This window comes from Eleutherodactylus coqui, chromosome 3 (assembly GCF_035609145.1).
Source record: "Eleutherodactylus coqui strain aEleCoq1 chromosome 3, aEleCoq1.hap1, whole genome shotgun sequence".
NCBI classification, from domain to species: domain Eukaryota; kingdom Metazoa; phylum Chordata; class Amphibia; order Anura; family Eleutherodactylidae; genus Eleutherodactylus; species Eleutherodactylus coqui.
Genome location: NC_089839.1, coordinates 274,527,041 through 274,599,129, shown reverse-complemented (window position 1 = coordinate 274,599,129; position 72,089 = coordinate 274,527,041). Strand labels below are relative to the sequence as shown.

Genomic DNA, 72,089 nt, shown 5'->3' with positions numbered 1-72,089 from the left:
AACTTGTGCTAGATCATATTTTCCTTGTGCCCTACCAGTGACTGCGGCGCCCACAGAGGGAGAGCACACGTGTCTGCATGAATATGCATGGGGTCGCCAGTCTGCACATTAGCCACTAGCCTCGTAAGGACAAGCCTGGGTCAAGAACTAAGTATATTGTAGGATAATGCAGGACAATAGGCTTTATTGCTGGGCAGCCGTATCAATAATCAATGGAAATGCAGCAAAAGATCAAACTATGCTTTGTCGCTATAGGCAGGACGATTCACCGGCAGCGCACGTCTCTCACGACAGCCATCGACAGGCAGCAGTGATGCTCCTTGCCCGGGTGTGATGATTGTGGTAATCATCCACTGATTGTCCATGACTTGATAAGTTTTAATATGTGATGAAGCTTCAGGCTGGTGTCACACGGGCGTAAGTGCATTAAAGGTGTACTTTTGCGCAATGGGCATTACTGTACTTTTTGCCCATGCAAATCATGCCTATTTGTGCATGCAAAAAGAAACCATGCAACCATGCTATGATTCAGGCTGGATTCACACGGGCGTATATCGGGGTTTTCACGTCTGGACCGATATACGTTGCCCCTCTGATACATTGGTTTACAATGCATCAGTGCACATAGGAGTATTTCCACGGGGTAATAGTGCATTTTGGCCCGGCGCATTTACGCTGGGGGCGGCTGCATAGACTTCTATGGGAAGCTATGACAGCTGCTGGAGAAGGGAGGAGGGAGGGAGTTTAGCAGTGTGACTGCTAAACTCCCACCCCTTCAATGTTCCTCTCCGCCCCTTGCCGTCCTGTCTCCTTCCATTGCTGGCTGCGACGAGGGGCGAAGAGGGGGTGGGTGCTTAGCACATATAGCTCTTGCCCCGTCCCGCCTCCTCCCCTTGCCAAGAGATGTCGAGGGGGAGGGTAGGGGAAGACACAGTTTAGCGGAGCTAAACTGTCTCCCCCTGCCCAATGCCATTGCGGCCACGGCTGGCGGACGAATGTAAAAACACCAATGCCCGTGTGAATCCAGCCTCATTGAAATGGACATGTAAGTTAATTAGTTCAGTGTGTGCTATTTTCGTGCCAAATGTGCAGGAAAATTCAGCATGCTGAAAGAAATCTTGTATAGTGCCAACTTATTCTGCAGTGGTTTCAAGTAAATTATTACCCAGCTGGGTACTCATTTTGCTGACCTTGGAGGGAGGGGGTAAATCTTGAGCTGGCTACCTGAGCCAGGGGGGATTGAACTCACAACCTTCTGGTCATGAGCAAGAGCTTAGGACAGCATTGCTACTGCCTTAGCACTCTGCACCACACAGGGCTCAGAGAGGCACAAATCTTGCATGAATATGAACCCCATTCGTTTGAATGGGGGACATACACATGCATGATATTTGAAAACAATGGGAGACACTCCATAATCCTCCGGAGAAGATAGCTCTTCCCCGAGTCGGTTTTGATATAAAAACGCCTTGCATCCAGGGTGAAATTGCATGTTGGCAAGCGCGATATTGGGCCCTGAATCACGGCCCAATATCGCGCTCATCTGTGTAAAGTTAGCCTTAGGCTTCTTTCCAACGAGCGTATATCAGCCGCCTTTTCCATGGCCTGCCAATATACACTATGTTGAGAGAGAGAAAATTGGTAAACAGGCTCACAAATCAAACCTTTGTGCACCCGTTTAGACGGCATGGGTCCAGGCGCCGAGACTACCATGCTGTGCCCGTTTTTCCTCCCTCCCCATCGCTGGCTCAGTTCTCTTCTCCTCCCCGCTAAGCACCGTCCCGTCCCGTCCCGCTTCCTCCCATTGATGGCTATAGACAAGGGGCGGAGAGAGGGCGGGAGCTTAGTTCCACCCACGTTCTGCCACTTGTCCACTGCCAGCAATGAGAGGAGGCGGGTGAGTGCTTAGCTCCGCCCCAATGCTGCCCTCTCCCATTGCAGAGAGCCATTGGGGAGGAGAAGACAGGTGAGCCTACACAGGGGGAGGAGAGTAGAGGGAGGGTGTTTAGCAGCCCATGCAGCAGTCAACGTATTCCAGCCCAAAGGATAGTTCCAGGACTATCTTTTGGGCCTGACACAAAAACGCCTGGCGCTAGATTGGCCGGCCAGGCTCTTTTATGTCTCAGGAATACGGCCATGTGATCTGATGCATTGGAATCCAATGAATCAGGTCACAGCGTATATCAGCCTGCCATGAAAACAGCTGGCTGATATACGCTCGTGGGAAAGAAGCCTCAAGGTGCGTTTAGACGTAACAATTATCATTCAAGAGATTGTCAAAGCACACTAAAGGGAATGATAATCATCCAGTTTTACCAGCTGAATGACAAAAGAGAATCATTTACTTTACGTTCGCCGTTCAGTTTCAGCCTGCATAAAAATCATCATTGTCTCATTCACTTCTCATTGCGTTTAACAACCCCCCCCCCCCCCCATCTTCCCCGGCTCAATGTTGTACATAGAAAGATGAAACACTGAACGAGCAGTGAAGGTTTCTCAACAATGATCTTACTGTCTAAACAGGCTACACGACTGCGAATAATTGTGAACGAGCTAGTGGTTATGTTGCTCACTCATTCGCTCTTTCAAACAAGAATCGGCTCATATAAGGCTGGGTTCCCATGGGATGGATTTGCCGCGGAAAATCCGCCCAAATCTTCTAATGCCAGGAGTAGCTAACCATGTGGACGAGATTTTGCAAAAATCTCGTCCACACGGGGCGACCAATCCCTCGCAACAAAGCTGTGCGGAACCAGCGATGCGGCGTGAAATTGACAGCCGCAGCATGTCAATTCCTTTTTTTCCCCCATTGTGGCGTCACTCCTCTCTTTGGGGAGAGAAAGCCACAACGGAATGCCAGCAGCTGAGCAGCTCCAAAACCTGCGGCGAAATGCCGCGGGTTTTGAAGCTGCGTCTCTCCCGCGGAAATCTCGTGGCTGTTCAGTGCGTAAGATTTACGTGGGATTTCCGTCCCATGGGAAACCAGCCTAAGAGGGCCATTTGCATAGGTCATCAATATCAGATCTCACTCCCACTGACAATTGTTTGAAGGGGGCCACGTTGTTCAGTTGCCCAGTGCTCCTATTTTCTAGGGGCCCCCGAGAATAGGATCTGAGAATAGAACCGAAGAACAATCAGCTCCATTATTAGCTGTGGTGATCCATAAAGGACTCATTTACACTGAGTGATGTGGGCTCTATGTGCAGTATTATATGGACACTGTATGATACTATTATTTAAGCATTGCATGGCATTGTTGCGTCGTTGTATGAAAGTCTAATGAGTGGAACAGGTTGCCATGGGAGGGGGTGAGTTCTCCTTCAATGGAAGTCTTCAAACAAAGGCTCGACAGACATCTGTCTGGGATGATTTAGTAAACCCTGCAATGAGCAGGGGGTTGGACCCGATGACCCTGGATGCCCCTTCCAACTTTACTATTCTATAGGACAATATATAATAGCATTACTTTGATAGTGTGTGCCGATAAAATCTAAAAATGGTGCGCACGGGGGTTTTACTTTGTTCGTTGTCCCGTGGCCCAGTTTCCTATAAAACCAGCCAACCTCAAAGAATTTAGAAGAAGAAGTGACAGCAAAACATCCGCAGACAGAAGACTGTGCTGTGCATAGGAGATGATGACAGGGGAAACAGACATGACACAATTTCAACTTTTTGGTAAATTTACACAATGTTCTGTGGTAGGAAAAAAACTGTGATTGAAAACCCCAACCTCATATTAAATGTGAAGCATGGAATCAGTGAATATCCAGAGAGTCTTCAGAGGAATGACAATGTGCTGCCTGTGGCCTCAACATCAAGAGATCAGGTTATGAAACTTGACAATGCATGACAATCACAGAGAGAGTTACTCAGACAGAAGCGATACAAGCACAAATCCACCATGGAGAGATATTATTCATTCTGTGAGCTGAATACATATTGCCAAGAATTCAACCTGCAGTCTATTGCAAACACAGGAGCAAAGCCCCCCTCCAAGAAGATATATATTTGGCCCTTGCTCAACACTGGACACCACGCTTAAAGGCGCTGTCCAGTTCAGAAAAATACATTTGTATATACTCTATTAGGGAATTCTGGGTTAAAAGTGGAAAGTCTGCTGCTCAAGATTTTCATCTATTGGCCAAAGTGGAGAGCAGCTACAAAGAGCGTCTCTCATGATGGAGGACCTGTCCTGTCCAGCATTGCACAGGCAATCTATTGACTTCAGTGTCAACTGTGTAATGCTTTATTTCTCCTGTGGTAGCGCTGCAGGGAAATAGAACACTCACTGCTAGGTTTCCCCATAGATTATAGCTGATCTCTAGAGGTCTGAGCAGGGGGATACTTTGTGATCAGCTTATTGTTAAGACACCCTTTTAACGAGTTGGGATTGTCCAAATGGAGAACCCATCAATTAGAAACAAGAATCTAATGAATCTACTTTTAAGGTAGTTGCTCCATCAAATATTCTCCCGACACCCCTGGCTAACAGCTGCTTTTCCCAGAAGAATCCTTCTCTGGCCAGCCATTGCAGAAGAAATGTAAAGTCAGATTAATGGCAATCCGTGTCATACATGGACGACTTGGGTCTTGAAGATTCTATCAAATTTGACATGTGGGAATATACCTTAAAAGGATTCTCTGGGACTTTTCCTATTGAGGACCTATCAACAATTTATCGCCCGCGGATCATCGCCCGTGGACAGGCAGCCTTAGTCTGTGTGTAGTGAAGATGGAGGAAGCTGAGCGGATGGCATATGTGTGTTTTGGGCCCCTTCTACCCAAACTTTGTCTTAAAAGAAATAGAGAGGAGTGGCAAGCCTGCCGAACCGTTTAGCACTGAGTGTATGTTCTACCCCGTGAGTGGGAACGGGTAGAGAGTTGGAGAGTGCGAGAAGAAGAGTAGCCAGGAACAGAGATACACAGATAACTGGGCCTGTGAAATCCCTCTGTCCTCCCGTGATTCCTCGCTGTCACACCACGAGTCCCCCTGCACCAGTGTTTTGCGTGGATGTAAACTGTATGGACTGTTTTCCAAGTTTATTCAAGTTATTTTGCAAGTAAATGGCTCTACTGCCCGTTCCCGGTTTAGCCTTTAAAGATCAACTCTGTGTGCGTGGACTCTTTATGACATCATCTAATATTCACCGCAGAGGACAGAATGGTGGCGCCACATGTGACAAAAGACTAAGGTAAACCACAGTTGGGTTACCCCTTCTAATAGCCTGTCCTCAGCCCATTGGACGTGTCCCTGGTTACCTTCTGGGTGGGAGACGGTAGAGCCCCGAGACAAGGCCCAAACTCTACCCTGCTGTCTCCTAGGCTGGGGCTGGCTTCTCAGTCACTGCATCTCCATGATATTGATATTTCTTGATAGCCTAATCAATTAACACTAATAGGGCTGTTTCTTTACCAGCTGTTCTTTTACAGAACATTGCTTCTTGTCTGAAGTCAGGTTTTCATTTAGCAATCTTGTATAGAAATATGTCCAGCTTTTCTATCTTGTCTCTGCCTCATTAGTGGATGTCATTAAAGTACTTTTAGAATTCTACAAGCACAGAAATAACTCAAAAATGATAGAAAACAAAAACAATTAAAGGTTACAAACAAAAATGGGCGTCCACTTTTGGATAGTTGTTTTATAAACAGTGTGCCCTAGTTTACGGCCAAACGTGAGCACTCCTGCCAAAAACTGCTTCGATCCCGGCAGCTTATCAGACATTTTATGCCAAACTTTTATAAGACAGCTCATCACAAAGAAGCATTATCCGATGCATGGACAGAATTCTTGGTGGCCTTGGCTAATGATTGTGACAGCTCTTGAGCTGTAAATAGTGTTTTGCTCAAATCAAAGCACATTCGGAATTTCTTTACTCCGTATCTCATTTAATGTTTTGTATGTAGACTTATTGGAGTAAAGTATAACTTTAGTTTCCATGGTTACATTATGGAACTCGATCAAGTTTTATGTTGATAGATCTTGAATATATTTCTATATTTTTCTGGGAAAAGCTCCAACAAGAATGCAGAATAGATCTTACTAATGGATATTTCTAATTTTGCTTTTTTTACATTTTTTCTGACTGAATGGGTTCTTGAGTAATTGGATAAATGGTCTTAAAAGCTAACGAAGGCAGTAAGGCATATTTTATCTCTTCCAGATGTTATCAAAGAAAATAATTGAAATGGGTCGTCTGAGGTTTACTTGGACAGTTGGACTGTATGAAGGGACAAATGATCAGCTGACGAATGAGCAAATGCTCGTTTATCAGCTGATTGGCTACTCTAAGCAAGCATAAAAATGCTTGCTGAAGAGTGATACATCTTCACTTGCGAACAAGTAGATGTATAGTTTGCCTACAGGAATGAACTATCATATTAGTGATTGTTCATCCTCTCAGGCTGCATTCACACGAACGTATATTGGCTCGGTTTTCACTATTTGCAATGAAAGGAGGCGGGGCGGGGCTAAGCTCCGAGAATTAGCCCCACCCCCGTCCCACCTCTCCCCATTGCAAATAGTGCAGAGGGGCGGAGAGGAGGCAGAGAGGGGGCTGGAGCTCAGTTCCTGCTCCTGGCTCTTCCATCCTCCCCCCCTGCAGATGAGGATGACGTATATTGGCTCGGCGTGAAAACCCAGCCGATATACGTTCGTGTGAATGCAGCCTCAAGCGGATTTTTGACCTGTGTAAAACAAAGTGCTGATTGGCTATCAATAGTTGATCGCCTGGAGCCCACCACTCAGGACCCTGGCTGATTAGCTGTTTATGCGTCTGCTGTGAGCTTCACAACACACATGGGTACGGAGTGGGAGCAGTTAGCGCCCGGTGATGGTAACTGCAGTCACAGCTCCCATGACAGCTGCCGGAGAAGTGACTGCTAAACTCCCTCCCCCTTCTCTTCTCCTCTCCGCCCCTTGATGGCTGTCTGCAGTGGGAGGGGGCGGGACAGTGTGGGAGCTAGTGTGCTAAAGTCCTACCTACTTGCCGGCAGCTCCCAGAGGCTGCAGCGGAGAGGGGGAGGGAGCTAGACTCCCACCCCCCAGCTGATGGTATCCCGAGGCTGCGGCATATATGCGACACATCCTCGGCCATCTGAACGGGCATTAAAACTTGGCCACGGCTGCCTTTCGTTCACGTGATTTTCAACCGTGCAGTGGTCGTGACTCGGACGATCGAAAATCTTTATGCCCATGTGAATGAAGCTTTAAGGTGCTTTTAGATGTAATGATTAGAGATGAGCGAGCATACTCGCTAAGGGCAATTGCTCGAGCGAGCATTGCCCTTAGTGAGTACCTGCCCGCTCGAGGGAAAAGGTTCGGGTGCCGGCGCGGGGAAGCGGTGAGTTGTGGCAGTCAGCAGTGGGTAGCGGGGGGGGGGGGGGGGGGGAGAGAGATCTCCCCTCCGCTCCTCCCCACTCTCCCCCGCAGCTCCCTGCCCGTTGCCGGCACCCGAACCTTTTCTCTCGAGCGGGCAGCTACTCGCTAAGGGCAATGCTCGCTCATCACTAGTAATGATTATTCAAAACATTGTTCAAATGAGTGAAAGTGAAAGCTAATCGTTTGGTCTAAATGCAACCAATAATCGAACAGCGAACAATAATCGTTCACATTTCGTTCATCGTTCATTTTATGCAGGCATGAAAATCACTGTTGGCTCATTCACTTATCCTTTGGTTCAAACAACAATAGTTCAGTCCCTTTCATTCATTTTGGGCTCTTTCACAGGGCTGCAGGCTTTTTATGTGCGCCCGCCGTCGTGGTAAAAAGGTGTGAACCGGTGCACAAATCTAAAATTGAAATATAAGCCCTTCTCCCAAAAATAAGCCCTAGCTAAACTACATGAGAAAAAAACTCAGCAATACTCACCTAGCCGGCGTCTGGGTCTCTTGCGCTGGCCTCCGGCGCTGTGGCAGGCTGCAGTGTAATCCTCAGCATTGACATAGCACTCTCTTCCTGGGAACGGGGGCTTGAATACCCCGCTTCCAGCAAGCAAGTGCTGTGATTAAATCACGAGTGCAATTGCTCAGCAAATCTGAGCCGGCGTGCTTTTGGGGCAAAAATTTATATAAAACATTGTCTTATTTCCAGGGAACCACAGTAGTAGCACACGCTTTTGGTGTTCTAATCTGCTGCAAATGTGATGCAAACAGAAACTTCAGTGCCTGCTGCCCCCAAATCTCCTTGTAGTTCTCTTGTAGGGCTCCTGTCCACGGACAATAGTGCGTTGTATTACTCGCGACGATAATCTGGCCATGAGTAATGCAGTGCATGGTTTCCATAGCGCAGCCCCTTGTCCACGAGCAAAGAATCATAGTGATTCTTTGCTTGTGGAACTCAAATCGCGGCATGCTGCGAATTGCCGCGATTCTCCGCGGTGAGCCTATCTGTTAGTACTAGGCAAAGATCTATTTTCTTAACTTTTTGGACCACAATCTTGATTTATGGCCCTTTTACACGGTATGACAACCGACTAAATGACTGAATGAGCACTGACATCACTGCTAAGATTGTCAGCGCTTCTGCAGAGTGTTTAGTCAGACAGACTTTGCCGCTGGATCGTAGGCTTCACGCTGGCTTATTGCTTAGTGCTTTACCTCCTATGTGAAGTATTTACGTGGAACGAGAAGCCAGCACTCCAGTGATAGTTTTTATGCTGACTGAAAGTCAGCCATAATGACTTGCTAATGAATAGCGAGTCATTTTTATTGCATTCACTGCACGATTATAACTCAAATTTGTTCATTTGAACAAATTTTAAGCGATGATCGTCCTGTGTAAATGGCGCATTAGCCATATTTCTAAGATGAAATTAAATGTCACAATCAAAAAAGCCCAGGTCCAGGTATTTTATGTTTAAGCTCAAGCACACCTGATACAACTAATCAAGCCCCTGATTAGTTGCATCAGATGTGTTTGAGACAACACCTGATCTGCAAATATGCGCTCTTATGAAGGATTCTGTTTAAGGGATTGAATAATTCTGTGACTGAAGTAGTCATTAAAAGTGCATTTTGTGTGGAATTTGGAGAAACCACTTGTTATAGTAGTTGTGTTGAGCTATTTAAATTGTTCTTCTTTGATCGATTTTTGTAAACAGCTGAAAGTTTGTATATTTGTCAAATAAGTCTAATTTGCAATGGGGTTGAGTAATTCTGATTGCAACTGTATACTGTATGCAGAAAATCGATGGTCATCGGTAGTGGCAAAGTCCAGGATGGCTCATGACTAGAGATGAGCGAGTATACTCGCTAAGGCACATTACTCGAGCAAGTAGTGCCTTAGCCGAGTATCTCCCCACTCGTCTCCAAAGATTCGAGGGCTGGCGGGGGGCGGGGAGCGGCGGGGGAGAGCGGGGAGGGACGGAGGGGAGATCTCTCTCTCTCCCTCTCTCCCCCCAGCTCCCTGCCGCAACTCACCTGTCACCAGCGCCGGCCCCCGAATCTTTAGAGACGAGCGGGGAGATACTCGGCTAAGGCACTACTCGCTCGAGTAATGTGCCTTAGCGAGTATACTAGCTCAACTCTACTCATGACATCACTGTACCGTTATCATACTGGTGTGTAATGCAGTTGACATTGAGCCAAGAGGCTCATGACATTGCCCTTCCATTGTTATGGTCAGCTCAGAGATCAGCTGCAGCCTAGTAGGGTATGGCTGGGTCAAACCTCCAAAAATTAGTTTTTCACCTGGACTCAGACTTTTGAGTCCACATTTGGCCCCCATGTGTAGTAGACTGGACATTTTATGGAGAACACTGAGCTATGTCCAACTTCTCCGACCCTAAGTTTGAGTGAATGGTTCTTGCTGTCTTATTCCGTCCATGTCTGGCCTATATAAATCTCCTCTGGTCTATTATTGGATGAGGTGGCGTCAGTCTGTGAGCCGTTTCCCGAATGTTTTAGGATTTTTCTTAATTCTCTAGCTTTTATCCTAATATAAACACTGGGAGCTTTCTCAGTTCATTGTGACTCTGCAGTGTGTAACTGGTGTCACCTGATGGCACCTGCTCCCCCGCTGTTTGTCCTGGCATCCACTTTGTTTGTGTTCCCCATTTGACCTGCATGCATCCCCTCCGCCGCCCCCCCATCACTTCTACTTCCAGATGTGATTGTTTGCTTCTATAAACATCAACAGCAAACAAATGACAGTATCCAGACATCAGGCGACGGATTGCTACAAGGCGATACGAGGAAACAGACGCGATGAATATATATTTATGTTACATGCAAAAGCAACCTGAGGGCTCCTTCAGACGAGAGCATGCGCGATTGTGCGCGCTTCAGCGCAACGGGTTTGTTCTATGAATGATGTAGATTTGTGATAATATTGGCGCATTTTAATGTTCTCTTTGTGCTTGCAGAGATTTTTGCCTACTACGCCCCGATTTAAAAGGCTATTTAGCCTAATGAGGTTAAGATGTGTTATTTTTTAACATGGAAGTGTGCAACGTATAGCGCATTTGCGCATGCATTGATTGTGCACTTGTGCACTCCCATTGACTTCTATGGGAGGTGGGCAAAATGATAGAGCGGGTTTTCTTTGCACACGCAAAAAAAAAGGGGATGTGAATGAAACCATTAAAATCAATGGGTTCTATCTTCTGCATATTGAGCGCACAACTTTTGCGCGCGCAATTATGCTTGTGTGAAGGAGCCCTTAAAGTGAAGCTCCACTTTTGTTCAGCCATATTTTGTAGCTGGCTTTTAAAGGGGCTTTCCATCTGTATATGCTCACTATCGCGAGGTGTATATGAGTTATGCAGGGTTAGCGATCACATGTTTTTGTGCCCAGATCGGCGCTTTTACTGTACTTTATTGTGCCGCCAGGATGGCTCACATCGGCGCATTTCCAGGAGCAACATGTTTGAGTAGGGGGATCAGCTGACTATAAGCGGGTCAGCTGACTTGTAAATGGGTGTGCTGACTCAGCAGGTCCAGGTGACATTGTTTGACCCCACGAAATTGCGCAGTTCAGTGCACGATTTATTGCAGACCGGGGCCTTTGATGCCCCCGAAAATAGAGAATATCGCGTTTTCAAGGGTGGAGAAAAAAAAGCCCATGTGAAGGAACCCGTGAAGTCAATGGGTTCTATTTGCTGTGCAGATTTTGTGGCCGCAAATGCACTCATGTGAGGCCGCCCTAAAGGCTCTAAAAATGCAGAGAATAGAAATCACTGATTTCAATGGCCTTGTTGTCATTATCGTTTTTTGCGCAAAAATTTCTTGCACGCAGAAAAAAAATGCTATGTTCCGTATGCATTAATGCATCAAAAGGCCCCATAGAAGTCTATAGGGGGTTCAAATGCGCATGCATCTATGAGGGGAAAGAACAGATCTGGACCTCATTATTCTAAATAGCCATTTAAATCTGGGTGGAGATATGTCCCGCGCCCAGGTGAACATGCCATGCTGCGCAAAAAGGGAAAGTAAAATGTGTTGATACGTACGCAAAAGCGCCTCGTTCATGGCACAAATATGTTGTACTTAAGTGCATGCAAAAACACGTGCACCCATGCGAAGGAGCCTTAAGACGATGCATGGGCCACAGGGAGGAGGGAGGCGCAGCTGCAGATTGTCACCCGGGGTTTCGCTGGAAGGAGCAGGTGGCATCTGACTGATTTGGAGCACAAAGCGCAGCTTTTACTTTACACCTGGCACAGCCGGTCGGCTCAGCAAGCGAGAGAGAAAGAAAATGTACATTTATAGAAACCATCAGTGGAACAGAAAAAGACTCAAAATCTGCAGGTTACAACATCTCTGAACAAGATGTAAGATGCGGCTCCTTATAATTGCTTTCTGGTGATGAAAGGTGCCATTTAAGTCAGTATATTCCACATTGTAGCTGGCAGAGAAATAGGAGCTCCGATCGGCATCAAGGGAGCTAGAAAGGTAAGTATAAGGCTGGGTTCCCACACGGCGTATTCCCGGCGGAAATCTTGGGGTTTGGCTGTAGTGAAAAACCGTGAGATTTCCGCCAAGAAAGCGCTGCTTCAAAACCTGCGGCACTTAGCTTTTCCGTTGCAGCCAGCGCTCCCATAGAGGAGAGAGCGTCCGTAGCGAAAAATAAAAAGAATGGACATGCTGCAGCCGGCGAATCCGTGCTGCAACACTGGCTTCCACAGTGTTTGCCGCGACGGATTCGCAGTGCCGTGTGGACGAGATTTCCGAGAAATCTTGTCCACATGGCAGGCGAACCCCAGGATTAGCGGCCGCAGGGGGATTTGCCGTGGCGAAATTCTGGACAGAATTTCCACAGCAAATCAGACCTGCGTGAACCCAGCCTTAGGGCCCTCACACAAGCGTTTACTGTGCAGGCGGTCGCAGCAGTTTATAATGCATTGCATACTGCTGCGTGCCAACAAATCCCCATACACTATCCTGGCGTGTATGCACGCATAATCCGTACCAAGATAGTGCATGCCCCTTTATTTTTTTTTTGCTCATACTTCACGCACTGTGCGTCAGGCACAGTTGAAAGTAATGTATCTTTTTTGGGCTCACTCCATGGACATTACAATAGCCCCCCTCTTCACCATTGCCACCCCCCCACCCTTTGTTTCTGAACTACTTACCTTTTGGTCCAGCAGTTACATACCTGTCTAAGCTCATGATCGCTGCGGCCAATCACTGGTCTGAATGAGCACTAAGACCAGTGATTGGCAGCAGACAGGGCCAGGATCACTGAACCCAGAAATGAGCAGAGACCAAGGGTACCAGAGCGACAGGTGAGATACCTTTCAACTATACCCTTCTCCTGAGGATGCAGATACAGGTGAAAGTGATGCCACATTGCCAGGAGCCTGGCACTACTCTGGGTCCAGTGCAGATGCACCATTTGCCCTATGGTTCAAGTGAACCTGACCTCAACTGGTACCCCTGTTTTTCGGATTTCATAGAAATTACAGTGTTGTTTTTTAAAGGTACAAATACAGTAACAATGGAACCCCAAAAATGGACCATGAGTGGGACCAAGAATCAGTAGAACATTGTTTTATGGTGTTAACACTGGCATTGCATTTCAATACCAAATTGATATCTTCATCAGGCCTTAAAATGATGTTAAGCAGGTAGATTAGACAATTCTACCCATCAGCTTTAGCCTGATGAAGATACCATTTGGTATTAAAACGCGTCGCCAGTTCTTAAGTAGTAAAACCATGTTGGTCCGACTGGATAGATGCTATTGTAGATAGTTTTTTTTCTGTCTAATTACTTTTGCCATAGCAGAGGTGCAGCTTCATCATCCGGTTGATTGAGGATCGGTAGTTGACCCACTTTTGTTACGCCACACCCAATGTTGTGTGCAGCTACTCTAGGTGACTAGTATTTTAATCCACTCATATCTCCATCTGACCTTCAGGCTTGCTACACCGTGTGTGTTTATTTCCAGGTATGTTTTAGATATCTTTGTCTATGAACAATAGCCATGTCTATTAAGTTGTTGCCACTTTTTTAGATTGCTGTTTTGTACTTTCAGAACTTTGTATATCCAGAATTAGAGTATAAGTGTATGTAAACTTTATTATAATCAGCACTCTATATAGTGGAAAGACCACAGTACGGGCGCAACTTTTTTTTCTTAACACATCAAAATCACACATCAAAAGGTGTAAACTCTATTTATTGTGCCTCTAACACTTCTGTCCTATTTAATCCCCAGGATGCGAGCTGTTCTCCCCTTCCTAATCCTATCCGTCTTACTTTTTCAGCATTTGAATCCACCATCACCACTTCCTATGTGAGGCTGCAATAATCATCAGAAGTCATGCTTCTGCAGCGCCGACTCCCTGAGTCTTGAGATGGTTAATAATCCTTAGATCTGATTCCTGAGCTCCATCGTTCACTGCAGAAGGTTGGGACTGTAAGAGTGCGGTTAATAGGGGTATCGGAGGCGGAGAGGTTATGTCTAGAACAGACATCATGTGACTATTAGTGTTTTGGTACCCATGCAGGCAGAATAGTTCTCGCAGCATCAGTCAACACAAGGGATGGCAAGGGCTACGCTAGTATATCCAAGCAGCTATCAAAACATGTGTTACGTTGCTTGAACAGACGCCTTGGGTGGATTACCAGGGCTGGGATTGAGCCGTCAACACAAACGAGGGCAGGAGGCTTGGTGTAAGGGGGGATTATTTATCAGGTGGGGGTCTATACTCTCTGGATAATGCATCAAAGCACCAAGCTTCGTTCTCTCAGCTTGAGCTGTCCGGCACGTTCAACCGATGATATGGATTCTTCACTGGGGGGTCAAGGAACAGAAAAACTACCACGGCCATGTGGGTCAAATCTGGGGTAAGAATCATCCTCATTGTCAAGAGACCCCACTCACTTTTCCCGCCTTGTGTTGTCCCAACCCTCACATTGTTGATGTCGTTCACATTACAATACATCTCCCCCACCGTCACCTCCTCCATAAACTCCCTAATCCCACAGTTTGTGCAAAGAACAGCAATCAATGTAAATGATGGTGTATACTGCAAATGAAGCGAGCAGCGATGATACATCAGTGCTAGTTAATGTCATGCAGGGAGGGGGAATTATCAAAGGGATTGAGCCTTGCAGCCTCCGATGTTTTGTCATTTTCTGCATAGAAGGTGAAAATATCTATTCTTGCACGGTATTGGGGTTAATATCCATTGTGCATTATAGAATCACCTCTACATACTGCATCTGATAAGCTTTGCTAGAATGCACCTTCCATAAATTGGGTTGGATGATTGTAGTAGACTATATAATCCATAAGAGCTGATCCTCATAGATAGCCTATATGAGAAGAGCCTATCTCCGACAATGATGACATCAAAGGACGCTCTGCGGTATTGACTCCATGCAAAGTCATGACATTATCATATACTGCAGTGAGAGGGGAAACAAAAAGTAAACTGTGACCGACGGGGCCGTTAAGATTAGTAGCAAGGATGACAAAGTCATCTTCGATCGGACATTGAAATTGTAAAGCCATTGATTATGCAAAGTAGGAAAGATCAGTCCCTTGTGTGTAGTTACTGCAAAATCTGCTAAACCGATGTTATTGATTGGTGCATAGAAATTCATGTTAATGGGTCGATGCCGTAAAATCAATGCATTTTATCGCAATGGTTCATGGCATTGCTCCTAAGGGGAAATGTAAAGATAAAGTGGTCATCAGATCATTATGTGGAGATTACGCAATGGAGGGTCTCGTTTTTTTTTTTGGCCCTGCGCCTTGAATTTGTTATTAATGACCCGTGACAAATGTGCCTGTCTGGTAATTTCTCGCCTACTGAATTTGAGTCTAAACCAAAAATAATTTTCCTTCCTAGACTTTAGTGCTATGTAATCTCATAGAAGCTCGTTTAACATATGATGGAATTAAGAAGGGGAGAGTTAATTCTCCAATATCGTGTCCATTCCCAGAGGACTAAATTGGGCTTCTATCTGCATAGAATTTGTGATAATGGACGGCCCCCGTCCACCCCTCCTTGGGCGTAATATACTAAAAAAAAAATCTAAATAACTGAAAGGGTTAATAGAAAGAGATTATTAGATTTGAGGGCACAAGCTGTGAAATCATAAATCTCCTTCTGGCACCAAGACCCTTATCTGTGGCCATCTGTGTTGAGAGCAAGCGAGGATAGGGGGGGGAGATGGCAGTGTTAGCCGGGATATTTATCCTAATGACAGTCTGAACCTGCAGCCCGTATTATTCTCTTAGCCTCATTGTCACGTTTCTGCATTAACAAGCAAGGTCCTGAACATGTAGGATATAAGGTTAATCTCTATCTACCAACCCATAGTTGGGTTACAGATATCCCTTGTCATATTTCGGAAGTGGTACTGCAATGCTTGTCTTTAGTTTCAGTGCCATTTTTGCAATATTGGATGCTTTGTCCGGCTCGCTGGTATTAGTGGATCTGTGGTTTCATGTATCAGTCGAGATAAAGGAAAATAAAGCTTAGATGATCAAAAGAATTAGAAATTACTTTCATGTTCTTCTCAAACATAGGATACTACTACTTATTGTATATCACTATGTATAGAAAGTCTACAGTATATACACTTCAACCAGTCAGGCCAATGGACTCAAGGGAAGACTGTCTTGGCATGGTGCGGTTCACCCGTCACTAATGAGTCATGTTGTTGCCATGACTTTCTCCTTCACTTTGAATCAGGTGACCAAAATGCCTCCTATGACAAATGCACCACAGCCTCCATGTGTGACAAATATGGTAACCAAGAGTTAAAAAGGAGTCAATGACTACACAGAAGAATATTTAAAGCTAGTCTCCACCATTTAATGGAGAGCTCAACTTCTTGCTCCACCCTATCATCCCTGTGTTCCATATCTCCAAAATGGGGTTCCAGCGTTCACCAGCAGAGCTGCCTCAGCCTCATTAGTGTTGTGGCACGCCGGTTGTAAACAGGAAATGGACCTGGGAAGACATCATGATGTCGGCCATGGTTCATGTGACCGCGCTTTTGGCGCATGCACCCTGTCATTTAGCACTGGGTGCCAATAAGTGCTTTTTTCCTGTCATTGTAAAAAGCCCCTAGAATGTCTGTTGGAAAGCCCTCAGTGTGTTCAATGTATAATGTGCTCTTCTTCACCATCTCCTGCGGTGTATAGACTGATGGGCCAACAGAGAGGTGTTTCCCCTAGTTGGCCAATTAGTCATAATGGAAATGTGTTTATTGCCGTCTCATCTCTACATGAGCGCTGGTTATTGTCCTGCATGAGGTGTTTTGTGAGGTAGTAGACTTCTGTCAGCTAAGTACCTGTGGCTATTTATTCTTATTTACTTTAACCTGTTACGGATTTGGTAATGTGGTGCCACTGGGCTAACCAACCAGCCTGGCTTTTATACCAGACTGGGTGACTGGCAGCTTACTCCAGCAGACAGGAGTACCTACAGAAGAGTAATCGCCCTGATAGGGGCGGCCCTGCGCTGGAACCTAGGGCCTGACTAGCCCTGACAGAAAACAGAGATGACATATTGAAACACAGAAATGAAGACACTGCAAAGAACTAACTTACTATAGAGACGAGAATGACACACATACAGATATAGGGCACAAGGCAAAAGTACTAACTGAACAAGTAGACAAAGCTCAAAATAGACTTAACAGTCCATAGACAGAAGACCTAGCAGCGGAGTGACCAGAGGAATCACCAATACGGAGGCAATCAGGAAGTGGACCAGCTCAGCTTTAATAGGGAAGTGATTGCCCATTAATCCCACAGCTGAGCTGAGAGCCAGAGGACTGGTTAACCATCTCAGTGCTGGATGAAAACAAATGCACAGGAATAGCAGAATGATGCTTGCGGCTGCTCGGAACCGCAAGAGGGCGACAGACATGAGTAGCAGACCTTAAACTACTTTATACTGTGTTATGTGCATTGCTCTTTCCTTCTGAATTACACATCTTCTCAATCCTCGGTCTAGAGACAGACTAGGTCCCGTAGATCCTTCATGTGGGGTTGCCTATCGGGGCGATCTCTCTGCTTCTAGGCAGGGTCTGCCACACCTAAGCTGGTTAGGGGTTGTGTTCCCATCCTCATATTCACCCTGTTTTGTGTTCCCCGCATTTTGGTGATATAATATAGGTCTTTATTGGTCCATTGTAGTCATTAATTACTTCGTGGTCCGATGTGTTGGTTACATTCGTAAGGAGCACCATACTTGTGTCCTGCAAGAACATAAAGTGAGCAGCCCTACTTTATGCATAATGAGATATACCCTCAGGTCTGACTAAATATTTGATTACACATGTAGTACAGCTGCAGGTACAATATTTGGTTATGGCTGCCAGCGTACATGTTGACAGCCTTGGTTACTAACATTAAAGCAACTCCATTAGTAGAAAAGGCAAGACTCTTCTCAACTACTTAAAGGGATGTTATTCGGCTTCAGGAACTAATGTTATTCCTTGTATAACAAAATAGTCTACATTTTCTATTATGCTTTCTGTACCAGTTCCTCATAGTTTGGCCTACTGCACATGGGCGGTTTTGCATTGCGGAATTTGTGGTCGGCATCCGCAACGCAAATTTGCAGAAAATATATTTTGCTACATCCTATGGAAAACCAGAAAGGTCGCGGGACCTGCGTCATCGTCTAGTGACGGCTTGGGAAAAATAAAAATTTGAAAAAAAATCTGTACTGCGCATGTCCTATGGTTCACCGTCTGGACTATCTGCAGTACAGATGAAGACTACAGAAGACAGATATGTGGGTTTGCCGGCCGGGGTCATGTGCAGGCGGCCTTTGTAAGATCTCCCCTTCAATAGAAACCCTCATTGCTAGCTTTCAGGGGGTAAAGGAAAGTCTTGCTCATGTGATGGACACCCCGATGCAGGGCTCGTCATCCAAGGCATAACTATAGGGGATGCAGAGGAATGCGGTTGCACCCGGGCCCAGGAGCCTTATGGGGCTGTCTTCTCCATATAGGGAGCCCAGTACTATGAATAAAGCATTATAGTTGGGGGCCCTGTTACAGGTTTTTGATTGGGGCCCAGAAGCTTCAAGTTACGTCCCTGCAAGTCGTCACGGTGCAGTTAGCAGAGCTGTGTCTGTGTGTTCATCACATGAACAGGATAGATTTTTATCCCTTAGAGAACTTGAAAACTATAAGAAATTGATCCAGGAAGTATCTTGTGAAACTGCATAATGTTTCAGGGTACAAAGAAAAATAACCTTATTTAATGAAACCTGGAATACCATTTTAGGGTGCATTCAAAATTTGCGAATCCACTGTGGATTTTCTGTTACAGAAGATCATCAATGGGTCCACAGCAGCAAAATCCGCACTGAAACGCTGCAGATCTGCTGTGGCTTTTACCCCTCATTTGAAGGGGTGAAATTGGTTGTGAAAATCCGCAGCCTAGTTTGCCATACTGCAGCCTTAGGCTTCATGTCCACGGGGAAAATCAGGCCCACCGCCGATACTTCATGCAGAATCCTGCAGCGGGTCCCTCCTTTCCCGCGGACATGAGGCCTAAAAAGAAGATTTACTTACCTGTCCGGACGTTGCGGATCTTTCCTCCGGCGCGGCCGGATCTTCTTTCTTCAGCCCGGCGGATGTGCTCACGCGCATGCGCCGTGCACTCTTCTGTATTTGAACTCTTGCTCTCCCGCGCTCCCATGCCAGAGAGCAGGAATTCAGCTGCGGGTGTGCCGCGGATCAACAGAAGCCTGCAGGAGCCGTCCCCGCGGTAGACCTGCACTAGAATGGAGCATGCTGCTGGTGATTTCCCGCACACGCAATCTGCACCTCAAGGGGAAATGCCATCCGCAGGTATTTAACTACCTGCGGGTGTCCAATGCATCCCTATGGGGCGCGGATCATGCGTGCGGATCTGTCCCCATGGACGTGAGGCCTTAGGCTCAATTCACACGGGGCAGTTTGGTTGCAATAAAAAAAACGCACCAAAAAGTGCATTGGTGAAACCATGTGTGTTTTTGGTATGCTGGAAGTAAAATGTGGCAAAAAACGCATGCAGTTTTGCAAAGGCACTTTTTGGTGCGGTTTTTATTGCAACCGACCTACCCCGTGTGAATGGAGCCTTACAATCTACACTGCAGATTTTCTCTGCAGCGTACGGATGAGGGGTCTTTTTGAACCTCTTCTGCATTGCTGATGCTGTAAATTGCTGTGGATTTACGGCTGCAAATTCCGTTGCGGAAATTCTGCAATGTGTGAACGTAACCGTAAAGAACATGAAGATTTGAATACCTCTCACATACACCTTCTAATTACATGTCCCTCCCTGACGCTTCCCTGACTACCTGTGCAGTGGTATCCATTGGTGGTCTAAGGCCGCTCTCACACAGCTAATCGCGGTACAACACCTATATTAACTTCAATGGGGCTTTGCAGTCCTGCACACAACCGTGGCGCTTCTAGCGTTGTGATTTTCGAGCGTTGTCTGCTCTATTTTTACGTGTTGTAACACTTTTTAACACACCTCATCACTAATCACAATGATGCGTTAAAAATCGCTTGTCAAACGCTGTACAATGCATTCAAGAACGCTACTCGAAATTGCAGTTCCCTGCAGATTTTAATATAACATCTGAGCAAAAAAAGGGCATGAAAGACACAAATGCAAGACCCAGTGAAAAACATGTAAAATCAGCCCACCAATACGGCCGTAGACGTTTTACGTGCACCCGCTGGCACCGTAAAGATGCCTGAACAGCAAAGGGCCTGGCCCATATACGCCGAGGCCGCAATGCCATGAGGCCTGGGACGACATTTCCCCTTCCGTCCCCCTCACCGGCTCACCTACTCTCTCCTCCCCTCAGGATGTTTGCAATGGTGGAGGTTGGGATGGGGGCGGTGCTAAGCTCCCGCCACTTGTCCAGCGACCAGCAATGGGAGGGATGGAGCTTATCTCTCTTTCCCGTCCCGCCCCTCCCATTGCTAACAGCGGCAAGAGGTGAAGAGGAGAAGAGAAAGGGGATGGAGATTAGCAGTCACGCTGCTAAACTCCCTCCCACCTCCCTTCTCCGGCAGCTAGCATAGGCTCCCATAGGAATCTATGCAGCTGCCGCCGGCAGTGTGGGGGCGCTTTCATGCCGTGGAATTACGCCCCTATGCACTGATGCACTATAAGCCAATGCATCAGAGGGGCAGCATATATCGGCCGGGCGTGAAAACCCGTCTGATATACTCCCAGCATACTTGTCAGTCACGGCTTCCTCAGACGGACGTATGTGTAAATATGTTCGCCGCAATGGAGCATATTTGTGTATGAACATGGTACACTTGCGTGTGTTACTCCTTTTCCGTGGAATAGAATGGCTATTTAAAGCCTAATTATTAGGGCCAGCTGTCTTTTTTTTCTCTGCAGGGTACCCCCCCACCCTCCTTTCAGATGCTATAGACTTCTATGGAAGGTTTCTGCATAAAATGTTGAAAGATAGGGCAGCTCCTACAATAAAAACGCTCGAGAGAACAAATCAATTGAAATCAAGGGCTTCGCTTTATCGTGTTTTACCGGCTTAAGTTTCACCTGCGCAAAAAGTTGCTCTTACACGTTTGTCTGTTTCATCTTTTAGCAATCTGATTCTCTTAAGACCTCCTCATACATGAGCAGAATGTTTGACATTACCTCTATAGACGCATGAGCAGTCATTCAGATGAATCACTCCTGATTTGGACACTCGTATTTACACAAAGTGATTATTATCACATTAGTCCTTTTTTATTTAAAACGTTCCAAAAACGTATATATTTAAATGTACTATTAGTGGACATATACCTGCAGAAGTATAGCGCGGTCTTCCTAGATACAGCTTGGTGCAGCCCTACACCCAAACTAATGATTATGTTGTCCCTACATTGTATAGTCGGTATCAGGACATTTGAAGACCAGACCACCAGTGTGGCTTCTAGGCAGCCATGATGCTGCAGACATATGTGCTGAATGGCATGCTAGCCCAGATTATTATTCGCCCCGCAGTTTTGCAAGTTCACCTGCGAAGCTGTGCAGACATTTAACAATCAATTTGAAGCCACATCAAACAGTATCTTGGCCCCGTTCTTAGCTGTCCTGTGGCTATGCCACTCTGTGGCCCACCTCAAAGCCCAGGGGTGCAGCTGAAGGCTTATAGACCCTGGTGCAAAAATTCAGTTTTGGGCCTCTTGGCGTAACTTCTTTTCATGTCTGCTGGCAAGATTCCATCTGTACGTTTCCGCTGCATCGCTTGTTCTTTCGGGCAATTCACCAAGGGTAAATTTCAATGACGAGCCATATAAAAAAAATCTGCATGCTTGCCACAGATTGGATATGGAATTGGTGAAGATTCCACTTCAAATCCACAGTGAAATACGTCATGTTAACAGGGTCTTGAGTGACCCATGGGTGCAGCAGCAGCCAGGAGTTATGGTAGAGTCTGGAGATCAGGGGAACAAGCCTCAAGACGTATGTTCCCCCTCTTTCTCCTACACAGTTATGATCTCCTTTTATGTCCCCCAAAGTGATAGTGCCCTCCCATGCAGTGTTAGATGTCTCACCTGCCTATGAGGATCTCCATTTGCTGCATTGTCAAAAAGACTGCAAAAAACTCCCCCAACAACACAGTCCGGAGTCTGACTCCTCCCACACATGTAACTGGTCACATGCTCATGATATTATCAGGGGTCCTTCAGATTCTCCAGCAGCCCTCCTATTTATGTGACTGGTCAACTGATCATCACATCAAAGGCATCTCTTCCTCAGCTCTCCTGCAGCACTTTGCTGATGCCTCCTTTGACTGCAGGCTGGTCCGATGTCCCCCCCCGGGCACATGCCCCTCTTGCCCCTCCCACCCAGTTACGCCCCTGATATATGTTGTTATTGCAAATCACGTATATTTTAGTTGCATGGTTCTAATTCTTTACATAGTATATTAGAGGATCACCTCATGGGCCAACGTTCTAAAATCACAGAATTGGGGCCAAACTATGGGGTCCAGCAATTCCACTTGAAGTTGATATTGGATCTGATGATGTGCTTGACCAATCACTTTTTGGGTTGGGTCACAAATACCTATTAGTCCTTATGTACAGCAGTAGCAGTTGAGTTTATGATGCAGTTGAAAGTCTATAATGTGCATGTTCTATAAAGCTGTACCGTGGGCCATCAAAATCATTAAAGTAGCATTCCATATCGGGAAACCATAAAAGGAAGTTAATGAAAATCTCCTCTATGCAGGGGCGGATTGGCAAAATTCCTGGTGGGCCGGCTACTGCTTTCTTAAAGGGGTGGTCACTGATTTACTTTCTTACAAGGGGCTATTGATGTTTATGACGTGCGCTCTACCCGCTGGTATACTTTCTCACCTATGTGCATGTTTTGTCCGACTACTGCTGTATTGCTTTGGCCTAATCTAACAGTGCAATACCTTGCTTACTTGTGCATTAGGGCCAACTACTGTAAAGGCTCTGCCTACTGTTATATTTTTGCATTTTCCCCACCTGCCAAAAATGTTTTAACAGCTAACGGTTTGCTGACCCCACCTACTTCTGCTGCCATTTTGGACCCACCTAAAACATGTGGCCACTTTTTAGATTTTTTTTTTCCAGGGCCACTTTAAGGTCTGATTCCATCATTGCCTCCACCATAAACACTGCTTGATGATCCGCTTCTAGTCAACATACATTTTTATGGTTGGTCATGTTTAGCAGAGGCAAACAGACTTTTCAGGCAATAGGGCAGTTGGCCATGCACCATAACCAACCAGAGGGTGTGTTGCCCCTAGTCAGCTACAACACTATATATATGTAATTGCAAGCAGTACAAAAGAATTGAAAAATATTCCTTGAATAAAATGTATTAAGCCAAACCAAGTGAATCATGGCTCTAGCGTTTAGTACAGGGCACATGAGCCTCTCTACTCGACGGCCTAGATCAATCACATTCTGCCCCTGTTGATTAGGACACCATTCCCTAACATTAACCCTACTTTTGTATCAAATGTATTTGCAATTAACCCTTTCCAATCCACTGTCTGACGTCTAAAGACATTCTGATTAAAGCCTTACAGCTCCGATGTCGGAAGACGTCCGGCAGGGTATTCTTACTGTATATTACTGGCTGTTCTGTTGTCGGGGGGCCTCTCCGGCATGTCACGTACTGGAGTACTGGCTCTAGCCAGCAGATGGCGCCATTGTAAAATGGCAGAAAGAGAAAGCCCCCTAGGAAACCCTAAATCCAAAATTGGATTGCAAAGGGTTAAATAACTAAAACCCAATTCTTTATATCTTTGAAGAAGTAAACAGCTTCTCTTCCAGACCTCACGTGAGGCAGATTTAGCTTTTTCTTTCTCTGTCCATATTTCTCATCCGTGTTTCATGTGTATATATTTTGAAAAAACAAGAGCAGATTTAATTAGAAGAAAATACAGCAACTATTTCCAAATTCTGTGTGAATGCACCCTTTGTTTTAGCACTTATGTAGCGCCTGCCAGTCTGTAATTTGGTAAAATGCATTGTTGGGTGATGCCCCATATTTTGTAAGATACAGTATATTTTTATATAATGAATATTTCGTAAAGTTTTGAAAGATATAGATATATGTACTTGATATTGTCTGCTGGCACAGGAATGTGTTATTTCTAGAGATGAGCGAGCGTACTCGGAAAAGCACTACTCGCTCGACTAATTTGCTTTATCCGAGCATCGCTGTGCTCGTCCCTGAAGATTCGGGTGCCGCTGCGGCTGACAGGTGAGTCGCAGCGGGGAGCAAGGGAGAGCGGGCAGGATAGAGGGAGAGAAAGATCTCCCCTCCGTTCCTCCCCGCTCTCCCCTGCAGCTCCCCGCTCCGTGCCGGCACCCGAATCTTCAGGGACGAGCACAGCGATACTTGGATAAAGCAAATTACTCGAGCGAGTAGTGCTTATCCGAGTACGCTCGCTCATCTCTAGTTATTTCATCTTTAATTAATCTGCCCAGAGGTGGCATTGGTATGTGGTACACGCATTTGGGCTGTTATTGCTAGGGAAAGCCACAGACAGTCGTACCTTTATTCTACAACAGCCGCAGGGGGCAGCTCTTTGTTTTTACGCATATAAGGGGGTCGCAAGATGGCATATGGACAGGGGTTATCCTGATGGGACCAACACTTTAAAGTGAGGACCCAACTACTGGCCATAGTAGAGTTGCCCACCGCAACTCCAATGTCTCCTCTACGTTATTGCCATATCTATAGGGGCATCATTGAGTGTCTATTGGCAGGCCATTGTAGCCTAACTTTTCTAGTATTAACTCCAAAGCAATAGTTGTCATGTCCTACTGGTTGTGCGGTAAGTTGTTTCCCATCGGGTTCCGGTGCAAGTCATGACAACCACTGCCATACTTTTAGAAGAAACCTGTAGATCAAAAATAAGGAAGAACACATTTGTCCATCAAACTTTTCTCTAAAACTGTTTCTTTATTTGTTATCCGGACAAAATATCAATTGTTACAGGGGCAGCCCGAATCTTAAGCCATGGTGCACTACGAGGATGCATATCTTGCCTGTAGATATTTGTAGGTACCAGAATATCAGATTATGAATGGCTTTTAGGGTGCTGTACATTCTGTATAGTGCTTGTGTACCGCATGGCCCGAAACGTGAGGTTTTACAGTTCATTAGCAAAGATCTGCAATGCAGTTTTTGGACCACATGGCTCGTACAGTTGAGACACATTAAAACCACGTGTTTTGCTTGTAGAAACTGCGCAACCAAAAACCACAGCAATTTGCAATAAAACTGCATAACTACTGCTACATGTACGGGCATCTGTACTTAAAGCTCGTTCAATGTATCTCAAACTATCTTTTTTTTTTAAATTGGAGAGTAAGAAATCTTATGCTATTAAAGGGTTTTATCTGAAAACCCCAAACATTGGTGGTAGTGGGGGGGCAGAGAATGTAATAAAATCAAAAATATTTACGTATTCACTTACCGCTGCACGCTGTTCTCCTGCCGCCGCTGCTTCAGTCTTCTATATACATTGGCTGCAGAGGTCACATGGTTGTTTACCCACATGACTGCTGCAGCCAATCGGAGGCCGGCAGGGATGTCATCAATGATGTCCAGTAAATATGCCTATGGGCTTTTACATTAGAAGCCCATGTGACAGGTTTACGGGATGTCACCAGGTCTTCAGGCCGGGTGACGTCACCTGTCAGATGCCATGGCAGTGGACCACTGGAACCACACCACTGTGAGTATATTATATATTACTTTTATATAGTTTGGGGCATGAGGGATCCAAAAATATCTAAAATTAATAACACTGGAAATCTCCTTTAAGACTCTGTTCCTTAAGTACATAATTGCATATATTTTCTCTTCCGTTGAAAGTGCTTGTCCCCTTTTACCATTATCATCATGAATCAATGAGTTCCTTCCTGGAAGCCGCGGCTATAGCCGTGGAATGTGGAGTTTGACTTCCATGGAGACGAAACACTGAATGATGTGTAACCTATAATTACTTTTATTTCCTGCAGTTCAGTATTGGAAACTCAACTTAGCAGTAAATTGTAATTGATTTGGTCTACATTGTCTTGACGCCAGCGCCCTCCATTTTCTGGTCTTGCAGTGCAAATCTACCGGCAGGCAAAATTTCATATGTAGCCAGTGGAACCAATCTCTAATACAGGAGTTCATAGTCTGCTCTTTGGTTTAATAGTTGCATTAGAGGGATTTTCAGATTTTCATTGTTATTTAGATAAGCTTGTTTTGAGCTTATATAGAATTTTATAATATATGTTTCTGTGGATTTCCGTCCGGGGAAGCTGATCTCAGGGACAATGACTATTGTGTATTATGTACAGCATGTCCAAGATTGGGTGTCTCTATATAGGGGACTATGTAGACATGAATTCTTAGTGGAGTACAGCATTCAGCTGTGTCTTGCAGACCCATATGGAAGAATGGAGTGCTACTGCGCATTTGTGACCACCGCTCCATTAATGTGCAGAAACTTGGGAAACTCCCGTTCTCATGATCAGTGGGGTCCCTGCTGTGGGACCCCTGGGTATTACTTATAACCAATCCCCTTTAAACTTTCCGATGTGGAAGGCTGTTCTGCATATGTGTGCTGCAGTATGCAGGGCAGCGTTCAGATGTGGGAGGCTGTTCTGCATATGTGTGCTGCAGTATGCAGGACAGCACTCAGATGTTGGTAGCTGTTCTGCATATGTGTGCTGCAGTATGCAGGGCAGCGTTCAGATGTGGGAGGCTGTTCTGCATATGCAGGCTACGGTACGCAGGACAGTGCTCCAATGCAAGAGGCTGTTCTGCATATGTATGCTGCAGTATGCAGGACAGCACGAGATGTGGAAGGCTGTTCTGCATATGCATGCTACAGTATGCAGGACAGTGCTCCGATGTCAGAGGCTGCTCTGCATATGTACCGTATGTTACAGTATACAGGACAGCGCTCTGATGTTGGAGACTGTTCTGCATATCTATGCTATAGTATGCAGGACAGCACGAGATGTGGCAGGGTGTTCTGTATATGCATGCTACAGTATGCAGGACAGTGCTCTGATGTCGGAGGCTGCTCTCCATATGTATGTTACAGTATACAGGACAGTGCTCTGATGTTGGAAGCTGTTCTGCGTATGTGTGCTACAGTATACAGAACAGCACTCAGATGTCAGCGGCTGTTCTGCATATTTATGCTACGGTATGCAGGACAGCGCTTCAACGTCCTGCATACTGTTAGCAACATGTGTCTGCACTTGTTCGACATTGGAGCAATGCAGGGAAATCTTAATGTCGAACGACACTGGTTTGGAAAGGGTTAAGCTCTATATTACCATGTCTGTAGTTAATCATTTGCCGCCTCAGTGTTATTTTCTATTGGAATGCAATTAATGAAGGAGGTAATTGTTTTCCATAGAGCATTTCCATCTGCGCAGTATTTATACTTAGAGGTAATGAAGTATAATTTCATGGCCTTGGGGGCAGAAAGTCTCCAACAAACAGTAAATACTTATTATTATGATTCGGGACAGAGTTTTGTGCCAAGGCCAGGAAAAAGAAAGTGGGTCAGTTTTGGTGTGCAGCCCTTGACCCTAACAGTACCTCACTTGAGGATAGAGCAGTAATGGAGGCAGACACAGCACCACTGGCGTAACTATAGAGGATGCAGGGGATGCGATTGCACTCGGGCCCAGGAGCCTCAGGGGCCCATAAGGCCTCTCTTCTCCATATAGAGGGCCCAGTACTATGAATAAAGCATTTTAGTTGGGTGCCCTGTTACAGTTTTTGCCATGGGGCCCAGAAGCTTCAAGTTACACCTCTGCAGAGCACCATTCAATGGAACAGAAATTTGCCCCAGCTGGGGTATAAGGTATAATTGTTGCAAACAGCAGCACATAGCTTGATGCTTACAGTCTCTATTGGGATAGAGGTTGATGATTACAGTCTCTGATATAGAGCTGCCCACACACATTCAACAGCTGTCGGTGAACAATCATTATTTCGACAGCTGTTTACTCAGCTGCCCCTACACGTGAATATTCAGCATGGCCGAACATTAATATCTTTAGGGAGGTAAGCTGCAGCCAGATGGCTCTGGCAATGGCTTCTCTCCTGGGGTATCAAAGTATGGGGTACTGAAATTCAGTATCCCGGATCCTTTTTTCCCCAAACATCATGGTGGAGGAAAGTTGAACCGTCCTCATAAACATGAGAGAGTCGTCTGGCCCCACCATTATTGGCAGGTTTGGAAGGCTAAACTCTAATGTGAATGGGGGTCTGTAAGGATAGTTGATAAGAACATATAAATCAGTGCTGCAGCAAAAGGATAATATACTACACCGATGAGAGATAGCAAGCATGAAACACCTGATTGTAAGTTGCAATAAAGAGATCCTTTATTTTAGGCTGTGTCTTACATCAAAGAACGGCCCCTGGTGTGTGAATACCCAAGACACTTTCCATATTATACTACCATATAGATAGCTCGGAGCACAAGAACAAGTATAGGTGGAGAACTAAAATAAATCTGAAGAGCATAAACTCAACTCAGTCAAAGCAACCTGTAAAATATCTATAAGGCCTCATTCACAGAAGCGTGTTGGCCGAAAATCGCTACCATGTGAAGCATTGGATTCCAATGCATTAAATCACATGAGCGATTTCCGGGCACGTGGAAAAATTGTGCCGTCAAAACATCAAATCGATGACTGTTTTCGGTTGCTGATATTTCTCGCTGACCTATCTTTTCATGAAAAGCACGGGAAGCTCCCATAAACTCCTATGGGAGCTGGAAAGAAAGGAGGGGGGGGGGAGTTTATCTGCATCTGGCGCTCGGAAAATAAGACAGCTGCACTATTTAAGCTAATAGAAGTCATTTTGCCAACCAATAGAATTCCGTGCTGCAGCGTACTTTTCACGTGATACACTCGTGTGAATGGACAAGAAAACGTTAATTAATCTCGCGACTCGATCGCGGCTATTCTTCAGCGATGCGATTTTACGGTGCGTGCGGCTGGTGTGAAAATGCACACACTTGTGTGAATGAGGCCCAAAAGTGATCCTGCAATTTATGTTACGTGTACTTATCTCCTTCCAAGTCTGTGTGGCAAAAGTGGAATACGGTTAATCAGCGCTCGCCTTAGATGGCAGCCTGTGCGGAAGTTTTTTTGGTGCCCTAAGAAGAAAAAAACTATTGCATATTGTACAGATAAGCAGTCTGCTTGTATTCTGCTTGTGCAGAAAGCATAACCTGCGAATAGTACACAGACCCATAATAATAAATTAACAAAGAGTTAAAACCATTTCATCTTTATTGAATATCACTAAAAGGGGATAGCCATGCACATAAACAATACACATTGAAAAGACGCAGGCAGTAATAGCACCATCTCAGCAATTAACCTTAAATAGAGCATACAAAGAGTTAAACACAATCAGTTGACCAGACGGAGGTATACATAATACTGCCAAAAATGCATTTTGTTCCTAATCACATTCCATGGCCTAAACAGCCCCACTGATACCCACCAAATAAGTACAGGGGTTCACATACTTTATGGAATGTGATTAGGTTCGAAATGTATTTTTGAACGTATTATGTATACCTCTGTCTGGTCCACGGATTGTGTTTAACTCTTTGCATGCTTTTTTTGTATGTGTTTCTGATGTGTATAGCTATCCTTTTGAATTATATCCAATAAAGCTGAAATTGTTTTAACTCTGTTATTTTATTATTATGGGTATGTATGCTACATTATTTGTAGGCTATGAACTGGTAGTTGAGGGTTTACTACATTTTTTAATATATTTATTGGCCCACTTTTCCCTTATTGGGTGCAGAAAGCAGCAAGATAGTAGACTACCCGCACAAGAACAGCTTAATGAATAAATACTGTACCAGAACCAAGCTGATAAGTACAGCATCAGAACCAAGCTCAGAGCTTGAATACAGCACCATAACCAAACTCAGATCATAAATACAGCATGGACTACTCTCAGTACATAGATATAATACCAAAGCCAAGCTCATAACATCAATACAGTCAGAACTAATAAGTACAGCAGAGCTAAGCAATTTTGTTGTGGGGGAACCAATGGGCTGACAGCGGCACCTTGCAACTTCAAAGGGGAGGAGACAGAAACCAAGAGGAGATGTTGTTGCATGGAAAAAGAGAATAAACTGGCAGAATGGACCTGAAAGGGGCTATCGGCCCCAGCCTACATCCACTTGACCCCCCCCCCCCCCCCACACACACACACAAGCTGGTGGCCAGCACCCAGTGCAAACACAGTTAACATAAATTGCAATTCATGTACCAAGATGCTGTGCCATGTAGGATTCTGCAATGGCCCCTCAATTGTTGTGGGCAATAGTGAACATATCTTACCCCTTCGATCATGACACTGAGATTTCCGATCTAGTACCCAACCACAGACAGACAAACCCTCTATATCTTATTTTATTGTTTTCTGAGCTGTATTAACCAGACTAGAAAACTCCAAACAGCAATTACACACTAAACACACTAAAATAACTGAAAACTTTGGTTTCCACAACTTTTCACCATGTCATAATGTTCTAAAGAGATCATATGACAGATCCTATTACTGATGCTTTGGCCCATTTGTTAAGGTATATTTCAGCATAATGAATTTTATAAAGATTTCTTTCCCACCTTATAATGCAATATTCTTTTTCCCATGTTGGTTCTTTGGATTTTGAAGGCTTCCCCTCCTTTCCTTCTCCATTTTTCTATTTGCTCACCACTTATTCACACTACATTCCACTGTGAGAAGCACTTTTCCTATGTTGTCATCGCTAGTCATCTGGAATGTGTTATATTGGGTTCCAGCATGTATTGATTCAAGTTTGTTTGAATGTTCAGATATATACAGTATGCAGTTACTTTGTTTTATTACTTTTTCCTATTCTTTCCCACCTCATCTGTGTTCTTATCATACATTGTTTCGTTTGTTTGTTTAATGAAGAACTTAAAGCAAATCTGTCGGCTGTCCAAACTGCAGGCATGATGTTATAGAGCAGGAGGAGCTGAGCAGATTGATATATAGTTTTATGGGGAAAGATTCTGTATAATTATTATTTTATTCATTTATATCTCTGCAGATTCTGAGCTGAACAGTCCAATGGGCGGAGCTATCAGTGATTCACAGCTATCTGTGTAGGTTCAGTCATACACAGCTGTCAATCACTGATAGCTCCGCCCATTGGACTGTTCAGCTCAGAATGTGCAGAGATATAAATGAATAAAATACAAGTTCTACTGAATCTTTTCCTATAAAGCTATATATGAATCTGCTCAGCTCCTCCTGCTCTATAACATCATGCCTGCAGTTTGGATGGCGTGTTTAGTTCAGCAGTTTCTTCATAATAACTAGACTCATAGTTTATATTGTATTCACAGCAATATTTTATCAGCTACGTAACAAGGAGGTGGTAGGGGGCAGAACGGCGGTGGAAACATCAAAAGAGCTTCTATCTTGTGTTTGCCTTACAAAGGGCGCAGAGATGAAACTTGAACCTGCTGGGCCCTTGTGCAAATTCTGCAACAGGGCCCCCCATCTATACTTCTTCATTTATGGCACTGGTTTCCTTATGTGGGGAAGAGAGACTTTAGGAATCCTCAAAGGCTCTAAGGCCCGAGTGGGACTGAATTTTCTGCGCTCATTATAGTTACACCTCTGCAAAAGGTATATTGTAGATATGCTAAGCACATTTCCTTGACTTTAGGTAAAGTCAGTGCTTTATTAAAGCTAAAAATGATACTGTAATTGAAGCTCAAAGTTCTGGAAAAGCTTGCCTGGAGAAGTTCACTATTGCACACAAAGGTTGCCAACCTGAGTTTTTCTCTTTTCTGAAGAACTTATCCAAAAATTATGAACAGCCGACATCTTCTACAGGCACATTGGAAAACCATAATGAATAATAAAGATTCTAAGTGATAACATGCTTATAGGTCAGCGTCTGATATGACCTCATTACCAGGATTTACTATGAGCTGTAAAATTATGGTAATTACAGTCGAAATAAGCTCAAGTTCCAAGAGCCTAAAATAAATCATGGACGCATCTATTGTTTTCCCAGATACTAGGAAAAAGGGCTTTATTTGTACAGCCTAGAAAGAATGTTGTGGAAAAAAAGGAGTGGAGTTACTCTAGTGAAGATTGGTGAAGGGTCTTTGTCCCAATTTAGACATTCTGGTGGTGAAGTAGTCAAAGAGCTGTGTGCATCAGGCTATGGGTGCAGCCAGACTAGTAACCGTACAACCTGTTGGGTTGACCAGCGGTGAATGGAATAGAATAGTCAAAAAAATGGTAGTTCATCGCATCCGTTAAATGGATGTGTACGGTATATACTGAAGACGTAGTTATGAAATCATGAAGTTTTAGATGGTATAACCAACTTCACGATTTGAACTATGTCTTCAGTATGTGCACATCCATTTAAGGGTTGCACTGAACTACCAATTTTTTGACTATTTTATTTTTACAGGCTGTCCAGGAAACCCTGCTGTGTGTGTGGAATTGGTGCTGGAATCTGGGAACACATGGCTGGTTTTATTGGCACAATACAATGATTCCTTACCTTCTTGCTGCTGGGGAACCTCTGAAAAGAAGTTTCCACTCTTGGGCAACCCCTAATGTCATTCCAGCCTTGAAGAAGCTCTATGTAGGAGCATGTAAAACATTTGTTTAATACTTTCTAGAATGTTGCTTAGATATCATACTGCATTGCAAATCTTTGAGCAGGAAGAAATCATTTTACCTTCCTTATTGTAAAAGTGGCAGGTCTTCTTGGCGATGGGTTCGGCAAAACCTCTGATCAGTACCTGGTCGGCATAATACAATTATTGGACTAAGATTTGCATGGGCATGCAGTATGTATCATAGAGACAACTTGCAGAGAGTGGTGCCAGACCGAGCCGTCAGGATCCCTTATTTTAATGCCTATTGAGAACCTTTGTAGAGATTCCCTCCATAGAGCTCCTACAAACAGGGATGTGAGGAATTGACCTAAACATCCTAGAAATTAGGTGGGGGCAAGTAAACAGAAAGTCATTCCATCCAAGCAGGCGCAGCAGATATTGGTGTTCACCAGAGCCTAAGGGGAACTTCATTTAGATCTTTGCTATGAGGCCTTCTAACCTCTATGCATGCTCCTGACTAGCTGCACAATATCGCAATTCTCCAACAAGGAACTCTCCTGGCAATCACTTAATATTTCCATTTTCTCATATAAAGCGCACTGGTGGAATGTGAATGAGTAAGCATCTCACTAAACTTGTGCCTGTGTGTCACCATTATTACGTCTAGATGACCTGACCACATAATAATGTAATTCTCAAACTATGAGCATCCTCGACCCTCTCTGCCTAAAGCAAACTCTGCCTTGGTGCTACCATACTCCATGTCTGCTCCTTTGGGAAACCTCATCCTTTTTGTGGCTATTGGGATAGTGGGAAGACAACCTAGTGGATTATCAGACGTCACAGCCATTTGTGCAACAAATATAAAGCTATGGTTGCAAATCGACTTTGGCTGTAACGGGGGTCACGTGACCAAAGATCACTGTGTAGCAGTTATTGAACTTAGTGGAGTTGCGCATGTTGCCACGACTGCTACGTTGTAGTCGCAGAGTAGCCCATGCCTTAGACAGAATTAGAAAATCTGCCCCAATGTGTTCACATTTGTAACCAGTGATGTTGTGTAACTTCTGTTTCATTTTGGTCTGTATTGGCATACTATGTACAGTTCTAGGTGCATGTAAATACATTTCCTCATTGTGTCCATTACTTTTCTTAGCAGGAGCAGAGGAATCCGGACGCATCTTAGCTGCCTTTCACAGAAGTCAGACTCTCTAAGTGATTTTTCAACTTTACAAAATGATGCCAAACACAGCCAGGCACTAAAGTAAGTGTTCTCTGATGACATGCAAGGACATACTGTACATAACCCACATGTATGGGGGGGAGTCCATAATTATCCACAATACAGCTAGGAAGACATTTTTTCAACAAAGTCCCCTTGCTTTTCAATGCACTTGTAGCACAAGCTCCTTTATGCCCTCATAAAAAGACATTTTTTGCTAAGCTTCCTTTAGTTCTTGCTCCAAGGTGACTCGATGACCCCTTAATTTCTCGTTGAGTGGACCTAACAGGTGATAGTCTGAAGGGATGAAGTCGAGACTACATGAAGGATGAGCCAATACCTAAAACCTGAGTTTTTGTAGGGTTTCAACAGTATGGACAGCAGTATGTGGATGGGTATTGTCATGCAACAACACAATGACTTTCCACAGTTGCCCAGAGCAAGGGTGTAACTATAGGGGGTGCAGAGAGTGCGGTCGCACATGGGCCCAGGAGCCCTAGGGAGGCCTATAAACTCTCTCTTCCCCATATTGCAAACCAATACTATCAATGAAGCTTTATAGTTGGGGGCCCAATTCCAGATTTTGCACTGGGCCCCAGCAGCTTCAGGTTACGCCTCTGTCCTGGGCATTGGCTTTGGATTACAGGCTTTAGTCTGTTAGTAGGCATCTCACTGCAACACGCACACCCTTTTAAGGCCCATTGACATGGCCTTATGCAAGTTGCAGCGACAGTTCTGGGGCACAACTCGCATTGGGCAGCACACATACACACGTCCATGAGCTGCTTCACACCCACCAGAAGAGGACATTGTATGTGATCCATGAACACAGTTCTCAGACGTTTCTCTTCGTGGAGCGCAGTCACGCAGTTCTACTGAGCAATTTTGAGGAAGGGGTTCTGTCCCCGAAACGCGTTAATTATATGCTGGTTGTCTATTAGTAAAGAGAAATCCGGTTTATTCCTGGACCCATCTCCGCGGACGGGTTGTGTCTGTGGCCTATTGTTTTTGGAGTTCTTTTGGCTTATGCCCAGTAAAAGCTGCAGTGAACGCGCATACCCTTAAGACAGAATAGCATTCTTTTGTTTCCGGTCGAAGTGGCCAGATGACCCTTGGAGAAGGGATTTCATTTCTTGCATAATCGGATTAGAAAAACCTTGTGTAAACACTCACAGGGGCCGGATTGGACGGAGATGGGCAGGACGTGAGACCTAGGAAGGAGGATGTCAGAAGAGGGCAGACCATGATATCTAAGCACTGTACAGAGTAATGCATGCCAGGCAAAGTAGTTTCACCATCCAGATGAAATTACTGGCATCACCTAAAACCTGCCGGTAATCAGCCCATAGGGAAACATGGGCGTTCGCAAATGAATTAAAGCATGCAGATTTGTGTTGCAAACCTTTTGGAGCAGCATGCTCTATTTCAATGCGGATCCCGCACGGACGGCTGCCGTTAAGGTCAATGGAAGCCGTCCGATCCGCGGTCCTCTGCAATTGAACTGCGGACAGGCTGCGGATTCCATGGGAAAGCAGGAGTTCAAAGTTGCTTTTCTGTGCGCGCATCTGGGCAATTTATTGCACTTTTTGCATGTGTAAGGCATGTGCTTTTGCATGTGCAAAAAAAGCATTGAAATGGATAATTAGTCTAATGAGTTGAAGATGTGTTCTTTTTCCTGCAAAATTACGCAGTGTGTAGCGAATCTCCCAGCATACTGCGCAGGCATTTTAACATACCCATTGGTTTTCATGGGGACTTTTGGTCAAATGTGCCAAAAAAATAGAGCATGATGCATTTTTTTTGTACGACCGAAATTCACAGGGAAATCAATGGCTTCTATTTAGTGTGTATTGAATACGCAAATACACCCATGTGAAGCTAGCCTGAGATGTGTGTATTAGGGCGCCCACCCACTGGCGATTTTTTTTTCTTTGCGTTTTGCGTTTTTCCTGCAGAGCAATTAGAATTGAATGTACTCCTGTCCACTGGCGTTTTGCATTGCGTTGCGTTGCGTTTTTTAACATAGGAACTGTCAGTTGCATATGTGTCCTTATTTTTCTCCTAATGCACCCATGAAAGTCAATGGAAATTAATGGAAAAGCCGCGAAAACGCCGCGAAAACGCGGCAAAAAACACCGCGAAAAACGGAAAATCGCAAACGCCAGTGGGTGGGCGCCCTTAGGGTGAAGTCACACGAACGTATATCGGCACGGTTTTTATGCCGAGCCGATATACGTTGTCCTCGTGTGCAGGGGGGGGGGGGAGGATGGAAGAGCCAGGAGAAGGAACTGAGCTCCCGTCCCCCTCTCCGCCCCTCTGCACTATTTGCAATGGGAAGAGGCGGGGCGGGACGGGGCTAATTCTCGGAACTAAGCCCTGCCCTCGCCCCGCCTTTCCCATTGCAAATAGTGCAGAGGGGCGGAGAAGAGGCAGAGAGGGGGGCGGGAGCTCAGTTCCTGCTCCTGGCTCTTCCATCCCCCCCCCCCTGCACACGAGGACAACGTATATCGGCTCGGCGTAAAAACCGAGCCGATATACGTTTGTGTGACTTCACCCTGAGGGGGATGAAATGCAACTAAATAGAAAAAAATTGTGGCAATGTGAATAGACTTGGATTGGATTGTATTTTAGATAGATTTTTAAATGGGGAATTAGGCTGAAATACATTCTCTGGTTGGAGGTATACTACAGCGAAAAGTCAACATGGCAAACCTTGCAGCAACCTAAGCGCATTGTACAGCGAAGATCAAGGTCTTAAAACTTTTTTTTAGCTAACACTCAGATTACGTCTGTAAATCAGCTTTGTAGCTACTGGTTCAGTCATAATTAAAATGTGATTGCATTTAATTAAATTACACATGTCTACAAACTGCAAATACTGTCGCTGTTAAGCTATATAACAGATAGGATACACACCAAAAAAACGGAAAACTCTAAGAATATTCCTAAGTACTACTAAGGAGAAAGTCGAAGGAAGTCAAAGTACCCAGTGTTAGAGCCTTAAGATGTAAGCCTTCATTGTAACCATCAGTGCAACCCTGAATGACATGCTGGAAGATGTTTAAAGGAGCACTAACCACTGAAAGAAAAAATATTCCCATGATGGAAAATAGTTTGAATCCCAACTATTTTATTCGGATAGAGGGATTGTCTTCAGCTGACTGATTCAGGCATTAGGGCCAAAGGGTGCATGGCTAGGTCACCTGAGATGCAATCTTACCTGAGATGTTCTGTTAATGGGAGTATAGAGAGATACTTTGCGGAAGCCGCATGGACGGAGGAACTAGTAGTTTGGAGATGATCATTGACTTCTATGGAAGAGGGTTCTGGTCCTGCTCTGTGCAGAGCTTGCTGTTGCCAGGAGGAGGAGTAGATAAACTGAGACCATCAACTACTGTGAATGGGAATGTACCGTACAAAAATGGTGGATCCTGTGTTGTCTACATTTAGTTGTCACCTAAGATTGCAATCCTGCCTGTGATGATAATGAGATGACTGCTGAAACGTTTTCTCTACAGAACAGGAAAGGTCACACTGTTATTATACGTAGGCTTTATTCCCATTGGTATTTGCTTCCTTTCTACTGCTTCATTATGGAAACAAGGACATCATTGGCCAAATGTTTCCATTGTAGGATGGAACCAAGCACCACCGAAAGGACCCCATTGACTATAGGGGGTCTGTTCGTCCATCTGGCATTCTACTGGATGAAATAGCGCTGCATGCAGCTTTATTTTATCCGGTAGCTTCACAGAAATCAGTGATGGAGGCTCCGAATGGAACCTCTGATGCTGGTGTGAGCAAGCCCTAAGTGGTCAGTGTGAAAACTGCAAAATTTCAAGATTTACCAATCAATATAGATAGTGACATGGAACATTAAGAAAACATCACCAAAAAGCTTTTAAAAACGATGTTTAACATAAAACCTGGTTTAAACATGAGGTCGTTTTCTGATGACACTTTCCCTTTAAGGTTTATATGCATGGACTGCAAAAAATGCGAGTTATGAAAGTTAGCTAGGAAAGGACCCAATTTGCTTTCAGTCTGCCCCTGGTTTAATCTACCATTGATGAGTTCCTCTATAACCTCTGTCCATGTTAGTGGTAGTTCTCAGCAAACTTAAAGAAAGGCCACACTCACATCATTCAGAGCCTCCAGCGCAAATCCAGCATAAATGGAAATATTGCAGCATGCTGGGAAAATGCTGGCTGGGATGTTGGAAGCTGAACAGACCCCATTATAATGAATGCTGTTTGTATCTAACACTTCTGGTATTTTCATTGTTTGGCTTTTATAATGAAGCAAACAACACAAACTATACTGGAAGCTGAAAGCAGATGTGAATGTGACCTAAGGTAGTGTTACAGGGGAGCGTATTTACTTAGACTGGTGCCGGTCCAGAGTAAATAATGCGCTGGTGTCAGTGCAACATGTATGAAGAGTCGCAACTCTATTAATACATTTTTCGGGACCTCCATGCGCTAGAATGAAACCTAAGCCAGCTATGGGTTTCAGCCATAATTTTGTAGCTTCTGTTAAAAAAAAATTTAAATTAAATCTTGGCATTTGTACAGCGTCAAATTATTCCACAGCCTTTCAGGTAATTATTATTTATTTGACCCCACCAAGCTGGGTTCTCATTTTACAAACCTCAGAAGGATGGAAGGCTGAGTCAACCTTGAGAGCTGGGTACCTGAATCATGCAGGGATTGAACTTGCAACCTTCAGACTGTAGGTGAGAGCTTACACTCTGTGCCACATGAAGCTCTGTTGTAAATGCTTGTAGAAGTGGCATGCCCTGCATGGCCTTTCCACCTAATGCCAAGCCCAACGACTTTTTGAAATAAAGTCATAATTTTGGTACAGGCTCTAAAATTAAAAACTCTTAAAACCTAACCTTTATTAGTTTTGTGGATGCTCCTCTACATAACTTCTTACTTTCTACTGCCCTTAAGGACATTGATAATTGGGTGCACTGAGCATTCCAAACAGAGACATCTTGAAGACATCCATAATCTTGTCCAATATACTTACCTCCTGTCCTCCTACTCGTGGGCTGGTGGCTTAGACTACCAATGTGTACCTCGCTACTACCCCTAGGGACATTAACCCTCTCCAATCCACTGTCTGACGTGTGAAGACATTACGATTTAAGGCTGTACAGTTCCGATGTTGGAAGACATCCGTCGGGGTTCTCTTACTGTATATTGCCAGCCTCTCTGCTGTCAGAGCCTATCCAACGTGTCACCTCATGCAGTACTGGCTTTAGCCAGAAGATAGCGCCATTGAATAATGGTAGAAAAAGAGAAAGCCCCCTAGGAAAGCCAGGATACAAATTGGATTGGAAAGGGTTAAATGTTTTTTGTTTGTCTAGTCTGTTGATGTATATCCCTCAGTTTATATGTTTAAACTAATAAGGGTTACGTTTTAAGGGTTCTTATCTGTGAAGGGCATATTCTCTAATACTGAGTTCCCTCTGCCCCAGTGACTTCTCTAAAATTAAAAAGGTTATTCAGGCAGCACCCTCCAGGATAAACTGGGATCGGAGCAGAAGCACTACGCCAACTCCTGTCTAGTGGACGGTGCTCCTAATTTGTACGCTCAGCTCTCCCTTAAATCAATTGGATCTGTGCTTGTATATACAGGCTGGGTGCCATTGATTTTACCAAGAGCTGCACCTGCAATTACAAGCACTGGCCACTACACAAGGGTCGGAGAAGTGTTTCGGCTCCGACCCTGGTGTATCCCTGAGGTCACTGCCTGGATAACCCCTTTAAGGCTTTTGTACGCCAGAAATCTGGTGTGCGAATATGGATACATATACTCCATTGTGTTTTTATTATATAAGACTGTATTTATGTTGACACGTTCACATCATATTTGAACATCAAGTGCAGATAATTCCAAGGGGTTCAAAAACTTCTCCTATTTCCTCTCTACTAATTATTTAATTGAATGTCTTCTTATTGTAGACAGTTCTCTCCTGTATTCTAGAACCAACCAGTCAAGGATTAAGTATCTCTTTCGCTCCCACAGACGACTGACTGCAGAAGAAGCTAGAAGGTGGGCTCGGTCCTTCGATCTACTCTTGTCTCATAAATGTAAGTATGGCAATGGCAGGAGAGCTGCGTCCTATATATCTGTAAGGATCCTGGATTGGTTGTTATTTCCTGTGTCTTAATGAAGCTGGAATGCATACAACTATAACAAAGCTATAATAATGGTCTTGCTGTGTACCGTAATGAAACAGTGACACAATTATAACTCTCGGTGAAATGAACTCTAATGATGTTCTTATTGTGGCAGAGATAGACTGAATATATTAATTAAAGTCATTTTAGAGTTTTCCCTTGTGTTTTAATAATGGGGAAGGACACTAGTCATAGGGCAATAAACAGTGAAGAAGCGTCTTAAAGTAGTTTTCCATGACTTTTCGAAAAATAGCTAAAGGCAGGGAATGGAATAATATAATAAACCATGTAGTACTCATGTGTTAAATGTCACATCGCTTCAACACAGCCATAATAGGCTGCAGCGTTCATGCGAGTGATAAATGGCATGTGAAAGACACAGGAGCTTCTGGCATCGGAGTTGGGAGAAGAAAGGCTGAGCTAGAGCGGGCATCTAATGGACATGTATGTTGGACATGTATGTTCTGGACGTACACGTCTGACGGAGGCTTGTGATGGATGTGGCATTCGTCATCCATAGGGAGCCATTGTAAAAACATATACTGCACTGTATCCTTTTTTTTTTTGCGCTGGTCCTCTTTATAGGACAGTCTGCTATCTTTTCCTATACAGTTGAACAATGGTATGCCAACGTAGACGAAGACCAAAAGGATACACTTTTGACAACTGTCTCGAGAGAAAAGGTTCGGCTGCCGGCAGCAAGCAGGGAGCTGCGGGGGGGAGCGGGGAGGAACGGAGGGGAGATTTCTCTCTCTCTCTCTCCTCCTCGCTCCCCCCTGCTCACTGCCGCAACTCACCTGTCTCCCCCGCCGGCAGCCGAACCTTTTCTCTCGAGCGGGCAGGTACTCGCTAAGAGCGATGCTCGATCGAGTAATTGCCCTTAGCAAGTATGCTCGCTCATCTCTAATCTGGAACTTTTCCCATGTATCCATGAGGATATAGTCTTCTAATTCTTAATTTACATAAGATTTTAAATAAATCTACTGCATTACCCTAAGGCTGCATGGACATTGTGTAGTCGTGTGTATTGAGCCTGTATACGTTGACTTTCATAATACCTTGGTTTCTCTATGATTGAGCTATAGGCACTCTGCGTCCTGCTATATAGATATATAGTGGTACAGTAAGGCCCTGTAGGATTCTACAGTATTGGGTCCATACTGGTGTCTAACAGCTAAGAGCCTGCAAGGAGCTGCGATATATCGATGAGAGTGAACCCTAATCATAATGGACACAAAATGCAGTTCTAAAGAAAAAACAAATTCAGTCAATCTACATCTGTCAGAAACAAAATGACAGTTTATCAAATACTGTAGCAAAAAAGACTAATTGTTACAGTAATAACTAGTGCAATGTTTTATTTTAACTACCATGTTTCCCCCCAAATAGGACCTACCCTGATAATAAGACCTACCCTGGTTTTCGGGGGATGCTTGAAATATAAGACCTCCTCAGAAAATAAGACTTAGCTAACCTGCATAAAAAAAAATCTATACTCACCTGCTCCGCGGCATCCCGGCATCCTCCTGATTGTCTCGGGTGACGCTGCGGCAAACTGCGTCCTCCCCACCTGACAGCTTAGCTTCTTCCTGGTGACGGGGCTTTGAATACCCCGCCTCCAGCAAAGCGAGCGCTGTGATTGACTCAGTGATGTCATTCACTGAGTGGCTGTGATTGGCTCATCGAGCACTGGCTGTGATTGGCTGGGGCTTGATTAGCCAATCACAGTGCTCAATTTGCTGGAGGCGGGGTATTTAAAGCCCCATCACCAGGAAGAAGCTCAGATGTCAGATGGGGAGGACGCAGTTTGCTGCAGCGCTGCCGAAGACCATCGGGAGGCATCGGGAACACCGCGGACCAAGTGAGTGTAAGCCCCCCTGCCGAAAATAAGACACTGTGCCTCTTTTAATATAAGACAGTGTCTTATTTTCAGGGAAACATGGTAGGTATGCAAATGGGAGATGGTACAATGCCTTTGCAGTGCCATCTATTTGAAGGTATGACCCAAGTCATAGGCCTCTCACCCAACCAGCCAGAAACCTTCTGGATACGGATGAGGGGTAAAAATCCTGAAACAGTCTGTCTGTGCATGGTTATCTTTTCCTTTTGAAGAAGACTCATTGGGATTACAAAGCTCTATGTAAGCTCCATACACACAATTATGCAATGTCCTTAGGTTAATACTGTAGTTGTATTTGAAATCCAATGTCTTACAAGGCCTGTTAGAAGGTTGAACATTGACTTGCAAGAAAGCTACCTTCTAATAGGTTGTGCTGCTAAGGTATTGTAACTTCTCCCATTTACATACCAGATTTCCCAGAGGAGCATTGCATAGCCTTTTAAGTCACCTCATGCTACTAGGCAGTGTCTACAAGGAGAAACTGTACCTCTCTTCATTCAACTAGGGGTAATGGTCTTGTTGCATCTTGCAGTGCACTTAGCCATGTGCTTGTTATTCATGTTTAGCACATGTTGATTTATTGTATAGTTGCCAAGGGGTGGACTAAAGGCCCTTTTCCATGCAACGATTATCGCTCATAATTCGTCCAAAACGGACGTACGTGAGCAATAATCGTTACATGTAAACGCGGGCATCGTGCACTTTTCCTTTAAACGATGGATTTTAGTTCACCTAAAATGTATCGTTCAGCGACTGAAAGACTGAGCAAATACATTCCATTTGAATGTATTTCACTTATCTTTCAATTGACTGCTCCATGTTCTCCTTGTGGCATGTTTATGCTAGCCATGAGGAGGACAATGGAATGTGTTGGTGTTTACACAGCTGGAGTGTGTTTAAAACACACTAGGTTCTGCAAACAACTCCTAGAGGCCCTTTTACATGCAAATGAAGATGATAACGTTTTAATGGCCATTAATGACCATTAACATTTTATGCAAATAAATATTTCAATCTTTCAGTCCTTTGAGAGATTATCTTTGTGGAAAGGCCTTAAATTTTATTGGTTTGTGGAACTATTACATATAGTGATTGTCACTACAGAAGTGATAACCATGACCAATTGCCAGAGGTCTATAGGACAGCATGGTTAGCAGTATAGGAGTAACCTAGTAATTGTTTGTGCACATTATTCCGCAGGGTTAATAAAATTCACTTGACATTATCCCCCAGTGTTAATATAGTTCTCTTAAAAGACTCATGAAAGTGGTCAAAAGCAGAACAGGACAGCTAGAACCAGGGAGTATAAAATGGACTAATGTATTCAAACGTCATAAAAGACCTTGTTTGTGATTTGCAACAAAATGCTGGAGAAAAATACACTTATGTTACTTATGATAGTTGGACAATTGTTATCACTGGTTTGTAGAAGAGCTTGGAAACATCACTTGAGTGTTTCTCACTGTCTTCTTCTCTGATGCATCGCATACCTGATTGATAAGGCTACGATACCCTTATTTTAGGCCAGGTGCTTTTGCCCTTGAGAAAAGATTATACAATGTCTCTGTGTGACCACGAAGTTTGTATGTAAGATGCAACATTGAAGAAAACCAAGTCTAACAATTACAGCCAGTCTTAAAGGAGCCACACTAATGCTGAATTAATGGGTGCTAAGGGTTACGGTTGGGAGTTAATTTTCCACCATTAGTTCTTCATTGACAGGACATCACTAAACTCTCCCAGTCTAAACTGCTTTATCCATCTTGCTTTTAATCCATGGAACAAAGGTTAAATGTGAGCTAATGGCTTTCCTTAATGCTTGAATGCTCCAGCATTCACATCTTGCATTTTACACTTGAATAAAAGAATATTGGCATTTTAAAAAGACAATCAAGCTACAAAATATGACAGCCGTGTTATCCGGTAACATGGCACATGTAGCATGCAGCGTCGTAATAGTAATAGTAAAAAATGTTGTGCTGATAGCAGTACTAAATGATGGGAAAATAATAATGCGACCCGCTTCTCATGTGACAATGGCATATAATGTGCAAAAACAATGTACTACAACTCATCCAGACATTCAGAGTCAAGTGCATATTGACATATCCAGGGACGCTAGTTCAGACAATCAGGGTCCGGCACACTCCCATTTATCTGGATATGAATGGTCAGAGTCAGGCCGTATTACATGGCTAATAGCGGGTCAAGCCTGATATTCTTGGGCACGACTCGCATCACATAGAACATGGTCACCGCATCCGTGTTCTGTGTGATGTACTATTCACATTAAAATAGGACAGGATGCATTTTTCCGTCTTGCAAACAATGGGGTCTATTTTCATGCGAGTTTTGTGTGTCTCACAAAGCACAAAACTCACGCGAGAATATTGGTCATGTATATACGACCTCAGAGTGTACTTACATGGGCGATTTTCCTGTCCAAGTTGCGAGATGCACAAAACTCGCACGGAAATAGAAGCCATTATTTTCAATGCGTCTTATTAACGTTCGAATTTCTTCTTGCAGGGAAGATGCACGACGGAAAAAATGCAACATGTTCAATTTTTCAGAGAGAACGAAAAAAATTGTACATGGGAGTTTCATACGCAAAAGTCCCAGCACAATATCGGTCCAAGTTTCTTGGATTGATCTATCGTGCCCGCCCGTGTTAATACAGCCTAAGGGCTCTTTCATACGAGCGCTGCAATTTTCAGCTGCCCGAATCGCGGCCAAAAATCACATCAACAAAAGGCAGCCACGACCAAGTCATCCCCCATTTTCTCACCCATTCAGACATCCGGATGCGGCATATATATACTGCAGCCCGGAATACCGTTGGCCATGGGAAGAGAGTTCAGCTCTGACAAACTCCCTCCCCCTCTGTGTCCCTTGCCGTCTGCCGGCTAGGGACAGGGGCGGGAGCTTAGCAGAGCTAATAGTGCTAAACTCCTTCCATTCCCTCCCCAGCCTATGGGAGCTGCCGGCAAGGGGAGGGACTTTAGCAACGCGAGCCTTCCCTTTAGCAACTCCCTCCCCCTTCCCTTTTCTGATGGCTCTCATAGGCCCCCAAAGGAGTCTATGGGAACGGCCAGAGTATCTCGCAAAAGATAGGACAAGACCAATGTGCCATATGCGCTATCTTTTCCAGCCAGGTGATTTTATGCATCAGAACATCACCCATCTGAAAAAAGACATTGGAATCCAATATTTCAGATGGTCGCAATTTTCTGTCGGCGTTTTATTGCGGCAAAACCGCCGCAATAAAATGTTCGGGTGAAACTAGCCTAAGCATGATGAGAGTGTAGACCAAACCTGGATCTCTCAACTTCATATACGCCTAAGGCCGTATTTATGCAGGCAAGTGCAATATCGGACTGAGAAAATCTCATCACATCGCTGAACATGCGATTTTCATTCGTGTTTTTCACTTGCTTGAAAAATCACATATTTTAAAGCATGAAATGCGCATGTACATGAGAGTGAGATTTTTTCTGAACCCATAGCTAACCATGGGCGACTACACCCATATAATATAAATATATATTCATGCACAGACAGAAACATTTGTACACCAAACACACCCCCTCAGGTACTCGCTCGGGACATAGGAAATAACCATTTTAAGGACCCCCTACAAAACAATTTGCTTGAATATTGGGGTGAGTAAGTTATTGTATTCCATAATCCCTCCCTAATTCCTATGATTGGATTAGACTGTATTCTCCTTCTTCCAAAAATAAACCATGAAAGTCAAAACCTGAGCCACAAAACAAAATTTTTGCAACTTTCACATTCTCTATGTGAGAATTTTCCAAAAGTTTTGTGACTTATACCCCATTTACACTGACAGATGATCACTCGAAAGTCGCTCAAAGGACAGTTTGAGTGACAGTTTTGAGCGATCATCTTTGCACAGTCTATAGTAGCTAAGTAGCTACTTAAAAGCTATGCAGGCAGAGCAGGACACTGCTGCTATCACTTGGTGAACAATACAGCTGTTTTGCATAAGCAAACAGCTGTATTGTTCTCCAGACTTACAGCTCGCATCCTGCTGTGAACTACCAGCGGGACATGGGCTGTAAGAATGTTATCAGTGCTGCCGACTGTAAAAAAAAAAAACAGCCTGCACCACTGATGAGAGTTCATTGCTCAATTAAAAAAAAATAGAATTGAACAATGAACAACTCGTGCACGAAAACTGCACAAAGTCCGTGCATTTAGATGCAAGGGTTTTCGCTCAAAAGATGGCTTTGAGCGAATTTTTAGCGAGAATAGTCAAGTCTAAATGGGCCTTTAGACTACATGATGAAAGAATAAGAGTGCCTCCAGGGCAGATTAAGGCTACTAAGAGCCCAGAGCTGAATGAGAATTTATGCCTGGAAAACCGCTTTAATAGTGATGCCAAATAATGTAGGACAGTAATCCTCAACCAATGGCCTGGTCAGCCACACGTGGCTGCGATCCTTTGATGTGTGGTTTGTTATTGAAATCCTAAGTTACAGGTGTAGCAAAGTGGGTCACTGTTTATTTGTCATTGCAATCGCTTTTCAATGGGCAGTGTGTTGGCATGAGACAACTGCTTTTCAATTGCTTAATAGAAAGGCTTAACAGAAAGTTATCGTGTTCAACTTAAACTTTACTACACCTGTATGACCATATGTTCTGGCAATTGTCATCATGGCAGACATATCCTTACTATCAAACAGTGCCAACTTGGATGATACAATACTAGTGTCACATTTTAGATTGAACTATTTATCATTTCACTTTTCTCCATAGTTAGGCTAGGGCTACATGGTGACTTTGGCTGTGACACTCACTGCACAGCCAGAGATTGCCCTGCTATATCACATCCTAATGTAAGTGAATGTAGTTTGTGGCAAGTTGGGGTCTGCTTGCCATAGGATTACCCCACTTTGGAATACCGGAAAGGCCACCTCACCCGAATTATGCTCCAGAAACAGAAGTTTTCCTTCAAATCTGGCTCCTGCCAGCCTTTATTTCATAGAACACAAGGAAATTATATACAGTCCACTAAAGCAAATAGGGTTCGCAACCCACAGGGTTCTGTCACTAATCCCTCCTGGGGCGCCTGGAGGGCGTCTCTTCCTCCTTGAGACCGGGTGACAGACCCAACTGGTCCACACTGGACCTCCACTTGCAGCCTGTCCTGCACTGCCAAGCTGTAACTTCCCCCCCTTGCTTCTGGCAGGAACTGGCTTAAATGCAACCATTTCCTGCTACACCCATCAGGTGTTACCCTTACTTTAACTTTCCAGGTATCAGACTGCCTGACTAGCACACTCTACAGGTCATTCTGATACTGCACCACTACAGGTAGCATTGCAAATCGCAAGTTGCCACAACCTGTTGATTGCAAGAATCCATCAGGTTTGGATTTCTTGTAATTGTTGGGACCTGGCAACTTGCAAGTTACAACATAACTGCATTCACCTCTGTTATACGGTGATACTGTGTTGCGTGACGCGTGTCACAACAAAAGTGATCATGTAGCCCTATCCTCAAAATTTATCTTTTCTCTTTTTGAGTTCAATGTGGCTGCCAACCATTACTTTGATGACTTCCACTAGTCTACAGCGATGAAATCACATATCTAATTTATGTCACCACTGCAGTCAATCCCTGGTCCCAGCGATGAACTTTGCATGTACGATACGTGACCATCAAGGCCAACAATTGGCTGCAAGAGTCACGTGAATTATATATGTAATGTGATGGCTGTAGAACCAGCGGGCACTATCAAAGCAGTAGGGCATGCAATGGGTGAAAAGCTACTTAAGGACATTTTAACGAAAGTTTGATAAATATTTTAAAACAAGGGCATGTCATTAATCATAGGCTTTATTCTATAGATGGCCGTTCTGCATTTCGTGCCTTCCTACAGACTGAATTCAGTGAGGAGAACCTTGAATTCTGGATAGCCTGTGAGGACTACAGAAAGACCCGGTCAGTGAACAAATTGCCCGCGAAAGCTCGTCGTATTTTCCAGGAATTCATTGATGTTCAAGCCCCTAGAGAGGTAAGCTGAGATACCCTGCATGCTTTAATTCTTCAAGGTGCTTTAGTAAGGCACATGGTTCTATAGTTTTTCATTGGTATGAAGTAGAAATATCAAATATACAGTGGTGATTATGAGTATTACAAAGGTTTATTAAAGGGGTGTCTGGGACTTTTACTCTTGATGACCTATCCTCAGGATTGGTGATAAGCGAACTTTTGAAAAGTTTGGTTCAACTGATTTGCCAAATTTTTGCATAAAGTTCAGTTTAGTTTGAATTAGTTTGAACGCAACCGGAAATTCACCCAAGCACCTAAAACTGGTGTTTAACACTGTCTAACAGCCATAAAAGCCCTTTATAACAGCCAGAGAATGTCATGCAAGGCTTTTGTGGCTTTTGGACAGTGTTATACATCAGTGTTCAGGACTAGTGTTGAGCAAACCGAACCAGTAGAACCCTGCATCAAATTGGATTTTGCTAAAAGCTCGGTTCTGGTTTGTACTGAAACTGAACTTTTAGCAAAGTTTGATCCGAAACAGGGTTCCACTCAGGGGCGTACCTATAGGGGATGCAGGGGTAGCAGTCACTACCAGGCCCTGGAGCCTTAGGGGGCCCAAAGGCCCCTCTATCACATAAGAAGACACTAGTATAATAAATAGCACATGGTAGGTAGGTACTCTGTTACAGATTGTGCATCAGGTCCCAAGAGCTTTTAATTACACCTCTAGTTCCACTGTTTCAGTTCAATTTACATTGCCCAGGATAGGTTATCATATCAATAGTTGATCAGTGGGGGTCTACCACTCCCGATTCCTGCTGATCAGCTGCTTGCATGTTCCTCTGTCTATGCGGACAGCACTGGAAGCAGATAGCACTGTCTGTATTGTGGCAACCTGGTTTGGTACTCCCTGTAATACCAAACTGGACTGCTGCAATGTTGACCGCGCTGTCTGCTTCCAGTGCTATCCACAATGACAGCAGGCTTAAAAAAAAGCTGATCAGCAGAGATCCTAATTGGTGGACCACCACCGATCATCTACTGATGACCTATCCTAATCATGGTATTAGTGTATCTTGACGCCACCAGGTATTCCTGGTGGAGCCAAGATTGACTGGGAGGTGACGCCCCCTGTCCCTGATTGGCTGGAGAGGCTGTTGTCCGGCAAGTCCTGCAAGTCCTGCAAGCTCAGTTAAGAACAGTTAAAAAAAGCATACAGGTGTCACAAGCACTGCAGCCATAAACCCCCCAGAGCAAGGGACTTACCGGGTGGCGGGAGAGGGGCAGAAGGCCAACCCCCCCCCCCCCTGACAGCAGAAAAACTGGGCCCCGTCGCCAAAGTGAGCGGCCAGCAGGAAGGAGATCACTGCCGCCGGATGCGAGGGAGGCACAGCAGAAAAGTGAGAGCTGAGTGCCCAGCGTGACACAGCTGTAACGCGGCCGGCGGAACGGAGAACACTGCCGCCGGCCGCCAGGAAGGCCACAGTGAAAGCAGAGAGGTGAGCGGCCGGGCGCGTAGCCCACATGGGACAAATGTCGCCCAGGACAGAGCACAGAGGCTGCAGCATCTGCATAGATTGTCCCAGCTGCAGCCTTAGCCAAAAGGTTAATATACTGCTTAGGCTTACATAATGAGATGTAAATGCTGCCATCTTACAGCAGTAACATGGCAGCATTTGCAGGTAATGTAAGCCTAAGAACTATAGTAAGGCTCAGGCTAAGGCTGCAGCGCTGGGACAATCAACCCCACTGTGCTGCTAGGACCTTTCTGCTGTGAGCCAATCGGGAGCTAGGGGTATGAGAAGGGCGTTACTCCTGTCAAACCCCTAGCTTCCGGTGGCGTCAAGATACACTAATACCTAGAAGCATGTGAGAAGCTGTATTTTTCCAGAAGCAGCCCCACTGAGGTCATCAATAGTGAAAGTCCTGGAAAACCCCTTTAACTTTTTTGTTCATAAAACCCTGCAATTTCAACAGTTCAGTGATCAAGCCCACTGTACTACTCTTGTCTTCTTCTACCTTCTTCTAGAACAATGGAAATGAAGGCATAATATAGCAACACGACGCATTGGAATAATTCAGTAAAATGGCTAGAGATTTTAAAAATAACCACTGAGCAACGTTTTCTTGTCATAAGGTCATTATATTCCCTAAAGCATATTTCAGCTATACGCTGGTGATTCAGATGTTGAGTAGGTCATTTAAATTAACTTACATGAATCATAAGTCATTCATTTTCATTCAGCTATAGCAAAGTTCTAGTCCTTATATTTAGCCCCTGGCAATAACTTTTTACAATCTTTGCAGAGTAATTGTAATTGTGAAGCTGAGCTGATACAATCCGAATATGACTAAAAAAAATGTTGGAGAAAATAATGAATTGATTCATGTAACTTAATTTGCATAACTTCATCTACGGAAGCTTAGTGGTCCGCAGATTTAGTTTTTCTGAAACTGATAATGTAAAACATGAGTGATGAATATATTATATAAATTATACCAGCTTCAGCAAATTCCATTACGGTCCACTGGATAAGAGTGACATGCCCAGAATTGTGGTCAAATAATGCTTTGAAACGTCTTCAGAGCCTGGACTCAAAGTCATAGCAATAACTACAGTAAACTTTAAAAAAGGGCAGAGTAAACTTTAATGAAGAGACCCTCTGTTCTGCTCCAGTAAAAGGAGACGTCACAAAATACTTGGCTTTATCATGCGCACTCTCAAAATAATTATGTTACCCAGAAGCATGTGGGAAAGTGTATTTTTCCGGAAGCAGCCCCACTCTTGTCCATAACTTGTGTTTGGTCCTGCAGCTCCATTTTAGTGAATATCAATGAAATGCAATACCAGGCACAGCCTGGGGAAAAGAGTGGCACTGTTTCAGGGGGAAAAAAATAATTTTTTTCTAATCTCAGGCAACCCCGTATTTTTAGTTCTGAGAACCTTCACAAATATCCGCATGTGTAATCATAATGGAGCTTGTTTAACAATCAGCATGTTTATGAACTGCTCACTTAATGTTTACTGGCCCCTTAAAGGAAGCCTGCCATCACATTTTAAGCCTGTGAACTTTTAGTTGGTGCTAAGAGGACAAGTGCAAGCAGGGGCGTAACTAAAGGCTCAGGGGCCCTGATGCAAAAGGTGAGCTGCCCCCACCCCTCTATCTGTATCTGCACCCGTACCCATACCTAAACCATGCTACACAGAGGTATAACTTGAAGCTTCTGGGCCCCAATGCAAAACCTGTACCAGGGCCCCCAACTATAATGCTTTATTCATAGTACTGGGCTCCCTATATGGAGAAGAGAGGCCTTATGGGCCCCCCTAAGGCTCCTGGGCCCTGGTACAACAGCATCCCCTGCATCCTCTATAGTTATGCCCCTGAGTGCAAGCATACACTTCATAGTGCTGCCATGCCAATCACCAATTTTCCACTGCATGCACCGACTGGTCCTCCAAAACCCCTAAGGGCTCATTCACGCAGCCATGATTTTAATGCGTATTACACATGTGATGCACGCCCGCATAGTACGTGGTGAAGGGAGTCAATGAAACTACATTGACTTACATTGATTCATTTATATTAGCGTATATACATTGCATGTAGATACGCGAGTAGAAAAGATTGCAGTGTGCTCTATTTCACCATGTATCATGCACGAACAGCCCTACTGTTCTCTGTGGGTAGCATATGCAGACCTGTCCATACGAAATACATGTTTCATGTGTAACGTCGGTATGATACAAAGCAGTGAATTAGAAAAAAAGAAACAAGTCCCACTACGCTTGACAGCGTGTGTGAGATATGCTGTCATGCGCAGTGCACTATTGCTGCCACATGCAATGGTACCCGGCTCACCATCGCCCTCTGCAGCGGTAAAGCGCTGCATGGCTCACGCAGCGTTTTATGCATATGGCCGTATGAATAAGCCCTAACTGTGCTTGCACCAGACATCCAGGGCCAGGTGCATGCATGTGTTGTTAGAGAAATCTATACCGACACATCAATTCTGCCATTGTCTTTTTTTTATGTTTTTTTTTTTTTTTTTAAATCTTCAAAAGTGTGTGTGATTTTTTATTTTTCCTTCCTGGGTATTTTTTTTACTATTTGTATTTATTTACCTTTTTCCATGTCCCTATTGGGGACTTGAACCTGCAATCCTGTGATCACTCAGATAATGCAGTACAGTACTTCAGTACTCCAATGTAAAATCTTTTATCTTTGCCAATGTAAGCTACATCAGACACGGTCAGATGTTTGTTTTTCATGGCAACCTCAGTGGCCCTCCACAGCTGAATGGCAGGGAACTGATGATGTCACAGAGGAAGCTCTCTTTCTCTGTTAATTGCCTACATGCCATAATCAACATTGATTGTGGCATGTAGGAGGTGAATGACAGAGATCAGTGTCCTCTCCAATCCCCGCCGTTGCAGCGATACCCTTGCTATGACATCCGCAGCGGGAACCAGCTAGATTGTACTGAGCTCATACTAGTTACATGCTGCACATTTATGGCATTTCACGCTAACTGCTTCCCCGTCCCCTAACATACATGTATGTCATGGGGCAGGAAAGGGGGGGCTTTGAAAGGAATGAGAGGACAAACCAGGACCATTGTAAACAAATGGTTTGCAAGACACCAACGTACGGTTTGTGCAGCGTGAAAACTGCAATTTCTATGGTATGGTAGTAATTAGAGACGAGCGAGCATTGCCCTTAGCGAGTACCTGCCCGCTCAGGAGCAAAGATTCGGCTGCCGGTGGCGGGCAGGGAGCGGCTGGGGAGAGCGGGGAGGAACGGAGCGGAGATCTCTCTCTGCCTCTCTCTCCCCTGCTCATGGCCGCAACTCACCTGTCACCCGCCCCGGCAGCCGAACTTTTTCTTCCGAGCGGGGAGATACTCGCTAAGGACAATGCTCGATCGAGTAATTGTCCTTAACGAGTATGCTAGTAGTAATATGAAGCTAAAAGAAGTTCCTGTTTACATTTGTCTTCGTAGCACCAACCTAGAATTAGGACTGGTTTATGAGCTTAAACAGTGATGACAAACTTCCTTAAAGTAATGATACCGTACGTCCTCTACAGTCCCCACTTTATAGATACATAACAGTGAGCATCGATGATAGACGGATTCAAAAACATGATTGCTACATAGCATTAGCTATAAATAATTCTTCACACCTTTAGGTGTGGCACTAAACATCACCAATTTCCTGTATCTGCAACACCCGTCATGAGTCTATCAGCCGCATGAGGTCATTAGAGTCTATAATTGGTTCTATAGAAATACCTCTAGAATGACCTCATACTAGTTGATAATTAAAACAGGATTAAATTCACGCCGTATACTTTTATGTTTCCTTGTTGTCCAAAAGGTTAACATTGATTATCCAACCAGAGAAATGACCAAACGCAACCTTGCGCACCCAACATTGGCTTGTTTCGACCTTGCCCAACTGAGAGTGCGCAGCCTAATGGAAAGAGATTCCTACCCAAGGTTTCTACGCTCACAGATTTATAATGACCTCCTCAGCCACACTCAGAAGAGCCCTTGTTAGTCATATGAGTGGCTACAGAGACACAATTGTCACTTGTCCATCCCAAGAAGGACCATCTTGCACTATGGCCAGGAAGACTGAGATGATTCAGTTATGACTGCTTGAGACAATGCAGCATCTTCACTGCCAATGCGACATATCTCATCTTCATCATCATCATCATCATCTGGCTATCCTTAAGTTATCTGTGGATGTTTCGAACAAAAAGTCATCTACCCTACAAAGTACAAGCTGAAGAGAAGATCAAGTAATGACAAAGATGGGAAGCTCGGATACAGAAGGAAAGGTCTTAAATCACCACGTTAAATATGATCTCAATTTGTCCGTTCTAATTTATTCTATTAACCCTTTCCAATCCAATTTTGGATTGAGGGTTTCCTAAAAGGCTTTCTCTTTTTGCTGTTATACAACGGTGCCATCTGCAGTGTGTATGCGTCAGAGAGGCTCCAACAGCGGAGTGGCTGGCAATAGACGGTAAGAATACCCTGTCGGACGTCTTCTGACATTGGAGCTGTACAAGCTTCAAACAGAATGTAGGAAGATATCAATACAGTGGATTGGGAAGGGTTAACCTAAGTAATGTGTCACTATCTGTAATTTGTGCATTCCTTACATTTGATTATAGTATCCCGTAGAGGTAGGCGCGATTGGACAAATCAAATAGGGCTTCAACATGAACAATGGAGCCTCGCATTCTGAGGAAATATTGGTTCTTCCGAAAAGGTGAAACGGTAGGAAGTTAAAACACTTTTACAAAAATGTTACTTGAATGCAAGTGATGATTCACGTTACAGATGATCACATGGAGGGTAATTAACTAGGCTTTCCCGTTAGGTCATCATCAATTAGCTTTAATCGCTTGGTGTGCTTAAATTAGCAAATCACTCATCGTGTAAGTGTGATTTCCAAGGAATAGAACTACAGAAGTAATTTATGGAATATATCAGCAGTTGGGCTCTAAGGTAGAAAGCGGCACTAGTGGCCAGCGTGATACATTTCGCAGCTGTAATTCATCCCTATGATGAAACTATATAATGATGCAATATGGGGGATAGAAGGGGATGTTTTATGCTTTGTGCATTGATGTTGTGTGCCATGTTCTCCCCCAATGCCAATCCTGCGTTAACCTCTATTATTCCAATAGGGGATAATAAGTTACACAGTGTTCTGGATAGACCTCATTTTCCACATGGATGCTATACAGAGTCTTGTTTTTTTTTTTTCTAAGAAAATGGTAATATGCAGATTATTGTACAATAGTGTAATACAGTTTTCAGATTTCTATGAAATGAGATTAAGGGATTTAGCGAGAAGAGCCATGTTATCTAATTATTGAGCACTTTGAAGAACGGATGTCTTAACTGATGGCTCTATAACAAAAATGTTGGGTGGGACATAGCGGAGAAATGAATGGGATTATTCAGTTAGGGCGCACCAGAAAGCTTTTGAGTTCCATGAATTAGAAGGTTTGCCTCCCTAGAATATTTCATAACAGATGATAATGATAAAAATCATTTTTTTATTCAAAGAAACAAATTGTATCCAGCTCTTAGGGTACTTTCACGTGGGCTGACAGTTGCCTGAGCAATAACTCAAACAAGCGATTACGGATGACTGTCAGTCTATGCAAAAACCTGACCTGACAAGGCCAGTGAGCAAGAATTGCTCAGTTGTCAGAGTCGCTCGGTTTTCAGTTTGCACTAAAAACCAAGCAACTGTCAGCCCATGTAAACAGGCAGTCATTCATCTACAGTATGAACAACTGCCTGTTTACTGTGAATGGAGGCGGGCAGCCGGAAGAGATCTCCGGTGCGCTCTTCCTCCACTAACTCAGCGATCATCCCTCCTGTGTGAAAGCACAGGGGTGATAATCGCTGGGACGACTGTTGGGCACTTAAGCGCCCACCAGTTGTCCTATGTAGAAGTACCCGTAGACTAAGAAATCCTTAAGTGGTAAAAGTCTCAACATGCGTTATGGAGAAGTAATCCAAACCTGCTGACTATCATATGCGTAAGGTGGCCTCCTGACTCTCCTCAACAGATGATGTTGAAGGAAAGAAGGATTTGGCATATTTAACATCAATGCCCGATTCTTTTGTTTTTCCTGGAGACAAGCTGCCGCCAGAGGTGCTTGGCAGTGGCTTTCTCCACTCTTTCCATAGAAAATATATGTAGGTTCAGCTGAATGTTCATGTATATGGCGAATCAGGAGAATTAGCCGATGACTGTGAGAACATTCGGCCGAAAGCTACTGAAGCTGTTCAGCACCTTAAGAGTATGAGTTGCCCTACACATTAGATAGCTATCTCCTGACTGCACCCATACTAGTGTGCATGTTTATAGTCAGTAGAGAAAGGAATAAGCTGCTGCAAAATGTGGCTCCTGCTTATCTCTGGCAACCAGGGGCGGATTGGGAATTTAAAATAGTCCTGGAAAAATAATCTAAAAGTGGCCTCATGTTGTAGATGGGTCCAAATTACTAGCAGAGGGGGCCAATGCAAGTATTAATTCATGCTGGATCTGAGCTTTGAGGTGTCATCCTTGCTTTGCTTGTTTCTCTGGGCCCGGATGAGCCGAGCGCAGTGCACAATTGCACCAGCTCAGTTCTTTAGCATGCCAAAAATATAACCGAGGGGGTTGTTTAAATTAAAAGAGTGCAGTGAGTCCAGGCATCTACCCAGATGCTCATGCTAGCCCTCCCTGACCAGACTGGTCCATGACCAAACTGGCCTACTGGGACTTCTCCATGTAAAGTCTATAGCCAATCCGCCTCTGCTTGCAACATAGGAGAATCCAACATGCCCAAATGTTCTTCCTGCATCATGAAGGATCCGTTTAAAGGCCCCCATACTGTGTAGGTCATCTGCGAACATTGAGCTGTTGTAAATGAGATCAATAGACTTTTTTTGTAATTGCATGCAATCCCTTCATGTCCTTGGATAAGACATCGTCTTTTTATACACATAGATAAGATACTTTATAGACCTCTATGGATATATCCCATGCCTCAAACATATTTAAACAATCAGTCCCATCCTAGAAGTGACAAGCTTTAAAATCAGTGTTCAAGGACTGAATTTTAATGTAGGGTAGGAATTTATGGCACCAACGGAAACTTTAAAGTACGGGATGCTTTAATTTAGTACTATTACTTGTCTTTACATGGTATGGTCACCAGTAACATCATCTTCCATCTCCGTTGTTTTTTATAGTAGTGATTCAACCCTTTACGTTTCTGTTTGTATATAGTAAGCACAATGTAAATGGACGAATATACCTCATATTCTGCTTGTGCAATATACAATATTCCAGGGTGTGTTCACATTTTTTTTTACAAGATTCTATTTCTTTCTGTGGGACTCAAAATGGTGCCAAAAGAGTTTCTTTTACAAGATCCACAATGATCAAATTTTTATTAACTTTTGGGGTTAAGTGGCAAATAAAAAAAACTAAGAGAAATTGGTGTAAACGGATGTCAAATTTTGATCAATCTATTAACCAATTTAGATTACTTCCGAATCAGAAGAAAACATATCGCATTAAAAAAAGTGTGAATGCGGCCTAATGTGCCCCTCTTGGTGTCCTTACTATTGGACATGTCCTTTATTGTGGCACAAAAATGAACTCTGGATATCTTGTAAGAGAATGATAAAGACACTACAGTGGAGACAATCATTACTTTCGTCACTAACCAGCATGAACAGTATTAGGCTTATTTGATATGCTGAGGTCTCAATTAGATTTAACTTGTATCACTCGATCCCTGACAAGATAAAAGGATGAAGCATCCCACAAGAAAGCTTTAGGTAGAGGTTATATGGTGACAACTGGGCAGCCAAAATGCAGGATCAATGTGATGCAATGTCAGCCTTTCCTTATGAGACTCAAGGTGATAAGTGGTCTTCTGACCATCTATGACAAGGGCCACCATGCCATAGTTGTTGACCATTTGGCTGTTATGGGGCTCGTGGGAAGAGGTGGCTCTGCCCTTGTTGCTTCATCTCTTTTGCTACAGAGTGGCAAGAACCATGCAGAACTCATCTCTCCTTGGGCATGGGGTACATTATCTGACCTCCCTGTCCTGATTTCTATAATGCAGACCCATATAGTCTTGACTATGTGACTTGCGCTCTTATAAGTACAGCACCGGTCTGCAACTTTTTTCCATTAGCAAACATTATTTAGCATCACAGTTACAGCAGAATGTGGCCAATTGTCACCTTGTATCCCCTTCCGAATCTTTCTCCATTCCCTAAGGGCCTCTTTATATAGGCTGACAGCAGCTGCTCAACAAACCGATTAACAAGATTCGAGAAAAGTGCAGAGATAAGTGGAGCAACCCCAAGAATTACGTCTGATGGGATAATAAGTGTATTTTCATACATAGTGATAATCATTCGCCTGACCGAACGTGCAAACAATGTCACAGATTACTCGGGCGGTCAGCTTAAACACAAAGATAAAGTGTTTATTTTTTATTATTATGTTTATTTTTTTCTAGTCGGTGTTACAAGGCCGATTACAGGGTCTGCCACTGACTTGCAGGAATGCTGTCTTCCAATAGGCGGCGCTGTAGAGGCATTGTTCCATCTTCTCATTTTCAATCAAAGTGCAGACATGCAAAGCGTATCATGTGTGTCTAGTCAAAAAGAAGAGATCAGGGAAAGCTACAAACAAACTTGGTAGACTTTGATCCTGCAGTCTTACTCCATTCTAACTGTCCTCTATTTCCTACTTATGCCCCCCGCACATCCATGGTGGAGGCTCCATTCAGAGTCTCCGGTGCAGATCCAACACAAAATCATGGAGAAAATAATGCAGCATGTCAGGAAAAATTTTGTCCGACATGCCCTAACCTGCACCGACCCCATAATAGTCAATTGGGTTCCCCTGATGCTGTTTAAGTCTACCATGTGCCGTTGCTGGCTGTTCTGGTATATTCATTGATCTGGTCTGAGGATGGAGGTGATCAACAGAAATCACACCAGAGGCCTTCATGCAGGAGTGAATGAGACATAGTAGAAGACGGATAAGGAAGGGAAAATGACTGCAGGTTGAGACTACATAGAGTTTGTTTGTACTCTGTAACCATGGAAACACATAGGAGCTGTATACATATATTTGCAATAGCTTAATTTCCTATTTTAGATGCAAAGATTGCTTAAAAAAAAGCAAAAGTAAATATTTGCAGAGTTAGCTGACCGTATGTTGGACCTGGACAACCTTTCCGTTGATGTATGTTTTCCCAGAAGACATATTATGATCCGGCTGCGGTTGTTGATGAATTGCTGGGACTGGCAGGGATGATCGCAAAACGGCTTCTACCGTTGACAATAATTGCAACACAAGATGGATTCCAGACAAGGCTGTAAATGCCAGGAAAGACATTGTGCACTTTCCTGGCTCCCACTCACTTGTTGTGTATAGCCCTATCCAGAGGCATCACTAGGATAACATTGGCAGCTTGCGGTGCTACCACAGCAATGTAACAACCTGGGATTATTCCAATGACAGCTGCTCCATAAATGTGCGGCACACTGCTCGTCCATCATCTATGACAACAAAGGGCGCATTCACATTGGTGTATTGTCTGTCCATATTCAGTCCGTATTGTTAATGGACTGAATACCAGCAGCACATTGACTTAAATTGGTGTATTCAGACATGTGTTTTTTACATGGACCGATGTTGCTCTTAAAAAGCAAAATAAAAAAAGTGCAGCATGTCCAATTTTGGTCTGTATTCATGGACCAAAACCGCCCATTAACGTATGTATATAGGGGCATAAAAAAAAACATAGCGAATACGCATTAGCATCCATGTTCACTGTGTTGGTTCTTTTTGCATGGCCAGGTTCGTGACAATGCTGACATCACTTGGACCTTCTTTGTGTTCATGAAAAATGGATGACACACGGTTGCAACAAGGATGTAAAAGCCTCCCATTGAGAGCTAAAACACAGTGCCGTGGGTCCAACTACGCTTGGCAGTACAGAGCGTAGATTTTCTCTCCCTCGACGGCAGTTCAAACTCAGCGCCATAGTGCAGGAGTTTGAAAAAAAGAGACAGGAAGATAGCGGCTGCCCGATCCCTCCCGCACCATGTGTTCACTATGTGCGGGGAAGATATGGCTTGTTCTATACTTTCTTGGCCATGGTATTCATGCCTGAGGTATCCCAGCAGTGAAAACGAACCGTTGTACTCCTATCGAGATCAGTGGTTTTGTTTTGTCCCCTTAAGCCCAAAGTCTATGGGCGGATCTGATTTGCCGAATCCGCATGGGTCACCCACGCGGAAGATCTGCGAATCAAGCCGCATATAGGGAAGCATGGGCTCCCGCATGAGGAATCCGATCCACCCGTAGACATTGGGCCTTATACGGCCATGATTATCAAAACCATATAGGGGGCGAAAAAGACGTCCATATGTTTACGCCCTTACAGCAAAGACGCAAGTAATGTGCCCACACAGTTAAAACTGTTGCGTGTTTTTTATGGATACACCCGTGTGAATGAGCGCTAAGAGTTTGTTCATACATAACAAATTTGGCGCTGATTTTCACAGCAGGAAATCAGCCCCAAATTCCAAGTCAAATCAGCAGCATTTGTGCATACTTTGATAAGAATTTAGATGTGGATTCGCAGTAGACGTCACTGCTTCAATTGAAAGGGTGAACTTTGCTTTGGATATGCATCAAAATCTGCGCCAAATACCCAAATCAAGAAAATATGCTGCAGATATTAGTGCAGATCTGCACCGAAATCCGTCATGTATGAATGCATGCTAAAGGAGCAAGATACGATATTCCATTATCAAAGGCCAGCTATAATATGAACTATACTTGGCCTAAGGTTGTTATACACACTCATTCAGCCGATAATTATCCTTCTCGACCTTCCCATACACATGGACACTTGGCTCAGCCAAGCCTGCCCGCGTTCTCAGTAATGAGAGGAGAATAAACTACTTACCGACACCTTTGGTGGTAGCTTATCTCTCGTGAGAACAAAGGATTGTGCATGTTGAAACCCACGATGGCCAATCCTGCTTCCCCAACATCTGTTGGCATTGAGGAGTCGGAACACTCCCATATACATTAGATGGTTGGCCGGTCCCACAGATATGGATAGGTTTGGCCAACATTCATCTAATCTGTATGTCCACCATTCCTCTTCTTCCCTAATTGTAATGCACTCTGTACTATTAATCTAGGTTGGATATGCCATAGCTATGCAGATTGTCCTATCTGGACAATCCCTTCTTAAAATGAAGCTGGGCAACCATAACTAAGACGGACCTTCTCTTGTTGATGTATGTAGAACGTATTTTCCCAGATCGGAGTTACTTCCTTGAGATTCACCTCCTATATCAAAAATACACTTTTTTTTTTTTTAAAGGGAAGAATAGCATTTTTCCCTTTTTTTGCTTCCGACAGATCCAAACATATATTGTGCAAGATTATGCCAACATATACCCGTATGTTTTGATCTGTCATCCATTGACTTCCATTACTAAAAAATGTATACCTAAACATTTATAGGTTTTTGTGGTTTCCAATTGTATTGAAAAGGGTAGCAGCATGTTTTTCAGTACAACAAGGTCTCCTGATGTTAACCAGAATACATCTTCAGGTTTTTAGGCATATAAACGTGACATCGTGCTCTGGGTCTACCCGCGGAGCTGAAGAAAACCTCAGATAAACAGCGTTCTATCACAATGCATTATGCCAAATGTCAACTTTAGATCTTTTACACAAAAGAGACTCTGAGATCTGCTTGTAGTGTTCACAGAGAAGATCTGCAAGAATTATATGGCATCCTAATAGTCACATGCACTGTATATACTTTAGGCACTGAAAGCACAAATCCTGTATCTGAAAACTACATGCAAAACGCAGAATTCAAGTAACATTCTAATCCGAGTTTGAATTTTCTACACTATTATATATTCAAGTGAACTTCAATTTTACCACAGCGCCCTTGCAATTAAGGAGTTGCATGAGAATTGAAAAACATAGCTGCTTTCTTCTAGCAGCAGTGCCACCCTTATGCATGGGCTATGTCTGGTATTGCTACTTAGCCCTCTGGGCTGAATTACAATGCCAGGCACAGACTTATTGGCAATAGTGGCACTGTTTCTGGAAGAAAGCAGCCATGTTTTCTACACTTATACAACCTCTTTAGTTGGAAATGTGTTAAATACATTATGGCGATCTTTAAAGTGTAGGTTCCCTTTACTATATCTAATGGAATTGCCTAAAGGGGTTGTCCCATGAAAAGAACGTATTCCTTATCAACAGAATAGGGAATAAGTATCTGATTGTGGGAGTTTGATACTGGAACCAGCCGATCACAAGAACGGGGGTCCCGAGTGTCTTGGATAAATGAGAGTCAGGAAGGGTATCATCACTCCTTGGGGAGAGCACCAAGAAGGTGATGGAGGAGACCTATATGGCCATCCATACTCCTCTGGGTAATATGCAAATTTTCCTTATTTGGATGAATGAAGCACTTATCATGCAAGTGCACTACCACTCCATTTGTTTCTATGGGACTGCCAGAGATAACCATTTACAAGCTCTCAGCCATCTCCAACAAGACGAGTACTGTAAATGATGGATTACAGATTGTGCATTAGAGCCTAGGTTCTTCAAGTTATCCTTCAGGAATTATATGGCAGTGGTGCTAGTAATGGCATGTGATGGTTTGGGTCCTGGTACAAATTTTGCATTGGGGGCTCATAATATGAGTATAGCATCCAATAAACCCACTTTAAATATATTATTTCAGTCTTGCTACTGGACCATGGTATAAATACAATCCATTGTTGTCCAGTACATCGCATGTTCCTATTCTATTGGCAATATGTGAAGTCCAAGTTGGCCATGTCCGAGGCTGCCATAACGTTTGTTGTAAACTTTTGTTACTATGTAACGTTTTGTCACTAACTTCATGTTTAAAAATGACCAGCTTAACTGGTTTAAGTTGGGTATGATCCAGATCTTCCAAAGGATGTCATGTCCCTCGTGTAAAGACATCTGTTTCTCGAAGAGGAAATGTCATGTCGGATATTATTTCCCTTTTGGCACCTGCTGCTTATATAAAAGAACCACAGAAGGAGGAGAGTATATGAGTAACATACAGCAGCCTGGGAGAGATTGCTAAAGGTGCCACTTACAGGGTTGTGCAATCTTCCTTGGTATGTGAAACTCTTCCTTTCGTATTAACTGTTGCATTGCTCTCCAATCGTCTTGCTCTATGACTAGTCCTAGGATCTTTCGACTTCATTTGGACATTTTCTGCTGTCAACATCCATTTTCAACTTTGCTCACTGGTGTGTTATATCTGCAACCATAGCAACTTGTCTAGTGCCCTGTGAAGTGATTCCCTGTCCGTACCGCCTGGTGTAGTCTTAGTATATTACAAAGCGATGGAACGTCAACTGGTATTTCCTTTTTATCTCCACTCGCGAACAATATCCATAGAAAGAATGGCACCTTCTCTACCAATTCCATATTAGTCTCCATACACTGTATAAAGTATATAAAATGCATCACTTCCTCTCCAAACATACCGTAGAGTGATCTACATGTGCTATAATAGGCCTATACTTGTGAATTTATTGTATATCAGTCTTCGATGTGTAGTGACGAGTAAACCCACACACTTCCGTAACCTTGTCTTCAGCTTGGAACTAGTGTGTGAACAATGGAAACCATGACTAACCAGACTGGAAAAATCCACCTACATCATATCATATTTTTTTTTAGTTTCAGTTTTAACAGACGTTTCTATTTTCGGCTTGTGAAAAACACCACAAATGAACGTTATCATATCTGTGACTGCAAAACAAACAAAATTGGGCTTTATCAAAAAGTCTTGTATGAAAAAGGAGTCCAAAAATGTATATTCGAGAGTGAAAAAAAAACCTTCAATAATAAAGTAACATTAGATAACATTCTATTTTGGATATATATATATATATATATATATATATATATATATATATATGTATATATATATATGTATAAATATATATATAACCAAAAGTCAAATGTACTGGAATTGGGAACCTGTTAGGTCCTATAAATCCCATAATCTACGGGCTCATCGGGGGGGGGGCACTGTGTTCGGGGAGTGATTTGTATACTCAACGCCTCTCTGCCTGCAAAGACGGAGCTAGTTCCATTGAGCAGATTCCTTCGTGTGCAAGCGCATAAACATGGTGCTCCCATTATGTCAGGTTTTACGTGCCCATAAGCTTGGCTTCTGGGGCTTATAGGACCTGACAAGTTCTCTTTGAGGGTCTACTCACATGGGGCAATCAAGTTACGGTTTTTACTGGAAATCGTATTGCTAATCGGACTGTGGTGTCTTGGAGAATGCTCTTTTCTATGATTCGCCTTTGCCAATCAATTAAGAGCTTTCCATGTCGGTTGAGTAAAAATTACTATGTTTCTGTGTCTATGCTAGTTTATCTAACTACTGAAAGCTTCAGCTAGATGCGAATATCTCCTGTATTATGACCACGCTCATCTGCTGCACACAGACGTTAGCAGCCATGTTTTGTCTATCAGCGTTCCATCATTCTTCTTGGATAGAGATGATAAAATAGAGAATAATTGGCAATAAGTGTTGTTAGGCCCGAGTGCAAGAAATACATTTACTATCTGGTTCCCAACAAGGAACCTTATACTGACAGTAACAAAAAAGTTTTTTTTTCTTGTAGGGTAATTATGGACATTAAATAATTGTTGGACAAAAAATAGTGAAAGTGAATGTCCATTATTGAGACGGTCACAAGCCGGGGTGTTTGTGTAACTTGCAACATGTAGAAACAATGTAGCTATCTGTGTTACGCTGTTTAAAGGGGTATTCCGGAGACTGGGCAACATTTTTAAAATTTCTCTATCATTTCCACTTATTGTCATTATTCCAAAAGTCCATCTAAGTAATCAAACTGAACTCCAGTTTTTTTTGCTAACCTGCACCATTGCTGGTTTCCAGTTAGCATCAGATTTCTGCATTGCTATTCAAAATGACATCTGCCAAAACTGCATCTCCCACAATGCCCTACTGCCAGTTACTGACAAGTGCGTATTCACAACTGTACAAACTGTGCAATTTGAAGGCACGGAGAATGCCTGATCAGTAAAAAACAGCGAAGCCTACAGGTCACAGCCATTGGAGACCACAGGTAAAGCAATATCTCTGCAGCGTTGTAAAAACAAGTTGTAACATCGTATTACAAAATTACATCTTATTGCCTTATGAAGCATATACAAATTTCAGTTGGGATCACTGGAATACCCCTTTAAGTAACACCCATTCACTTTTATGGCAGGTATGCGGACAGCGTAGCACAGGGTGCTTACTATTTGTGTAAAACCTGGGCCACAACTTGGTGCCTGGATGTGGCAGCCAGCAGGGTGAGATTAGCAAAAAAGTTTTGTGTAGTGGGTTTGCTGAACTTTTGTAAAAACTTTGATTCAGTCCATATTAGTTTGAACCAAATCGGAAGTTTATTAAAACCCCTAAAACTGGTATATAACACTGTCTAAGAGCCATACAAGCCTTGTATAATACCCGGAGAGTAGTATATAGGGCTTTTATGCCTCTTAGACTGTGTTATACACCGGTGTTCAGAACTAATGTTGAGTGAACCTAAACTAGTAGGACCCTGCTTTGGGTAAAACTTTGCTAAAATCTTAGTTCAGGTTATCCTGAAATAGGGTTCTAATGGTATGGCTTGCCTAACACTACTTGAGAATTAATCAGTATGCAGTAAGCTCTGGAGCTCCCCCTAGTGGATGGAGTTATTCATTTAAAAGGGATATTCTGCTATAATATTTTTTGAAAGCTGCTCAACATGATGTAAAACTATAAAAATGCTTACTCAACCCACCTAATCTCTCATTTTACTGTTCTGACAGTGCCTGGTCATCCGCCGCTCTCTGTTTCCTGCTGCACCACTGACTAATTGCCAGCCTAAAACATAATTTTTATTTCATTTATATTAAAATTATAAAAAACTATTCAGATATTTACATAAATGATGCATATTAAAAACTGGGCCACCATATACTTTGTGTTTCATTTCACTAACTTCAAGGGGAGTCTGCATGTAGAGGCCCTTTATTCCTCTATCCCATATGAAAAGGCGGTAAGTCTGTAGAAAGGTTTTTACAGACTAGAGCTGGCCATTGTGGTACTCATAATGTTGTTTGTCAGGAAATTGCTTTGATTCGTCCTAGAAGTGCCAATTTGTGAGGACTAGAGAGGATATCTTTAATGCCTCAAGATATTTGGGGCATTTATGAGAAAGGGTTTAAACACAATCTATCTAGAGCACTGTTTGTATCCTAAATTAGCAGAGTAATTACTAGACAATGACATTGAGAGGAGTCAGTGTCCCTATAGAAACCTACTGTACACTGATGAGGGACAGTCACCCCGAAACAGCTGTCTGCGTATGGTTATTTTGGCATTGTGCACAGTTCCCAGTCATTGTTATATAGACTCTAAAGAGTCTGACATTGACTTGCAGGAATGCTGCCTTCCAGTAGGTGGCGCTGCAGAGATATTGTTCCATCTTCAATTTGCATAGTACCCAAAGGAGCATGGATGGCCTTGTAAGTCTCCTCACACCTCCTAGGTGCTCTCCTTAAGGAGAAACTATACCCTTCTTGACCTACAGTTATGCTGCAGCAGGTGATTAAGATACTTTGTTGATAGTGAAATTAAAAAATGTAACAAAGTATATAGCCGCCCAGTTTTTAGTGTGCATCTTTTATGGAAATATCTCAATTGAGTATATAATTTTAACCCTTTCCAATCCACTGTCTGACGTCTTAAGACATTAAGATTTAAGGCTGTACAGCTCCGAGGTTGGAAGATGCCCCTCGGGGTTCTCTTACTGTATATTGGCAGCCTCTTTGCTGTCGGAGCCTATCCAACATGTCACCTCCTGCAGTACTGGCTTTAGCCAGCAGATAGTGCCGTTGTATAACGGCAGAAAAAGAGTAAGCCCCCTAGGAAAACCAGGATACAAATTGAATTGGAAAGGGTTAATATAAAAGAAATAAAAGTTATGTTTTCGTCCTACAATTAGTTAGTGATATAGCCAATGAAATATTCAGGGGGTACTACTTTTCTATAAATGGCTTTTCAGTAGCAATGACATCTCCACACAGTAACAGGTGAGCACTGCATCTTATCACCAAAGTGGTGACCCGCTACAGCCAGTGATTGGCTGCAGTGGTCACATGACCCTGTCATTGCTGGAAAGCACCGTAATTGATTCACTACAGATGGGATGCGGAGTTCATGTGAATTGTGTTGGATACCCCGTGTGAATAAAGGACACTTACTTAACTCACAAATTAGAATGACCAGTACCTACAGTAACATGCATGTTCGGTTCAGTCAAACCTGCATGTAATTACTATTGTGAATGGGATATCAAACACTTCTACCACTTCTTGTAACAGGAAAAACAAGGATATACCATCATGTAGCCAACAAATATCTAATGTCTATCGGTAGCTTCAATGCAGTGGAATCCATTTTTCCCCCTGTATAAGGGAACTCCGGTATATTGTATGTAATGTTACATGTTGAATCCACACGTCTCTACTGATGTATTCACTTTACTTGAATTATGGCCTTTTCTTTACATGTATGAGATGAACAATCAGAAATCTATACAGGAATACTGTAAATGGCATATGACTGACTCCCTGACTTCCATTTTCTGCATGCCTCACACATTTCTTATTTTCTGGTCAACCATTTTTGTAAAAAAAATATAATAAAAACAATAAAAACATGTATCAGACTGCAAGTTCCTTTTTATTTTAGCTTTTGCAAATTTTGAAGTTTTTATGAAAGTCTATAAAGGCCCATACACATTGTTAAATGAATCGTGTAAGACTGCTATGGGCCCATACTTCACCTCAGTTTGATTTCATAAAACACATTGCGGTATACTCCAATGTACGCTGGATTATGGTGGTCTTCTCTGTTTGAAGTATTGCTTTTAGGGGAGAATATGGTGCCTCACTGTACTACCACGCAGAAAGAACACATCGGGCATACGAGTCCGTGATACAGAACCAATAAGCACTCGGTATGCCACCTAAGGTCTGAGTCAGATGGGCATTTTACTTGTGTTTGTGATACACATCTATTAGAATGAATGTTTTTCAATGACAGCGGTCACATGCCCGTTTTTTACCTGCGCCCAAAAATGTGCAGCGGTAAATATAGAGCAGCAGATTTAAAAATGCAAGTAACTGCGGCATTCCGGATTTTTTGGATGTGAAACCCCTGGATGCTGTCACATCCAGGGGTTTCACCTTGTGGTCATTGGGGCCAGCGGCAGCAGCACTGATCCCATTGAGAACATGCAGTGAAGATCGCGATCCTCTGGCACAGCTGTGACAGCTGTGGCACGGGAGCGTGATGTTCTCCCATTGCTTTCAATGGGGCTGGCACTTCTGCAGCCCCATTGAAAGCAATGGGCTGCCGGCAAGCCCTGCAGTGATTTTCGGGTAAGTGCTTCAAATATAAGCCCTTCCCTGAAAATCATTCATATTCACCTCTCCGTCGCTGCCAGGGCTCAGACGCGTCCAGCAACTCCTTCTCCTGAACTGCTCTGAAGTGCTTTCAGCAGGCGGCCCCATTGACCACGAAGTGAAACCCCTGGAAGTGACCGCATCCAGGGGTTGCACATCCAAGGAATTCGCTGCTGCAGCTGTCACAGCCGCAGCTGGGGATAGCGACAGCGCACTTTATGTGCGCATAAACAAATGCCCATCTGACTAAGCCCTTACTGGTATGTGTACATGGCTTTGATGGTAGCCCCTTCATGAACTGAAATTAAAGCGGTTCACCGGGACTACAAATTTGATGGCCAATCCTCAGGCCATCTACAGCAGTGTTCCCCAACTCCAGTCCTCAGGGACCGCCAACAGGTCATGTTTTCAGGATTTCCTCAGTGTTGCACAGGTGATGTAATTATTGTTGGTGCCTCAGACATTGCCACAAGTGTTCTTACTATAGGATATCCTGAAAACGTGACCTGTTGGTGGTCCCTGAGCACTGGAGTTGGGGACCCCTGATCTACAGTATATCAAATCAATGGGAGTCCAACTCTAAGCAACCTCGTGATCAGCAGATTGGAAGGGTTACGTTCCTCCACTGAGACCCCTTCAATATTTAGCAAGCACAGCTCCATACTTTGGTAGTGGCTATATCTGGTATCTCAGCTCAGACTCATTCACCGGAATGAGACTGTGTCTATCTGAGCTGTAATATCAGCTATAGCCACTACTAAAAGTATGGAGCTGAGAAGGGGACACAGTCGTCCAGCTAGAACACCGCTGATTAGAGATGAGCGAACACGTTCGGCTCCGCCCCTTTTTCGCCCGAACACCGAACTTTGCGAACACTTCAGTGTTCGGGCGAAAAAGTTCGGGGGCCGCCGTGGCAGCGCGGGGGGGTGCGGCGGGGAGTGGGGGGGAGAGGGAGAGAGAGAGGGCTCCCCCCTGTTCCCCGCTACTGCCGCCCGCGCCGCCGCGCATCTCCCCGCCCCCCGGCGGCACCCGGACACTTACGCGCGAACACTGCAGTGTTCGGCAAAGCCGGTGTCCGGGTGCGGATGTGTCCGTAACGGACACGTTCGCTCATCCCTACCGCTGATCCTTCAATAGGCTAATTGGCATGGCTTCCAAAAGTTGGACCCCCACTAATATTATATTGATGGCCTACATGTTTGTAACTCTGGATAACCCTTTTAAAGCCACCCTGCCTTTCCTCATTTGGGGACTTTTGAGATGTAGAGGGGTTTGGTGACTGTCATAAATAAATGTTCTCTTGCTTTAAGAGAATATTGAATGTGCTGGCAGCAACATTCGGAGGGTGATGAGGGAATGTGGTGTGGTGATGTAGGGTGTAGCTGTGAGAGGAAGACACAAGGAGAGCAAAAAGGAGGGTGTTCCTATGTGTAACTAAGATAACGAGAGACCTGTTAAAGAATGGAGAACAAAAAAGAACTTTGTGAAAGAGAGAGAGGCTGCGTGAGGAGAGAACATTCTTTGGCCGAAGCATGTACCGTATGCTATCAAGGATTTCATGAAGGGTCGGTGAGTGGTCAATTGCAAAAGGAAAGAGATAGCCAAGCATGAAAGTGAAAAAAACAGTCTCAAGTGACCGGTATGAGTGCTGCATTGAAGTGCCCACTATAGTGTATTTTGCTGCCATCAAAAGAACTATAAGAGATTGTGTTATTCAGAAGCGTTCTATACCGGTGTCTAGAGATGAGCGAGCATACTCGATAAGGCAAACTACTCGAGCGAGTAGTGCCTTATTCGAGTACCTGCCCACTCGTCTCTAAAGATTCGGCTGCCGGTGCGGCTGACAGGTGAATTGCGGCGGTGAGCAAGGGGGAGCAGGGGGGGGGAGAGAGTGAGAGAGAGATCTCCCCTCCGTTCCTCCCCGCTCTCCCCCGCCGCTCCCTGCCCCCCGCCGGGACCCGAATCTTTTGAGATGAGCGGGCAGGTACTCGAATAAGGCACTACTTGCTTGAGTAGTTTGCCTCATCGAGTATGCTCGCTCATCTCTACCAGTGTTCCATATGATCCTGCAGCACTCCTGCAACCAATGGTTCTATGCAAGGTATGCAGCTGTAAGGCCCAATGTCCAGTGTGGATTTGAATTACGGGCACGGACAGCTTCCATTGAAGTCAATGAAAGCTGTCCGATCCGCAGCCTGCCCGCAGCTGACACTGTAGATGGGCCGCGGATCCCACAGGAAAGCTGGAGTTAAAAAAAAAAAAACTCCACTGTGCATGTGTGGCGGCATTCCGGTGGCTGCTTCCACACACACACCCACGGTGAAGAAAATACAAGACATGGACTGGCACGCAGAAGACTCGGATGGGTAAGCAGTGCCCTCGGCCGCGGGCAGGGTCGGATTCCGCCGTGGGCTTCCGTAGACATTGGGGCTACTGGATCTACACAAATCACAGGGGCCGGGTCATTGTGATACCTCAGAGAGACCTGCTCATCATTGCACTGGTACCAATTCCCTCCTGGCCTCCAAGTTCTAAGAAAACAAAATGCTATCAATTATCACTTATTTTCGCACAATTATTGAATTATTTTTCAATTAGTATGTGAACCATAATTATGTGTCAAAAAGGCCCTTAAACTTTCCCATTTTGCCAAATTGAAAAAAAAGTGACAACCACTACTGAAAATCATCTCCGAGTGTTACCTAATTACAATATGAATCAGAGTGCTACATCCCTAATTAATTAGAGTTTTCCTGGTCTGGGGAAATTGTTTTACATAAGTGAACTGTAAAGCCGTGCCCGCCTCACGAGAATACATTCACAGGTACAGGAGGCCATGTGTTAACAACACTCACCGAAAGAAAAGTAATAAAAATCAAGTGCAAAAACATGGATTTAGTCATATATTGCTGTGGTTGGTGGTTGTACGTTACATGGCAATAGAAGGTATTCATTGAAGTTCCAGGGCCACAAGACAAAATCCCATGGGGTCCCATAGCTACCATGTGCTATTTAAAATAACTGGTGTCTTATTATAGGTCAGTGGAGCCTTTGAGCCCCCTCATGCACCAAGACCTGGGTGCAATTGCTACCTCTGTACCCCCTGAAACTACGCCCTGATGGACAACCATGTCATGGGTCTAAATAAATAATTTTTCACACTGTGGTTTTTACTATTAAAACAATGGGACGAATGTGTGGAAAGTCCGCGAGGAAAGGTGTTTTTACACGGAACAATCTATCGGGTCAACAGGTCGTCCCAGCGATGATCGTTTCGGTGCTTTTACACAGGAACGATCATTGTTGAGTGAGTGGAGGCGAAGCGGACCAGGGCTCGTTCCGGACCACCTCTATTCGCAGTAAACAGGTACAGAGGTGTAAGCTCCTGGGCCCCAATGTAAAATCTGTAACAGGGCCCCCAACTGTAATGCTTTATTCATACTACTAGACTCCCTATATAGAGAAGAGAGGCCTTATGGGCCCCCTAAGGCTCCTGGGCCCAGGTGCAACCGCATCTCCTATAGTTACGCTCCTGAACAGGCCGCCATCCATAGATGAATGACTGTCTTTTTAAACGGGCCGATCCGTCCTTCAGTTTTTGAACAATTTCTCGGCCCGTGTAAAAGGGTCCAAAACCAGGGCAGATGGAAAACACAGCATGGAAAATGCACCGTAACGTAACGTGTGATCTACAAATCAAAGAGAGCTCGAATTCTGCTACAACATACATGAACAAGGGGCACAGCTCATGCTCTGAATAGGTTTTTAAAAGCGTGTACAAAAAGGGGCTAAAAGGAATAATAAAAAGTGCATCAAATTACAATGTAAGGACGAGTATGTTTGCACATGTTTCTGCACCTGCAAAACTCACGCCCGTAAAATGTGACAAACAGAACACATTGATTTCAGGAATTGCGCACAAGAAAAGATAGTACCTGCCCTACCTTTCTGCATTTTATGCAGCAAGCTGCCATAGAAGTCTGTGGCAGGTTCAAAAAAGCAAGAGGAAGGGTAT

At 43.9% G+C, this 72,089-nt stretch overlaps 1 protein-coding gene across 1 annotated transcript; it reads left to right on the top strand.

Moving 5' to 3' along the window:
* The first annotated feature begins 14,164 nt into the window (after positions 1-14,164).
* LOC136620022 (regulator of G-protein signaling 8-like) lies at positions 14,165-53,500 on the top strand. The gene is made up of 5 exons (XM_066594751.1): positions 14,165-14,292; positions 33,764-33,871; positions 39,866-39,930; positions 47,797-47,963; positions 53,318-53,500. The coding sequence occupies exons 1-5, from the start codon at positions 14,165-14,167 to the stop codon at positions 53,498-53,500; spliced, it is 651 nt and encodes a 216-aa protein (XP_066450848.1).
* The last annotated feature ends 18,589 nt before the right edge of the window (positions 53,501-72,089 follow it).

What these genes read in the sequence shown, in the direction of transcription:
- LOC136620022 (XM_066594751.1), top strand. Translation starts at nt 14,165, where the DNA reads ATGCATCAAAGCACCAAGCTTCGTTCTCTCAGCTTGAGCTGTCCGGCA. An exon ending in TCTACTCTTGTCTCATAAAT is followed by an intron (nt 39,931 to 47,796) that starts GTAAGTATGGCA and finishes TTTATTCTATAG; the next exon opens with ATGGCCGTTCTGCATTTCGT. An exon ending in ATGTTCAAGCCCCTAGAGAG is followed by an intron (nt 47,964 to 53,317) that starts GTAAGCTGAGAT and finishes GTTGTCCAAAAG; the next exon opens with GTTAACATTGATTATCCAAC.